Source organism: Gossypium arboreum, chromosome 8 (genome assembly GCF_025698485.1).
Source record: "Gossypium arboreum isolate Shixiya-1 chromosome 8, ASM2569848v2, whole genome shotgun sequence".
NCBI lineage: Eukaryota > Viridiplantae > Streptophyta > Magnoliopsida > Malvales > Malvaceae > Gossypium > Gossypium arboreum.
This window is the reverse complement of record NC_069077.1, coordinates 92,634,681-92,706,769: the sequence shown is the minus strand read 5'-3', so window position 1 is coordinate 92,706,769 and position 72,089 is coordinate 92,634,681. Positions and strand designations below refer to the sequence as shown.

Genomic DNA, 72,089 nt, shown 5'->3' with positions numbered 1-72,089 from the left:
AGCCTGCCAAATTGACACGGCCATGTGGTCCGCCCATGTGAGGAGGTCCAGGCCGTGTTGATTTCGTACTTTGGCTCATTTTCTCCATTTTTGGCCCGTTTCTCGTTCCTTTCGCTTTCCTATGCTCTCCTAGGTATAAAACATGAAATTAAAGCATTAGGAGCATCGAATTCACCAATTCTAATGGGAAATCATCTATAAAATGCGTTAAACATGGGGTAAAAATATGTATAAATTACGGTTTATCAACAATATATATTCAATAGAGCTTAGTCAGGATTACCAGTCCAGCTAAATTCTTTTTATGACATATGCTCTAAAGAGCTTGATCTGGACTACCCGTCCAGGCTAAATTCAATCAATAACATATGCTCGAGAGGACTTATATCAAGTTTACCCATCCAGGCTAAATCCTTTCATAAATGCGGTCAATAGGATTACTTATCCAAGCTAAATCCCGTTAACAACAAATGTAGAACCTCATTCATTTCGGGAAATCACATATCTCTCGATTTTCATTTATTCACACGGGATTTAACATTTTCAAGCATTTCCCAACATGTGATTATTTCATACATCTATCACATCCATATAATTCAAATAATCACATTCCATATTCATTCCAAGCATAAAAGTAATTTTTTCATCGTTTATCATTTATCAGGCATTATCGTGGATCAAGCTTTGTCAGATACATTTTCAATGTCACACATATATATGATATTTATACAATTCACAATGCAACATTTAATTCAAGCATATAACCATACACGATTTAGTTACATGAACTTACCTCGACAAATGTTTGAGTACATAAAATCTACTAATCTAACATCTTTCTCTTTTCCTCGTTCTAGCTCCAAATTTGGTCTATCCGGATCTATACGAGTAAATTTAACATCAATTTATCATATCTCATATTCAAGGGGACTCAATTTTTATCCTAAGCAAAATTACCATTTTTGCCCTAACTTTTCATAAATTCCAATTTCGTCCCTAAGCTCGAAAAATGAAATTTGTGCAATTTACTCCCTATTCCAAGCCTAACCCAAATTTCACCATAAAAATTACATCACATATATTCTATAAAATTCAGAATTTTTCTTCAGTTTTCAAAAATTTACATTTTAATCCCTAAATCATGTTTTCATCAAAAATTACTTTGTAAAAAGTTGTTTATCTATCAACAACCTTTCATTTTCTACTATAAATTTCAAATTTCAACATATTCATCCATGACCTAATTTTCATACTTTTATAACTCTTTAAATTGATCCCCCAAATAGATAGATTAAGCTATTTTAGTTTCAAAAATATCAAAATTACTAAAAACAGGACAAGAAAACTTACCCTATTTGGCCAAAAAAGTTTCTTCTCTCTCTCTTAGGTTTCCATGGAATATTTTGGGGAAGAAGATGATAAAAAATTATTTTTATTTCTATTTAATTAATTTATCATCTTTAATAATTTTGAATTCCAATTTAGTCATTAGCTTTTTTCTAATTTTCCATGGATGAATCATCCAAAAATATCTACTAACTTTTCATTAATGGTCTAATTACCATATAAGGACCTCAAGTTTTGAATTCCATAGCTATTTAATCCTTCTAGCTACTAGAATTCAACTTTTGCATTTTATGCGATTTGGTCTTTTCCGTAATTAAGCAAATAATCGGTAAAATTTTCTTACTAGAATTTTCACATGACATTTCTAACATAATACAGACCATATAATAAAATTAAAATAACTTTTATTTTCAGCTCGGATTTGTAGTCCCAAAACCACTGTTCTGATTTCGCCGAAATTGGGCTGCTATAATGCTTGTCTTGAATAAGAGAGAAAGTAAGGGTTAAGAGTGAATACAAGTGATTGAGGTAAAAATGGTAAAACTTTCTTGAAATTCATGTTAGTTTTAATTGAAAAACATAGATTATGATATTTTATTATGATTTTAATGTGTAAATATTGTATGTTTTGATATGAAAAAAGAAGAAAAAGTGAAGGAAAGTTAGAAACAAGTGGAGAATTAAAGTAAATGAGGAGCCAAAGGAAGAAGACGAAGAAAATAGTTAGATTTCAAAGCTTTGGTTGTAAGTACAACTAGAGTTTCATTTATTTTAAATATGTGGTAAATTGTTAAGTTAAATTAGATGAATATAAGTCTTAATATGATGTTTAATTATAAGCTTACATGTTATATAAATGAAGAATAAGATATGCTAATGAGTGTAAGGAAATGATGAATTGATTCTATTTACCAAGTAATATGTAATAGAGAAAATAAAGGAAAAGTAAATAAAAGAAGAAGAAATTAAAAGTAAGTAAATGGAATAAAGTGTAAAAGATACAAAAGTTGATAAAATTACAATTATTATAAATAAACGAATGTATGAAGTGATATATCTATAGGATTATTGGGTAAAATAATATGGCAATGTTGTGAATGTATTTGATGAATTATGAGAAAGAAAAGACTAAATTGGAATATATGAAAAAGTGACATGTGAAAAATACTATAAGAATTTGTAGGTGAATTATGAAAATATTATTAAGAAATGAAATATGTTACATGTATTATTGAAAGTGGAAAATAATGTTATATGAATTGTTGTTACAAGGACTAAACTGAAATAAATGTAAAGTAATTGAATTCTGTTCTGAAATGTAACACTCCTCACCAGTCTCCGTCGTGGGAATCAAATTACGAGATGCTATAGTAATTAATAGTACAAGAACATGTAAATTGAATTAAAAAATCTAATAAATCATGCCTCAAATCTTAACCATTCAAACAAACATGATTAAAACTTAAATCGAGCTTATGGAAACTCTTAAAACAAATCGGAACCAAATAGGGACTTAAAAACGTAACAAAAAGTGAGAAAATTTTGAAAAATAGGGTCATACGGCCATGTCGTCAGGCCGTGTGGAGCTGAACCACACAACCGTGTACTTCAACCGTGTATAAGACTGATTCCATGTAATATGAACCATTATAAATACTATCACTTTCATCATCAACCATTAACCATATACCAAGGTATATTCATCTATACATTTGATGTAGCACCCCAAACCCGGCCCAGAAGTTATGGCCGGATCAGGCATGCCACATCAAAAACGTAAAAAAAAAAATTTCCATTCTAAGTCCGTAAAATCGCACACGATGTTCAAAAGATTAATTCATTAAGGGTTAAAGTGAATGGAAGTGTGCACCGGTAGGAAACCGGAAAAGAGGTGGTGAGTCCATCGACCGCTTAAGTACCAAGCTCCCTTTGGATCCAATCCTAGACATGCATACCGCCATTGCCACACCTTAACGTCGTGGATATTTCTAGGAAACCGATCCGATTAAGTCATTTTTAGGAAAAGTGATTATTTTTGGAAAATACTTTCATTGCGGAAGCTTTGCTTGTTGTCGTGTTATTTTGAAATCAACTGTTGTTTTTGAAAACGCGCCCTAAAGCTATCCAATTTCAACAGTTAAAATAAGTATTACCTATCTTAGTAATACATATTAAAACCATCAAAAATAATTAAGCGGCCTTATTACATTTAAAACCCAAAACTTCAAACGTAAATAAAAGGATGTTCAGTTCACGGAAGAAAATCAAACTTTCGAGCGGGTGGCCACTCCGAATTCCCTCACAGCTCCAAGCCCACTATGGTTGGGGATTTCCTGCGTGGATGAAAATAAAAGGGGTGAGTTTGGGGAAACTTAGTGTGTAAATTAACCCAACCATAGCCTATATCAGCTCAAACCACAGAAATAGAATAAGTTGGCCTTAGCCCAGAACAGAATTCAGAATAAAGCCCATAGGCCCATAACAGAATAGAACAGATATTACATGTTTATGCAGAAACCCAACCATATCCAACCGTATACACCCCCGTACCAACCTTACACCGTGTGGGGAGACAACTCGACCCACCCAACTGCTACACACCAAAGAATTTGCAGCATGGCTGCCAGAACAGATAATGTGACAGAGTCACCAGATACAGATAATCGTGGCAGAGCCACCAGAATAGATATATGTGGCAGAGCCACCAGATCAGATATTTGTGGCAGAGCCACCAGATCAGATATTTGTGGCATAGCCACCAGAACGCTTCCTCCATAATATAACCCATGTCCCCATGCAACAGATATATAATCATGGCATACATCATACGTAATCGGATCGTCATGCTTTTGGTCAAAATTAACCCTAGGGGTATAACGGTAATTTTGCACCTAGGGGTATAATGATAATTTTCCATACATAGGGTATTATAGTAATTTAGCTACTTTTAGGGTTTTCATGCATATCCTAACTATTTACGTACTATCGAACACTTACACAGCATACTTACGAATTGGGCCGTTGGCCCATGAACCCGATCTTTGGCCCATTAAGCCCAAATTATCAAAATGTACGAAATCGCAGCATCGCAGTTTATTACTTTAGATTACCAAATATACAAACCCAACTATCTTACAAGCATTCGCACACTCGCAAATTCCCAAAATACCGACTATTCGGCATTTCAGCTTTTCGGCTTTTGCCAATCTAGTCTATGAGAGGGTGTTAGTTACACACCTGTTTGCGACGATATGCTAACAAGATCCACACACGAACCGCCTACAATTGGATTACTAACACGTTAATCTAACTATTCAAATACAAACTACGTATTAACCCCTTACAATATTCGGCCAACCACACCTACAGATCATAGTAAGCTTATAAGAAATCAATAAGCAACTTATTAACAAATTTTTGTCAATGTTTACCACATAATCATAATTTCACTGCAAGTTGTCTTCCTGAGTAATAGTCACTAAATTATTTATAACTGGAGCTACGAAACTCCAAATCATGTACCGTTAATTTTCCCTGAAAATAGACTCATATATCTTCTATCCATAAAATTTTCATAATTTTTAGTTTAGCCAATCAATACCAGATTTTTCTCAAAGTTTCCCATGTTTCACTGTTTGACTAATCTGACCACTCTTCATTACGAATCAAATTTCTCATTGTACAGAATTCAAAATATGTTCTTGTTTATTTCATTAGAAACTAGACTCAATAAGATTTAATTACATAATTTATTCAGCTTCTAATTCATCTCCCACAATTTATGGTGATTTTCCAAAATCACATTACTGCTGCTGTCCCAAGCAGATTTATTACCAAATCACTCTTTCACACCTAACTTGCATGCTTGTTATTTAAACATGTATATCACCAATCAATCATCACATATCTATGATTTTACTTAAGTATAATCTCCATTTCATCATTTTAAAGCACAACATGTTAGCCGATTTTTCCCCTTAGCATCTAAGGCACATGCATGCTCATTTGTTTGGCTCAACTTCACCTATCTTCTATTTTTCATCAAAAGAATATGAAACAACAACCATTTCCTTCATTTTAATTCATGATTAAATGCTCACAACACAACTAAAAATCAAAATATACATCAAGAGTTAAGGTAGAATCAAGAAGAACTCATGAACCTCAAAATAGAAGCAAGGTACCAAGAACTTACCTTCAATTTTCCTCCTCCTAATGACCAAATACTCAAGAGCTTTCTCCTCTCCTTTCTCTTCTCTAACTTTCAGCTATGATGAAAAAGATGGACAAAACTTTGTTCTTTTCACCCTTTTTCTTTTAATAAAACTTCATATTTCATCCATTTAATTCTTTAATACAAAAGACATGAAATTCTTATCATGAAACATTTACCTAACCCATTATCATGAAACATTTACCTAACCCATTATCATGGAACATTTACCTAACCTATTATCATTGAACATTTACCTAACCTATTATCAATTTGTACCATAAATTATGGATATCAAGTGTACATTTTGTCTACAACAACATGATGGCTGGCCACTTCATGTAAAATGGGAGGTTTGTCATGCAAATCCTCCTATTTTGCACTCCTATTTATTTGGCCACTTTAATTTAGCCTATAGCATTTCCAAACATTTTCACATAAGTCCTATTTCATAATTTCACTCCATTTTTCTTATGGAACAAAAATTAACTAAAATTACCGGGTTCTATCTTAAGCTTGGGCTTTCTAGAGGCCCACTAACATAATTAAACCTATGCCAACATTCACAGGATTCCTGAAAATTGGGGCGTTACATTTGACAACCAAAGAACCATTGAAATAGCATCTTTATAACATCCAAATCAAGGACCAAACCATTATGCCATATATTTCAACCAAATTCTTACCTAACCAATTATTCCATAACATATTGCAACTTATCAACTACTTATCTCATTCCATCACATACCAAACCCAATCCCACGTTTAAGATTACTATATTAAGCCATGAGCAACCATATCATTTAGCCAACAAGCATACATCATTTTTGCAAGCATCAAAACATACCTACTTTTACAATTACTTATATATATACAAATTACTCCTATTACATGCCACATAATCAAAATAAAATGTTTTCAAAGTCTACCAAAAGGTGGCTAGATAGTGTGATCTTCAAGTTGATTTGACTTCTAGGTACCGCAAAATGATAACTACACGAAACAATGTGAGCTTTCAATTGAGCTTAGTAAGTTCATAGGTTGAAAACGATATAACATACCTTAACATCAAAGTTTAATTAACAAAAAATTAACTAGCATTAAACCCTGTCACTAAAACCATATCAAAAGGTGAGTTCATCACATACAAGTCATATAACCTCCTAATTACACAAGTTGATTTAATACCAAGTTATGATATAATATCCATAAGCATAAGCACATTTTCAAGTCATTCATTAAGACTTTATCACACTACATCAATAATAGTCATTACATCATTTAACAATCTCGATTCAGCCCAATGAACTAATATGACAGATACACGGTTATCCATCCAAAACACGTCAAAATGCTCAACTGAGCTAATCCAACCAAGAACACATTTGGGCACTGAATGCCAAGCCCGAAGGCTAACATGTAACACCCCTATCCCTAACCGTTGCCGAAATAGGTAAGGAGCATCACCAGATGGACATAACATTTCAGAACAATGTAGAATCACAAATATTATATAACAATGATACTTAGGTATTCATCAACAATTCATCCATTAAGAAGGTCTACGAAACCTAAAACATACATTTAAAAAAGGTCTGGACTAAACCGAACATATTCAGAATTTTCAGAACTTAACCAAATCTTTCAAAACTGTTAAAGTCACACGCCCGTGTGACTAAGCCATGTGATACACACGGGCACCATACACGCCCATGAGATCTAACCATGCCAAAAATAGGTCCTATACTGACTTTTTCACATGGCCAACAGACACGGCCATGTGCCATGGCCGTGTGGTACTTAGTTAGATACTGACTTAAGCCCACGGCCATATGACACGCCCGTGTCCCCTGACCGTGTGGCACAATGCAGGCTTAGTTTAAGCCAATTTTGCCATCTCTTTTTGGGTTCAATCCTACAAGCAATAATATACATCAATAATACCAAAATTTTCAACCAATTCTATGTTCAAAATGGCCAAATCACATTAGAACATAGCACATTACAAATATACACCAAAACTATGCACAAACTTATCATTTGTTAGCCAACTCTCATTGCCTAACATATATACAATTCAAAACTTACATATTTAGACATTCTAACCTATACATGCCATACTTTAAAATTTACACTTTCAAAAGTACCAAAATGAGTTCGATAGTGTGGTGACGATCCTCGACTATCCTCGAGCCTTTAGTAGCTATGATAATTGTAAAACAGACAAAAATCACACAGAGTAAGCTACAAGGAGCTTAGTAAGCCAAATACAATTGGTCTAACTACTAAAGCTTATAAGTATAATTCAACCATAAAGATTCATAACTATTTCATAGAATAATTCATAAACTTAACCATGCTCCTTTGTTTGCTTATATGTCGTGCCTCATTTCCAAATTCCATACATATTTCACAGAGACAGAGTCTTTTATATTCAGAAATTTAATACAATACAAACGTACCTGTATAGGTTATACATTTCATATAATCATTCTCAATTTCATGCTCATCAGACAGTTCATATACGATACCGATACTCACAAACAAGTACAATGCCGACGTCCCTGACGTGGTCTTACATGTAATTCAATATCGATGCCTCTATCCCAGACAGGGTCTTACACGAAATCAAATATGATGCCGATGTCTCAAACATGGTATTATACGTAAATATCAATCGAGGCCTATGTCCCAGACACGGTCTTACACGATATCTCAGATAAATGTCAACGTTCCTTTAGAAGCATACAGAGCTTTTCGGATACCAACATATTAACAGAATTTACTCAAAAGGTATTCATCAGGCACTCAAGGCCATCCAATACAAATTAAAGTTTGTATATGCAGAATTTAATCAGTTTAACACGTAATTGTAATTTGACTTACCTCGTACGGATTTCAGACGGAACGAGTCGACTATTCAACTATTTTGGACTTCCCTCGATCTAAGTCCAATTTTCTTTGCTTGATCTAATACAATTCAAATTCAACCACTCAATCATTCATTTCACTCAAAATAATCCATGAACACATATTTAGCGCACTTTTCATTTTAGCCCTTACATTTTCACACTTTGACAATTTAATCCATTTTTCACAAAATCACAAATATGCAAAATTCACCAAGACTATAGCTTGGACGAATATACATGGCTTCCATACCAGCCCAAATAACATATTTAATTCACAATTTAGTCCTTTAAAACCTCATTTTCACAAATTATCCCAAATAGCTCTATTTCATCAAAATTCAAAGACAAAACTTATAAATCATCTACCAAGCATTTATAATTCATCCAAAAAAGTCACAAAACTCATGATATCAACAATGGCATTTCATGAAATCTTTAACAAAAACAAGAATTCGACATGGGTTTTGAAGAACACAAAGCAACGATCACAGAAACGTAAAAATCATCAAAAACCGAACAAAATAGACTAACCTATTCACTCATGCAATGGCCGAATACCTTGAAGCTTCAATGGCTTCCTTTTTCTTCTAATTTTCGGCAAAGAGAAAGCATAATGGAAATATTTTATGCTTTGGTTTTATTATAATATACATTAATAAACTATTTACCTAACCACCCTTTAAAAATAACCATATTAACCATTATGCCAAACCATATATTCCACTATCATATAATTGGATTTATTTCATCATAAGTACCTTACCTTTAATGAGCCAAAACAAATAGGCACTTTTAACAAACAGCAGACAACTTTTACACTTTACGCGATTTAATCATTTTTCATAATTAAGCACAGAAATAGACAAATTAAACCACAGAAATTTCACAGACATAAATTCACATATCACAGACACAGAAAATAATATTAAAATATTTTTCAGACTCGAATTTGTGGTCCTAAAACCACTATTCCAACAAGGGTCAAAACCAAACTATTACATAACATCCCTCCAGAAACACGCTTGGGCACTAAGTGTCAAGCCTATAGGCTTCACACCCTCCCCCAAAAACACGTCTGAATCACAGTAAATATAACTTGGAAATCCGCAACGAATCTTGGATTCCAATACATTCAGTGTATAATAATTTTTCATCTGTCATAATCTTATCTCATATAAAACCCTTACAGTATGCAATATTACCTATTGGCATGCCAATTGTATCCTATCTTATGTTCATCCGGGCTCAGTACATATAACATTATAAACTTTTCAATTCAGTCCTTTATCTCACCTTATACCAAATTGCAACATTTATACATACATTCAAACATACCCAAATTCCACAAATCAACATAAACATTACAAAATACACAACAAGACTTCATCATTAGAACTTACCAGGGGCAACTAATAAAGATAGGAGTATCAAGAACTAGTTTGCAATTTTCTTTTTTCCTCGATTATCTACCGATTCTTAATATATACAATGATTTATTTCAATTTATCAATCTCAATTACCTTATAAATGTAATTTAATGCTTATGACCTCCTATTAACATTTTTTCATAATTTCCTTAAAATTTTGTATTTGATTCAATTTGTCCTTAAAATCAAAACAAGCTTATTTTTTATAATTAAGCCCAAGGCTTTAAATTCAAATTCAATATCACCCCTTAATAGCTCCCAAGCAACTAAATTTATAGAAAATTCATGCCAATTTCAACATTTTAAAATTTTAATCCCTAAACTCAAAATTATACAAATTCACTTTACAAAATAGTCCTATTTCAACATCAAGCTTCAACTCAACTATTAACATCCATAAAGCTTTAAAAACAACCATGGTAACTTTTCAAAACTTTGACAGAATTTCACAATAGTCCCTAGGCTAGCTAGATTAAGCTACAACTATCTAAAAAACATAAAATTTATTAAAAACGGGCGTTGAATTGATTTACATGTAAGGATATATGCTTGGTTGAATACTTCTAGGTTCAAGAATGGCATTTTTTGGTTGAAAAGAGCAAGAATAAAGAATATGACCTTTGCTTCTTTATGTTTTAATATTATTAACACTTTTTACATTATTTTAATAAAATTTTAAATTATAAAACTCAATTAACTAAGCACATAACCAGCCACTAGATTTAAAAATGGCTTATTTGCCAATTAAATCCTTCCCATTATACTTTTATACCAATTTAGCCAATAAAAACTAATGGCGATTAAGTTTTGCAATTTTATGATTTAATCATTTTTCCTTAATTAAAAATTCAAACATAAAAATTACCGGACCAAAATTTAATAAGACACTTTGATGACTTCGTGAATATTAAATAAATAATATTTACAGACTCATCGTCAAAGTCGGGTCCCAAAACCACTATTTTCAACACCATTGAAAATAGGTTGTTACATGAAATGTGAAAATATAATCGGCTCTGATATGAATGCCCAAGTAGACGAGATAACAACAAGTGAGATATAGATGGCATGCCATTAAATAATTTCACCGGACTCTCTGTTTACGCACTTTGGAGTTATCCTGTTATGCACTTTGGTGTTGTCCCGTTACACATTTCGTGCTGTCTCATTACACGCTTTGGAGTTGTCTCATACTGTCCCGTGTATCCTATGTTTCCTATTTAGTCTACCGGGCTTCTGTTAAAAGTTGAAATATTGTGTTTGTTAAATGAAAATGTAACAGCCCGTTTTTAGTGATATTAGAATAGTGATTTCGGGATCACAATTTCGATAAGTAAATTATTATCTTATTATTATTTTAATGTCTATGGGATTATAGTAATGTCTTATTAAAATTCTGTTAAGAAATTTTAATGTTTGCTTGACTAATTAAGTAAAAAGGACTAAATCGTAAAAGGTGTAAAAGTTGATTTCTATTAGTTAAAAGGGTCAAATGGCTATGAAGCCTTAAAATAAAGGACTTAATTAGTGAATAAACCATTTAATGGCTTAGTGCATGTGCATGCATTGGTTTTATTAAAATTTTGTTACTTTTTAAAGGTTAAAATGGTAATTAAGTAATTAAAGCCTAAATTAAATAAAACAAAATTGTTCATCTTCCTCATGCATCAAACCTAAACCAATTTTAGCCATTAGATAAGGGAAGCAATTAGTCAGGCTTGTATTGAGTGCATGGTGAGTTTTCAAGCCCCATTTTTAATGATTTTTATGTTTTTGAGTTCGTTTTAGCTTAATCTAGCTAGCTCGGGGGTCAATTTGTAAAATTGATAACGGTTGAGGGTTATTCCATGAATTTTATTGAATGTTGTTTATGTTAAATGATAGATTATGAATCTTTGTTGAAAAACAAACAAGTTTTATTAAGTGATTTTTGTTGAATTTTGGAATTTGGGACTAATTTGTTAAAGGTATAAATTTTAGGGTTTTATTGTGAAATGATGGTAAATATGAGATGTTTCAAGGTCCCTTGAATTTTATATTAACATGGATTTAGATTAAAATGGTTAGATTTTAAGTTATAAGCTTAAGGACTAAATTTTGAAAAAGTTAAAATGTCAGGGGCAAATTAGTAATTTTACATAAATGTGAATTATGGGTTGAATTGAATGTTTGAGGTTAATTGAAGTACTTAATTGAATATAACTATTTATTTAGATCAAGATAAACCTCAATCGGACTTAAATCGAGGAAAAGCAATAGCTTCGGATTAGTTTGATCTAACTACTACGCCCCTAGTTGTTGGGGTAAGTTCATATGAATGTTTATTGTGTTTATTTATTTAAATTGAATGTTATTATGTTGTTTTTAATGTAAATTAATCGATATATAAACATATCAATGCTATAATGAATTGACGAATATTGAGTCCCGGTTGAACCTTAGGAATTCTTAGGATACAAATGACATGTCATTAGGGATTTCATGTTTTGGGTGCTAGTTTTGAATTTCCTACCAATGGCTAAGGTCCTACATTTGTTGCAAATTCTCCACAGCTCGTGTGAGAAGCATTGTGTAGCTTACATTCCGACCTACAACTCGTATGAGCAAACCTATTTCACAGCTTGTGTAAGCAATGATGTAAAGGAATGGTTATGGTTATATGTACAGGCACACTTCATGTGAGCTTTCCCATGTTTTTGAAGTAATTCTAGACGGTTTAATGGGCAAGAAAAGGGAACGGAAAGGTAAGTATGCAATTGGATTGAATCATGACTTTATGAATGGAAATATGAACTACTTGATGTTGTACATATGGTTGATTTCATATTATAATAGAAAGCTTACTAACTTGTGAGTTGATGATGTTGGATAGGCATTTCTAAGCTTATGGCATTGGTGTTGAATTGTATTTTTAACTATGTTATGTATTATGGTAATGGTAAGTTGTGTTTTAGTTTATACGAACTTACTAAGCATTGTTGCTATCACACTATCCAGAAGTCTTTTCGGTAGTTTTTGATCATTTTTCCAAGGTTATAATGGCATGTATAGGATGGTTTGTAATGGTATTTTGATGAGTGTTTTGTTAATGTTTTGGCATGTATAAGTTTTGAAGGTTAACTTTGTTTGGTACCACTTGATGCCTTGTCAAATTGTGTTATTTTGGTTACCTTACTATGCATGTTGATATGGCTCTTTATGGTATGTTTGAAATGGTATGATAGTGGTCAATTTTGTGGCATGTTTTGGTAAGTTTTGAACTAGGATGTGATGCTTGGAATGTGGTAGCATTGACATGTTTAGGTAGGTGTCGTTTGTATGATTTTGAGGTACCTTTGAATGGTATTTTGGTTTTTTGAATTAGGGTCTTGGGAATGGCTTATATATGTGTGTTTAGGTGAGGTTTTGGTGCTTTGAAAGTGTGCATTATTGGTCTAATTGTTTATGCATGATATGGTTTTGAAATGGCTTGATTTTAGGTAAATTTGGGTCCACACGGCTTGAGACACGAGCGTGCGACTCAGCCATGTGAGGCACACGGCCTGGCGACACAGTCGTGTGTCATCTGATGATTTCCTTAGGGTACAAGTCAATGAGTTACACGGCCTGGCACATGGGCGTATGGGGCAACTCAGAGAGTTACCCGGCCTGGCACACGGTTGTGTGTCCCTAGTTCGAAGGTTACACGTCCTGAGACACGAACGTGTGTCTTAGTTGTGTGAGGCACATGACTGTGTACCGTGTGACCTCTATTTTGCAAATTTTGCATCTTTTTCCTAAACTTTTCAAATTGTTTCCAATTGGTCCCGATTTGCTTCTAAGATATTTTTAGGGCCTCGAGGGCTCGATTTAAGGATAATATGCATGTATATGAATGGTTTATGATATGATTAAATTATTGAATGGTATTAAGTTTAAATGTTTTCAATTGTATAGTAATGCTTTCTAACTTAATCCAGCTTTAGACGGGTTAGGGGTGTTACAGAAAAGGTAAGAAGATTAAATGTATTTAAATGGACCAAATTGTGATTTGATAAATAATAAGCAATAGAATAAAAGATGTAATAATTGAATGATAAGTTAAAGACATTAATGTGTTTATGTTCTAAATTAAAATTATGGAAATGATAAAAAAATTATATAAATCCAGATTCTATAATAGTTAAAATGTTAGTTGAACTTTAGTTGTGCTTACTAAGCTAGTAATAGCTTAACGTGTGTTTTATACGTGTAGATAAAAGATCAGAATAAGAAGGTTACAAAAAGCTCAATGGCAACGCATCTCATCACATCAACGAATCTGAGGAATGAGTAAAGTTTCTTTTTTGTTTTATTTTAGTAAATGGCATATACCTAGGTATGTTTAAAGGTTGAAAAATTTGAGGGACTTAAGTGTAAAACTTATACTTGTTTAAATGTACGGTATGGTTTACAAGTTTATAAGTATCATGTTAGATTATGAGTATTTGGGATTGAGATGTATAATTGATACGTGAATTGGTTTGGTTTAATTTGACAATTGAACAGGTACTAAAATAGGTAAAATATGATGGGCCAATCTGGTAAATAATCTTTAGTTTTAAATGGAACATCGACCCCCATTTTGGTATCAATAGTAGGGGAAAAGTATCGATACTTAAGAAGAGGTATCGATACCTTGGCCTATGTATCGATACTTAAAGTATTTTTCTGAATTTTTCAAACACTGAAACTCAAAACGGTATCGATAATCAATACCCAAGTCAATGTATCAATACCATTGATAGAGGTACCAATATCTTTCCTCTGAAATAGTCTTATAATATAAAATTAATTCAAATTTATTTAGTAAAATTGTATTATGTGTTGACAATGCCAAAATACTCTCTATAAAAGGCTCAGTTTAATAGTACATGACCAAGGTTGCTCTAGCATCAAATATAACGTTTCTATACCTTGACTTGATGATTAAGTCGGGTATAGGGGTGTTACAAAAAGGCTAAGGAAAAAAAAAAGAAAAAAAAAGAATAGGGTTTTAGAATAGAGGATGTTAGGGCTTCAAAGCTTCCCTACTCTCTTATTCATGCATGCAAGATTAAATACGAAAAGAGAACCTTTAGTGGCCAATGAAAGGAGTCTTTGCTTTCTTTCTCTTATTTTTTAGGGTTTTTTTTCTTGTCATTGACTTTTATTTTGACTTTCTGCAGGATTATGTATGGTTTTTATTAATCTTATTAAATATTAATCTCATTTTGGTTAATTTGAACTTTTTTATTATTTTGTTGATTGATCTATTTTTGGTTCGAAGGTTACTCCAAATATATTTTTCATTCTTTTAAATTCTTGTATTGCACTTATATTATACTTTTTTTTTTTTTTTGGATGAAGGGAATGACCCCCTTTCTCTCATGTTCACACATATGACGTTGAGCAAACTAGGGTTTGCATCCCTAGCTACTATCTGAAAATGATATGGGCTTGGCTTAATTGGTGGGCTTAGAATAGATTTAAGTTAATTGGGTTAGGTTAGGCCTAGATCCAAAATTAAAAGGAAAGAAAAAGATTGGGCCTTTAACTTGGGCTTGTGTTTGGGTTAATAAGCTTGGGCTCTTTTTTAAAAAATGGGTCATGATTTGATGGGTCCAAAATAAAAACGAATTGGATTGTAAGCTTATTTAGGTCTTAAACTTTAAAATTTTTATTCAACAAGACACAACATATTTGGGCTTTAAAACAATTGGGTATTTAAACATCTCTCAAAAAATGATTTTTAAAGCTGAGCAACTTCCAATTTTAATTTTCTCAAAAATAAAAGTTTTTAATAAATTGTAATTTTGTTTTTAAAAATATCCAAAATTTCATGAATTAGGCTAAATTAAAGTAGAAAGAGTTAACATTAATTTCAACTTCAATTGAAACTAAAAGTACACACCAACCTAAAATTTAAAAGCAAAGGATTTAATTTAAAAAAAAATTAAAAACTCAAATCCAGGTTCACAATGAGTCACAAAAAAATGGGGCGGAGTTTTAACTTTCTGAAACATTTATCTTAACGTAAACGTCTCCATAACGAGTAGAAGAGCGCAACAGATGGTTGGATGTAAACCTTAGATTAAGACTGCTTCCCATTTTTCATTTGTTTATGCAAATCTCATCCTACGTGGCATTGAATTTGGGTAAATCTAGTTGAAATTTGACCTACTCTTAAATCAATAATTGATCAAGCATCCTTGTTGTCCTTGATTAAGACTCTATCTGAAAACTACTTTTATGGTAAACCCTATCTTAGGGATGCACAGTGAAACACAAATACAATGCTTACTCATGAGTTGCTTAGGAGGATGAGATTAAAATTGTTTATTATGGTGTTATTATGTTAATTTAAATTTATAATTTATAGAGATAATAAAATGTGCATAATAAAATTTAAATGATAAATTAATATCTTACTATATTTATATTTTTATTGACTTCTTTAAAATTTAAGATTTTATCAATTTAATTAGTACAAATTTAAATCGAATATTTTTATTGATTTTTATTAAAATAAAAAAAATCTCCAAAAATATCTAAAAGGTTGTTAAAATATTTGGCAAGTTCCCCCAGAAAAGCAGGATAACACACATACAGACATGTCGTGGACCAGATAGTAGATCCATAAGTTTTGAGCAATTGACCTCGTGCAATGAAAAATGGAAAAAAAATATAAATTTTAAAAAAAAGTGCGAGGTGGAATGAAAGTTGAGGTTTTTTCTTTTATCCTCAGATCGGTAAGCACAGAAAAGATTATCGATAAGAGATGAATGATTTGAGTGCAATAATTGATATGGATTTTGTTTTCCTATATAAAACCAAACAAATAAAGGAAATATATTTATTCATACATGTTGAACGATAAGCTTGTTTTTTCAGTGGGGCGGCCCACTTGCCCTATTTGCTGGCTCTTTTCCCACCCAAGTCCCTATACCAGAGAAAATCCATTTTTATTTTTTCAAAAACATGGGTCCATCCAATGAACTTCTCCCATACACTAACATTTAGGAAAGTAGTATTATAAATTCTTTTTATCAATTTAACCATTATTTTTTTATTTTTAGTTAAATTTCATCATCTTTAACTTTTCAAAAATAATTATTGTTTTTAATAGAAATGATAATTAAAGTATTAATTTTTAATATTATTAACGTGACAATTGCATGACAATGATCTACACATCATGCTAACATAATATTATTTATTTTATATGTCATGTTAATAAATAATTTAAAAATATAAAATTTAAAATTTAAAACAAACCAAAATTAAAATTAAAAATATAAAAACTCATAAAAATTCAAATAAAATTACTATAAAGTACACGTGGATTATAATATAAGTTCCAGTATTTAAAATTTTAACATTTTAAATAGTATTTTATTAAAAAATCATTTTAAAATGCTCAAATTTAATTAAAAACAGTCAAATTAATAAAAAATATAAACATTAAGAGATAAATTTAACATTATATCTTCTCATGATTTAATGTCACCAAACTTAATAATGCTAATGATTTCTAATTTCAAAAATTAATTAATAAATTATTATGAAATTTATTATATGTAAAAGTTAAATTTTACTTTATTAGTTTTGAAAATGTAAATCAAAAGCTAATCGAAGATAAAGAAGATAGACTGAAGAAAAAAATCAATATTGAGAATATTTAAATATTTTTAATATTATTAGTATTTATATGTTTTACTTGAAAATCGATCGAAAAGTAGGATGACATGAGTAAGAATATAGGTTTAAAAATAGATTTAGACAAAAAGATAAGACCCTTTATCTCAAGTAAGGTTCTTTGGATCTATACTCGGCCTAACTTTACAAAAAAAAAAGAGTTATTTTCTACTATTTTGTTCTGTTTTTCCACTGTTTTTCTATTATTGTATTGTCATTTCATTATTATATTATTACTATTTTATTGTTATTATTTAGATTTTATATAACTCTTGTTTTATTGTTAATTTTACTATTATATAAAAAATTTTAATTTATTTTCAATTTGTTGTGAAATATTTATTTTAATATTTTAGTGTTTTTATTGTATTATATTGTGTATATAAAAATAAAATAAAATAAAAATTGTAATATGATTGAACTGGACCGAAATTTTAACATTTTTATTCGAGGTAGTCTACATCATTATTAAATGTAGAAAAATATCAATTGTGATGAATGTCATTCATGGAACTTAAACAGCATCCAACATAAGGTCAATCATCGCCAACTAGCAATTATGGATCGGAAATGTCGAGATCCATTGTAATGGCACAAAATGTCGTCGAACAAAGTAGTTGGTACGAATCCATTGTAGTGGCACAAAATGTCATCGAACAAAGTAGTTGGTACGAATTGAAAATACTAGGAACATATTCTCTGGGCTAATTGTTCCCGATTCAAAATATGAAGTACTAATCGCCCTCGTCATATACCGCTTAGTTATAATGACATGAAAATCTTTATTGTGCCTTTCTCAATAATGATAATTATGTAACACCATTGAGTACAACAACACAAGGGGATGAGATAAAACACATTTCGCTTAATCGATGTACACAGTTTGGCCGTTGATGAAGACCGTCCTAACTGTTCCTACCCCGTATGACTCCTTCGAATCACATATTTTGATTGTTGTAGTTGGTTTAGTGATGTTAAATTTTATATTTTTGTAATATTTTTAGTGATGTAAATTAATTACTTTTCAATTTAGTATCTCCAAAGTAGTATTAATTAACATATTGAAATAATTATTTTATCTCAATTAAGAGACCACATTATTGGATCCAACGCTTTAAGTTTAGTATATTTATTTTGTATATTTGTATTTTTCGAACAAATTAGTTTAATAAAATATTCATTTTTACATTAATATTCTTTATATATTATCCTCAAAGATTTTTGCATGCAAAATAATATGGAAGTAAATATTGACTCATTTGGTTATCTAGTATTTAACTAATACTAAGCAATATTACTTAGTCGATCATAATACAGAAAGGTAACTTGTATTAGTAGATAATCTAAACGTGTTTTTAGTCTAATCGAAAATGAACAAATAGATTGAAAACTAATATGTCATATATCAAGTTCAATTGGGGAAATATTTTGTTTTGAGTATTGAAGTGGCTGATTCCTAGAATATAGAGACATAAATGTAACTGACTCGACTGACTGTTAAAATTGTTATACTACTAAGTAAAGTTCATTGTAGTCCCTCTACTAAAATTTTTTCCAAATTAGTCCTTATACATTAAAAGTTTATTTAAATCATGACATCATTAAAATTTGTCGTTGAACAAAATATATTATACTCAATTGATTTACCCATAACTTGACCTGAATCATAAAAGCTCAGCCATACCAAAAAAAGAAATCCATGAACCTTTGAACTATCGTGGGGCTAAAAAAAATTAAACAACCCAACTATTGTTACTCTCCCACGCCAATCCCAAAAGTTCATCATTTTCCTACTTGCCATTGTCCCACGAAAGAAGTTGACGGTTGATCTCATATCAACGATGGAGAATTGTCTACAATCTCAGCTCAAACCACGCAATCTACCTTGATTACTACAATCCAAGGAGGACCTCCCATGGCTCACTTTATATCACATCATGTCATAGTATTCTCAACTTAATGTTTTTTTTAACCACATGATAGTTTAAAGATACATAAATTTTTTTACGGGAATGATTAGATTTTTTGTGCGTTCAATTATGGGTAAATCAATTAAATATGATATATTTTATCTAAATTATTAACATTTTAACAACATATTTAATAGTATTATGATTTGAATATACCTTTTTTTATGTAAAATTACTAATTTGGACAAATTTTAGTAGAGTAACTAAAATGAACTTTATATAGTAGTATAAATACCTTTAATAGGCTTTAGTCCTCTACTTTACCATTTTAATTAAAGTTATACTTGATTTTTATATTAATCTTTTATAAATTGGTTCATAAACATTTTACCTAAACCATGATCTGACAAAATCCAATATAATTTAATTAATTGGCTTAAAATAGTATGTTAGAAACTTAAAAATTTCCAATTTTTCTCCAAGTCAATTTTTTTCTCCTTTGTTTTGCCCGCCGTCTTTTCTCCATACCACCAACCATTTTTTTTCTTTTTTCTCATCAGTCACCCCATGTGTAATCTTTCTTTTTAATTTACAAATTTATTATATAGGTATTTTTATTGTCTTCACTAGTTGTAATAAACAGATGATAATGTTTATTGTTGTTGAACTCCATCAACCACCAGCAGTTTCTCTTAAAAAGTGGGTGACCTTTTATCGGCTTCTTAATTTGTTTCTGTTTTGAGTATTTGTTAATTTAGACCCATGTTTTCTTAAGTTTTACATTTTTTTTGTTTGTTTTTCATTGTTTAATAGGTATTCACTTTTAAAAGTTTTTGTTTGCCTTTGGAGCATGTTTTTCAGTCTTACTTTTGCGAATAATTTTAAGAATGCTTTTGTTATCGTCCTATCCAGTTTTGTAGATGCTCGATTTTTTTACTTCACCACTTAAGACTATCTGGGTCTAATTTTCTTATTGTGATAGTTGCTTGCAATTATTCTAGATATGCTGTACTTGAGTTGTGAAAAAATTAGTTGTCAATGTGTCGTAATGTTCTATTTGATGTTGAGGTTAAAACTTTTATCATGTTGATGGAGCCTATCCTTTTATCACCCATGATGATTGTTTGTTTTTTATTTTGTTTTAAGTGAATTGTATATTTTTTAAGAATTGAATTAATGAATTAAATGATTTAAAATATAAATGAATGATTAAGAGATATTTTACTGGACGCCAAAGCAAAGATATTTCTTTTTGGGTGAAATTTTAGTCAAAGGACAAATATTGAAAAATTGTCCCTTGCTCGTAAAAATTTATAAAGAATGAAATTTCTAAAAGAGTACATCCGTTGATGAGGTTGACACGTGAGAATTTGAAAACGAGAAGCTACGCGTTTGGTTTACATTTGAGGCGCGTGAGAAACGTGAAATAGTGCGTACGTGGACACTAATAATCCCGCATTAAAAAAATATATTTATCCTAAACAAGACGAAAAGTCGAAAACAGTGTCTTGAATTTGAAGGTGAGGGAAAGCTATTGGGTTTGTTTAAATAAACAGAGAATTCGGATCGATACCACGAAGATCTAACGTGGCAATCTAATCAACCGTACTTTTAACGGCTTAACTGGAGAAAAGGAATTTCTCGCCGTTTGATTGGTTTTGCGAAGGGAACATTATTAAACCAAACAAGAAACTGGGGACTAATAGAATCGAAGAAGAAACTTTTTATGTATATAAAAAAAGAACACTGATTGAGAAGGGGAACAAAATGGTGTCAAATACTTGTTACTGTTCCCGATTCTTAGCTATAAATAGGAGTCTTCCTTCCATTTATCTTCACTCAAAATCTAATCAACGTCGAATTTCACTCTTCTTTAGAAGCAAGCAAAATTTTCAGAAACGTGTAAGTTCTGGTATTTCAGGTGTTGGGGTTTTCAGAGTTTCTATCAATCCAGCGCTATCGGTATTATCTTTTAAGGTAATTTTATGAGCTTGCATTTCTGAATTTTTACTCCCTTTGTAAGTGTTTGATGTTTTGATTTTACAGTTTCTGAAAATGGCTCTTTTGTTGTTGTTGTTGTTGTTGGAGTTCTCAGAAAGGTGATTTAAAGCCACCTTTGAAGAAAGAAGGAGTAGAAGGAATGACGATTAAACCAGCGGTTAGGATCTCCGAGAGGAAATTAGTGGTAAAGGAGCGGACAATCCTGACCGGAGTTCCCGAAAATGTGATCGCAACTTCCGGTACGGCAGCCGGTTCGGTGGAGGGGGTTTTCCTTGGTGCGGTTTTTGATGAAGAGAACAGCAGGCATGTGGTGCCCATCGGGACTTTACGCGATGTCCGGTTCATGTCCTGCTTTAGGTTCAAGTTATGGTGGATGGCCCAGAAAATGGGAGATCAAGGCAAAGACGTTCCTCTCGAGACTCAATTCCTTTTGGTGGAAACCAAAGATGGGTCCCACCTGGACTCAACCGAAGAAAATCAGATTGTTTATACCGTATTCCTCCCTTTGATTGAAGGGCCCTTTCGAGCCGTCCTACAAGGCAACCAAAACGACCAGCTCGAGCTGTGTTTAGAGAGCGGCGACGCCGACACCAAAGCGTCGTCGTTTACGCATTCCGTTTATATCCACGCAGGCACCGACCCTTTCACTACAATCACCGAAGCAATCAGGGCCGTCAAATTACATCTCAAAACGTTCCGGCAACGTCACGAGAAAAAATTACCTGGGATTGTTGACTATTTCGGGTGGTGCACCTGGGACGCTTTTTACCAGGACGTTACTCAAGAAGGGGTCGAAGCTGGGCTCGAGTCTTTAGCTGCCGGCGGGACCCCACCGAAGTTCGTGATCATCGACGACGGATGGCAATCTGTCGGCGGCGACCCCCGCGAAGAAGACAAATCGTCGTCATCGGCCTATCAGGCTGAAACGAAACAACAGCCATTGCTTCGCTTGACGGGGATAAAAGAAAACGAGAAATTCCAGAATAAGGATGATCCAACTGTGGGGATCAAAAACATCGTCAACATTGCGAAAGAAAAACACGGGTTAAAGTATGTGTACGTTTGGCATGCAATTACGGGGTACTGGGGTGGAGTCCGCCCTGGAGTTGAGGAAATGGAAGGATACGGGTCGAGAATCCGGTACCCGATGGTTTCTAAGGGAGTGGTGGATAATGAACCGGGTTGGAAAACCGATGCGATAGCTGTTCAAGGGTTGGGTTTAGTGAACCCGAAAAATGTGTACAAATTTTACAACGAGTTGCACAGTTATCTGGCGGATGCGGGCATAGATGGAGTTAAGGTGGACGTGCAGTGCATTTTGGAAACTCTTGGAGCTGAACTCGGTGGAAGGGTGGAGTTGACGAGGCAATATCATCAGGCCCTTGACGCATCGGTGGGGAGGAATTTTCCAGACAATGGAATCATCGCTTGCATGAGCCATAACACTGATGCACTCTACTGGTAATTACCCCGCCCTTTGGTTCAGTCATTTCATTTGAGTTTTATAGAATCTTGCATTTTTTTTTGGGGGGTTTTATGGTGATGTTAGAATTTTGTTGAAACAGTTCGAAACAGACGGCGGTGGTGAGAGCATCAGATGATTTCTACCCGCACGACCCGGTCTCGCACACCATCCATATTGCAGCGGTGGCCTACAATAGTGTTTTCCTTGGGGAATTTATGCAACCCGATTGGGATATGTTCCACTCACTTCATCCGGCTGCTGAGTACCACGCCTCAGCCCGAGCTATTAGCGGTGGCCCCATCTATGTCAGGTAAGGACTAAGGAGGGCTCGCCTAGCCGGCCCCTTTTTTTTGCTTTATTTCTTTTCAGGACTAAAAATTTATTTGGTTTTTCAGTGGCAAAATATTTAAGCTTTTGTTTGTCACAGTGATGCGCCTGGGAGACACAATTTTGAGCTTCTGAAGAAACTGGTGTTGCCTGATGGGTCCATTCTTCGTGCTCGTTTGCCTGGACGCCCCACTCGCGACTGCTTGTTTACAGATCCAGCTCGTGATGGCGTTAGGTAAGATCAGCTCTTTTAATCTCTGTTCAGTTGGAATGGAATTTGATAGAGATATAAGTCTTTGAAAATTAACCATCTAAATGGAACATAAGCTGCCTTCTGTTTGTTTATTAGAACAATTTGTATTTAAGAACTTTGATGTTGGTTTCAATTGATATGAAACATCTACTAGCTTTGGCAGTTAAAATGGTCTAAGGCTGCGAATTAAAGGATCTGATTCTGAAGGTTGGTTGACCTGTTGATTGAATTGTTGGCATTTCCTTATTTCTCTTTTTATTTGATTGCAGCTTGTTGAAGATATGGAACATGAATAAGTACACCGGAGTTCTAGGTGTTTACAACTGCCAAGGTGCAGCATGGAACAGCGCGGCCAGGAAGAATACTTTCCACCAAACCAAGACAGACTCCTTATCAGGCCACGTAAAAGGCCATGATGTCCATCTCATTTCAGAGGCCTCATTGGACCCTGAATGGGCCGGTGACTCTGCAGTTTACTGTCACCAGACTGGTGAACTTATCACCCTTCCATACAATGCTGCCATGCCAGTGTCCCTCAAGGTCCTTGAGCATGAAATTTTCACAATAGCACCTATCAAGAATTTGGCTCCAGGATTCAGTTTTGCACCCTTGGGACTCATCAACATGTACAACTCTGGTGGTGCCATTGTGGATTTAAAGTATGAAGTTAAAGATGGTGCCAAACTATCTGAGCTTGATATTGAATATGGAGGTGAAAGCAGTGGTCTTCATGTGAGGGCGGAGAATTCTAGCAATGAACTGGTGGGAAAGGTTTGCATGGAAATAAAAGGTTGTGGCAACTTTGGTGCTTATTCATCAGCCAAGCCAAGAAAGTGCAGCGTTGGGTACAGTGAAGTTCAGTTCGACTATGATTCGTTGTCGGGATTGGTAAGGTTCAGCTTGGAAAAATTGCCCGAGGAAGGGCTGAAAGTCCATGTTGTTGAAGTTGAATTGAGTTAGCTGCAGCAAAGTAGTGTATCAGACTTTTACCAGAGGGGATCATGTTGGAGAGTAGATTTTGCTCTGGTTGGGGATTTTCTCAATAAAGTCCCTCCTATTTTTTACCCATTCATTAGCTTTATGGATTGATTTATGTATTAAGATGAAGAATTGGAATACTAGTTTCTTCTTGCTATAAGAGCTGATATCTTAAGTTGCTTTATCCAATGAATCTCCATACATTCATTATCTGCTATCCAGAGATAATTCAAGCCTAAAATAATCTGAATCTGAAGACAGCCTGATCTAAACCTGTTGTTAGGAAACAGGCGGCTTGCTTTGCTTGCCAGCCTAAGTGCCCATTAGACCGGATAACACTTATAACTCCGGCAAGCAAAGTGGATTAGCCAATTACAACTGGACGAGACATTGCTTTCACCTTGCCATAGCCTAACTGATGGAGAACCGAAAAATAGTATATTTTCATATTCCTATTTCTCCGTATCCAGATGCTTGTTTTCAACTTTCAATACTCGTAGAATGGTTTTCAAATTTCCATGCACTTAGCATGATTACAAAAATGATACCATAATAGAAAAGAAAATAACAACATTCATCCTCAGAGTAGTTGAAAGAATCCTTCAGCAACACAGTTTTCCTGCTCATTTTCCTACAGTTGTAATCTCCGCACTTGTTCCTCTTAAAGAGGCCGCTGGTCTAATCTTTGATGAAACACTCATGCTTGGTCTCTTCTATCTTCACTGTTTCACTACGAGGTTCCTTCGCCTATATGCTTTGATTCTCTGGACACCCACCACCTCACTGGCCACTTCCGTGAAATAAAAGAATCAGCGACCGATTAAACCAGGCAAACAGGAAAACTAGAGACACAACACAAACCCACAACGTAAACCAGTTTAGGAGAAATTAAGAAAGTAGGGAGCGAGATGATTTGCTTGGCATGAATCGGTGGCAATAAAGCATTTCTTCTTTTCAGTTTCATACATATGAATGAGAAAAGTGAATCAGGTGAGGCAAGTCAGAGGCAACTGAATCAGGAGAAACAAGTGTAAAACCTTAAAACAAGGCATGTAATAGGAACAACTACTCTAGCAATTAAAGGTTTTCATGTCCATGCATCCATACAAATACAATTGGATTTTAATTGTACAAATTAAATCCCTAATAGTCAAATAACGTCCCATACAGCATCCTACCATAAGTAAAACAGCTACATCTAAAATTCCATTTTAACAAGTGCATTGGATTCTTCAGATCCATGATGAAGCCAGTCCTTGGCACAGATTAGCGCTTCCACAGTCTCCGGTCGTAAGGAGCTTCGGTACTCATCCAGTTGCTTTATTATGATGTCAAAGACCGAGTCCGGAGCAGCAGCTGATACTGGAATTGACAAAATGTCACGAGCCATCTTCGAAAGAGTTGGATACTTCATCTTATTGAGCTTCCACCAGCCTAATACATCAAACTCTTGGACTCGAGGCAACAAGGACTCTTCTAAGTACTGATCCAGCTCAGATTTCATTTGCTGGCTACTAGTCTCCATAATGTACACATCGAAATCTGTAAGTCCCTGGTCTGAAAGAAGATTTCCTTGCTGAGATTCATTGGTCTTTCCATTGTTTCCCACATTGCCTTCTTCTGTGTAAGTTGGTGTCAAAGGCAGTGGAAGTGCTACATACTCCAGAAAGAGCTCATGAATTCCATCATCAACAATTTTGATATATGTGGGAGCGTCTTCACCAAATATTTTTGTGAAACTGAACTCAACAAGCTTCATTTTGAAGCGAGGATCCATGACTACAGCAATTGCCAAAATCAAGCTACAATCCTTCCAGTACTTGTCAATCTTTTCTAGCATTGACTTAGCAATATTGCTGATGAAGGGATCATCATTAGCGATCGAACGACCCAAATCTGCATGTATTTTCCATGCTTCATGAAAGAATGTAATTGCAGTAGGGTTAGTTGTAGTCATAAGGATGCTGGCTGCATCAAAGAGAGGTTTCAAGAAACTGCATAAAGTCTCGGCCACCTTCCAGTCTTCCATTGATGGAGCTAGCTTATAATCTGGATCAGAAGTATCCAAACAATTAAAAACTTCCTTGAGTTCAGAAGCAGCTGCAAGCATTTGGTATGTCGTGTTCCACTGATTTTGATTATCAAGAATCAGGCTCTTTTCACTTGGCACTTGAAGCTGGTTTTTAACTTGAACAAACTTTTCATCATGGGATTCTGAAGTCTTCACATACTTTACACTATCACGGATTTTCTTGACAATCTCATGCCCTGCACCAAGCACATCCTTTGCCATGCTGCTCAGGGTACGAGCTATGCAATTTCCAAGTAACAACTGACCGTTAAGAATAAGGGGATTCTTAGTACAGAGTAGAGGTCTAAGATTTTCCAGCCCAGCTTCACTTGTTGGATGATTGAAGATGAGGGAAAATAACTTGCCTTCCAAACTCCAGTCTGACAGGCAGGCAGCAACAGCATGACTTAGAGCAGAATCGGAATCGGGATATGGTTCCATTATGACATTGAGAACCCGTCTTTGCAACTTCCATTCAAAATCAATGAAGTGTCCAGTTATAAACACATAACCGAGTGTTTGATTTGAAGTCCACATGTCTAGTGTAAGACAAACTCGCCCCGGAATACCCTCAATAAGCTTCATGAGGCTTTGCTTTTCCCTCAGGTAAGTTGCAACGCAATCCCCTTGAACAGTGTTGAAACTGACTTTGTCGAACCGAGGCTGAAGATTCTGAACAAAAGCTATGAATCCAGGATGCTCAACCATGTGAAGAGGATACTCATGCATGATGATCATTCTTGCAATTTCATGGCGGCAACGGTCCTGATCGAATGGTATGAAAGGTGAACTGGGAGATCTGTAGCGCCGCTTTCGTGGTTCACCTCCTCCAGTCTTCGGGCTATATGGGGTCAATTGATTGTTATATTGGTCACGTAGGAGTGCCGGACAGGTACCCTTAGCAATGTGACGTTTGAGGTGGCTGGTCCCTGCTACCTTGGAACCAGTACTATAAGCGAAACTTTGTTTGCAACGGTTACAGCATGCTCTTCTACATCCAGCACTCACAGTTTCAATGGTGAAGTACTCCCAGACCATGGACTTCTTTTTCCTTCGCTTAGGCTGTGTTTCAGGAGTGATGAGAGCCAGCTCATTGTTATTCTCCACCGGGGATGTTTCCATATTTGTAGCTTCCGTCATTTCTGCCATTCCTGTCTATACATAAAACCCGCAGCTGGAGCAAAACAAAATTTTAAAAAGGATTTCAAACTATGCATGTATAAAAAAACAAAAGAGTAGATAGACCCAATTACCATTAAGGTTAACATAACTCGGAAGGTAAAAATAAAGGAAACAATGAGGTTCAGTCAAAGCAATCAACGGTTTCACACATCATAAATTTCATTAAAACAGAATCTTCTCAGCTTTGAGACGCATGGTTACATAGTGGTCTCAGACTTAATGCATTACAACATTAAGCTGCAAAAACAGTCCGGATTTGTGTCAAGGGTGACGGATGTGGCCTCTTTGTCCAAAGGAAAGTAAGTTGAACTGCGTACTGTATGGTATAGTTGATGAAAAAACAGCACACATTGGACTATAAAGTTTTCGCCACTAAATGAAACACCCAGGAGCTGGCAATCCAGGATCATAATTAAGAGCTGCTTTGATTGGAAAGAAAAAGAATGAAAGAATCCAGAAATGAGTTTACATCAGCAACATTAATTTTAACAAATGTGTCTTCAAAAATAAAAAGAACTTTAAAAAATGAATATGGGTAATATCCAACGTATACAAGTATAGCCGAAATATAAGATAAACATCAGGGTAATGGGTCAAGGAATAATTGAAACTGTGCCACGTGTTGAAGTGGTCCACAATAAGACCAAGTCGTAGTATAGCAATTTACAATACAGGACAAAGGACTTGGATAAGATCCATGTTAAATGGGCCCACTTTACGCACCAGGGCTAAAACAGACATTGACATTTAAATGGGCTGAAAAGGATTACATTTTACAATGCACCCCCCCCCAAAAAAAAAAAACCGTAGATCTAGGGTTTGAAAATAATAAAAAGAAAAACAAAAAGCATAAACAAAGAAGGGAAAGCCCAGATCAGTCGAACTGAAACCCAATTCCATTTCAAAGATCAAACTCAGCTTCAAAGGCATCTATTAATATGCCCAGAGCAAGAGCAAAAGAGAAAACCACAGAAAGAGAAGGAAAAATAAAACGTCAAAAGAACAAAAACCCATGTCTGCAATCTGCCCAGATCAACAACAAACAAAGAAGAAAGACCCATTATCTGTACAGATGAAAACCAGGAAATGAAGGACAAACAAAACCCCATATCAATGCATGAAACGAGAATAGCCATATTTAAATAACAGAAGCAAAAAGGAAAGGGAATCTATGGTTTCAATTCAAAACAAAAAGTCCAACTACTTCCGTAACTTTTAACAAGGACAATAAGCCAGCAATCATCGCAATTCTCTCACAAAATTGAAACACGAAGCGTTTAAAATCAAAATCCCCAACTCAAAAAAACGAAGCAAGCATTAAATAAAGAAAAAATCAAAGAGAAAAAGGAACACCCAAAATTTCAGTCAATGGAGAAATTAGGTAAGGTGATGAAATTTTTACCAGTCAGCCCAAACGAGAAGCGATCTGGGAGCGAGAAGAAGGCCGGAAAACGACGTTGAAAGGGTGAAAGATCTAGGGTTTTGCAGGAGAGGAGAAAGACGGAGAGATAGTCGGGGGGGGGGGGGGCGGAGATTTGGGCTTAGAACAACAGACCCCAAAAGAAGGCTAATTGGACCTGAAAGGTGGAGAGTAGTTGTTGGGATGGGTGGGGATAAGGTGAAAATTGTGGGGTTTAATAAATTAAAATTTTCGAAAAAAAGAAACTACGTAAGATATCCCACTTTATTTAATTTTGGACTTTTGGGTAGGGGGAACCAATTGACTTTGATCTAATCTACCCAAGGCAGAGACAGCCCAATGGCTTGCCATCTCTCAATTTGTTCAATTCAACGCCCTTTCTTTAACCACCTTCACTCTTTTTCTAGCTGACTTGGGTTTTTGGGTGGCTTCTCATACGAACAACATTTCAACCCAATTGCTGTATAGCAAGGCCACTGTCGTTTATTCTACTAAAATATTATAATATCGGGGTTGAAGTTGAATACTTCAAGAGATTTGCCAACTTCATCCATCATATGAATGGTCTTGTTTCGTTTACTTAGACTGTAACCATTTTTGTTATCAAAATCAAAATGAATTATTAATATAATCTACAAAATTATCCCACCTTTTTTTTTTATTATGCTTGATAATACAAGGTAAAGTGACATAACCTCCCATATAAACATAAATTTAGTGGGTTACTTGATAGTAGGAATGTTGATCAATGTTAGTGACTTGAAATAAGTAAAAGTATGATTCACGTGTATTTTTTCATCATTAATTTAGTCATATTTATTTACTGCTGCTTGATTATGGTTAACAAATATAAATATTTTATTATTTTATTTATTCACTTTTCAAGATTAAATTAATAAAAAGGATTTAATTACCGGTTGAAAATAGTTTATAATTAAAATTACCTCAGAGCTGTATTTATTTATGAGCTAAATTTTACTATTAATTTTTATATTATATGTAAGTTGTAGATTTAATTTTTATACTTTAATTTGATTACTTTTAGTCCTTAAATTTTAATGAATTTTAAAATTCTAGTCTTGACCAAATAATTATTAATAAATTTATTATTTTTACTATTTTTAAAGTATGATCGATAAATATATTATTACATATATAATGCAATGCTATCTTACTATTTTTACATATTATTTAAAAAATTAAAAAATTTATTGCTTAGTTAAAATTAAACCATTTAAAAAGTAAACTAACTTTTATTTATTTATTCTGTTTGTTACTGTTGTAATGTAAACCGACTGTTTGTCATGGTTGTAAAGTAGAAAAGGAAATTTAAAAAAAAAAAAAAAGAAGAAAAAAAGCAAGAAGATCCAGAAACGGTTATTTTGCTCCACTGCTTCAACCTCCTTTATCCCATCATCAAGGTATGCACAATAGCCTTCTCTCTACTGCTTTCTTCTTTAATTCCATTCATCCACAAAAGTGATGCATAATTTTTTCTTCAAAATCCGATAACAGTAATTATAACAACTATGGCTTCTTTGAAATTGTCCCTTTCTTGGGACTCTGTCGATTCAAAGAAACTCAGCTTCTACGTTAACCCGTCTCATTTACCTGATCAATGTTCCAGTTTTTCATTCACCAGTTGTTTTCATGTCGCAAGAGCTGCTTCCATGCTCACTTCTTTGACTAGGCTCAAACATATTAGAGTCGAACCCGCCAACGTTCCTGACCCTAACCCAGTCGATAGAGATACCCCTTTTTCTTCCGAAAATGAATTAGTGAATGAAAACCCAAAACTTGTTGAGGGCCGAAAAGGTCAAAACCGCGAGAAAGGGATAACAAGAAATGTGGGTTTCAGGTTTGGTTCCAGAAGGAATGGTAACGAAGTAGAAAAAGGAGATCTTTTTGTGTGTAGAAATAGCGGGTTGGATGTTGATTATACTGCTATAAAGCCTGACTTGAATTTGGAGCATTGTAATTCTATATTGAAAAGGCTTGAGAAGTCTAATGATGGTAATGCTTTGAGATTTTTTGAGTGGCTGAGGAGCAATGGGAAATTAGATGGAAATGTGATGGCTTATAGATTGGTTCTTCGAGTTTTGGGCAGGAGACAAGATTGGGACGCTGCTGAAATAATGGTTAGGCAAGCAAAATGCGATTCCGGCTGTGAGCTTGATTTTCAGGTTTTCAATACAATCATATACGCCTGTTCTAAAAGGGGGCTTGTTGAAATGGGTGCTAAGTGGTTTAGAATGATGCTGGAACATGGGGTTCAGCCAAACGTTGCCACTTATGGGATGCTTATGGGACTTTACCAGAAGGGTTGGAATGTTAGGGACGCAGAGTTTGCACTTTCACAAATGAGGAGTTCTGGCATTGTATGTCAGTCTGCATACTCTGCAATGATCACAATTTATACACGGTTGAGTTTGTATGACAAAGCGGAAGAGGTTATCAGCTTTATGAGAGAAGATAAAGTCGCATTGAATCTTGAGAATTGGTTGGTGATGCTTAATGCTTATAGTCAAAGTGGCAAGTTAGAGGAGGCTGAGCAGGTATTGGTTTCAATGCAAGAAGCAGGCTTTTCTCCAAATATTGTTGCATACAATACACTGATCACAGGGTATGGAAGAGCATCAAATATGGATGCAGCTCAACGTGTATTCCTGAGCATCCGGCAAGTTGGATTAGAACCTGATGGTACAACTTACCGTTCCATGATTGAGGGCTGGGGGCGAACTGGCAATTATAAAGAAGCAGCATGGTATTACAGGGCTATGAAACAGCTCGGATTCAAGCCTAACTCATCTAACTTGTACACGCTGCTAACTTTGCAAGCAAAGCATGGGGATGAAGAGGGTGCCATTAGAACACTTGATGATATGCTCAAGATGAGGTGCCAACATTCTTCAATCCTAGGTACTGTTTTGCAAGCATATGAGAAGGCTGAGAGGATCTATAAAGTTCCTCTTGTTATAACTGGGTCTTTCTATCAACATGTTTTAGACGACCAAACTTCTTGTTCCATTCTAGTCATGGCTTATGTGAAAAGTGGATTAGTGAATGATGCAATTAAAGTGTTAGGGAGCAAAAGGTGGAAGGATCCAGTTTTTGAAGATAACCTGTATCATTTATTAATTTGCTCTTGCAAGGAGTTGGATGATCTTGAAAATGCGGTTAAGATATTTTCTCAAATACCTAACTCTGAAAACAAGCCAAATTTGCATATAATGTGTACAATGATTGACATTTACAGTGTCATGGGCCACTTCAATGAAGCAGAAAAACTCTATTTGAAGTTAAAATCTTCAGGAGTTGCCTTGGACATGATTGGCTTTAGCATTGTTGTAAGAATGTATGTTAAAGCTGGATCTTTAAAAGATGCCTGCAGCGTTCTACAAATGATGGAGAAGCAGAAAGACATTGTCCCAGACATTTATCTGTTTCGTGACATGCTTCGGATTTATCAAAAGTGCAACATGCAGGAAAAATTAATGAATCTTTACTATAGAATTTTGAAGAGCGGTATTTCCTGGGATCAGGAAATGTATAACTGTGTCATTAACTGTTGTGCACGTGCTTTGCCAGTTGATGAGCTTTCCAAGATTTTTAATCGAATGCTTCACCATGGTTTTGCTCCTAATACTATAACCTTCAACGTCATGCTTGATGTTTATGGTAAAGCCAAACTTTTCAGGAAGGTCAAGAAACTATTCTGGATGGCAAAAACTCGAGGTTTGGTAGATGTAATCTCTTACAATACAATTATATCTGCATATGGTCAAAATAAGGACTTCAAGAATATGTCATCAACCATTCGAGAAATGCAGTTCAATGGTTTTTCAGTTTCCCTTGAAGCCTATAATTGCATGTTGGATGCATATGGGAAAGAAGGCGAAATGGAGAAATTTCGAAGTGTATTGCAGAGGATGAAGGAATCAAATTGTGCTTCCGACCACTATACATACAACATTATGATCAATATTTATGGGGAACGAAGATGGATTGATGAAGTTGCTGCTGTGCTGACAGAACTGAAAGAATGTGGACTAGGACCTGATTTGTGCAGTTATAACACATTGATTAAGGCGTATGGAATTGCTGGAATGGTCGAGGATGCTGTAGGTTTGATCAAGGAAATGCGAGGAAATGGGATAGAGCCTGATAGGATAACTTACAGCAATCTGATCACTGCTTTAAGAAAGAATGATAAGTTCTTAGAGGCTGTTAAGTGGTCATTGTGGATGAAGCAGATGGAAATGGAAAATGCAAGTGTTCCTACATAATCTGTTTTCCACGTCATTTCGCATTAAAGCTCCTACAACATTCTACCTAAACATTTCACAGGTGATTGCTTCTTAAGGTAATCTATTTTGTATCCTGCATCAAATTCCTCTGCTTATGCATAAGATTCTGTTGACTATATTCATCTATGGACTTCTGAAGGTATTTCATAGCTTTTAATATTAGAAATCGACTTTGTCTTCGCTGCTTAAGAAACTTCTTTGAGTTTTTTAAATGTAAATGTTTATGACAGAAACTGAAGAAGGGCAGATTCTGGTTTTCTTTTTGAACAGTTGCTGCTTTATTCTCTACTACTTTTATCATTTGTTTTATTTTCTAAAAAATTTAACTGCTTTAAATCGTTGAACGTGAAAAGCCTTTACAGCCATAAACTTTCTTTTAGATCTTCTTTACCTATTGGTTTCTTCTTCAGTCTTCAACACATTCCGGTCATTCAAAAAGTTATATTTGTGCCTCATTTGAGCATTCCTGTTAAACACTTACAGTCAATGGAGTTTTTATTGGTCAAAATGCAAGCTGAAATCTGATGTATTGCTTATCCTTCTATCTCTGCCTGTTTTCTGCATTCACCATTTGCTCAGCTGACACACTTTTTTGGTCTTCTTTCGGATCTAAGGATGAGCCAAGCAGATTGTGTATGGGAAACTGATAAGTAGATGCTACTGGAAGCATGGAGGATCCTTGCAATGCCACTACCCTGGTAAAAAAATATATAAGTAAAAATTTCTTTGATGCTAGTTTATGGAAGTGAAAGTACTAAATTTACTCGGATGAAGGAGCAATGTCAAACTGAAGCGCATTGAACGTGAGGTTTTCTTCCTCGGTTATACTTGGCTTGGGGCACAATAGTTTGTCTTCATTGACAAGGCATGCTACTGTACTCCATGAATGAAACAAACTGAGATATCATCATCAAGGGTGGATTTGTTCTCTCCAAAATATTGATTTCTCCATTATTTTGTGCAGCCAAGCATCTGGTGTATGAAATAATATTACTACTATTAGAAACAGGAAAGCATACCATATTCATTCTTCTCTCTCTTTTTTGCATGTACCATATATATATATATATATTTCCTATAAGCTGGAGATTATGTATGATATATCTTAATCTCCCCTAACATTTCTCTGGTGTGTTTTTTTATTATTATTCTCATTTTCATTGGTTTTGCATATTTGCTTTCATGTAAGCAGGAATGTCATAATAGTTTTAAAAATTCTCCCTTATGTATAGTGTATAAAGTTTTTTTTTTTTTTCTTTTTCATTCCATAAGTTACCCAGATAAGTAACGAAGGCTTGGCTTTGAGCACATTAAAGGACTCTCCTAAAGAGCAAATCAATTATATTCGTACAAGACTACTTTCTTACCCATGCATCTCACGGTTATTTGTGTATAATGTGTTAGTGAATCTTATGAATTTTTATTATTTTGATTTGAAATGGTGATTTTAATTTTGGTATAAATATTCTGTGATCATCATGTACAATAATAAAGCACTATAAGTAGATGCGGTATGCGTTAATTAATTGTTTTATCAATTTTTCTTTTTAAATTAATATTTGGAGAGAATTATTTTATACGTTAAACTATATAAAATCTCTAATAGATTTAGATTATAAAATGACACGGGGCTGTGCATTTCACGATTTGATGTTTTATCTAATAGATTAACATATAGTAACTCACCTTTGGGTATAATATTATTAAAATTTTCTCTAATTATAATTTTAGTATTTTCGCATTAAAGGAATTTACTTAATGACATTATAGTTTTATTTTATCATATGTTTTGAGATATTACCAACAATGTCTTTTTATTATGAATTACTTATGATGTGAATGTTTTATTTTCGCAGCATAATATATATATTTTATATAATATTTAGAATTATTTAATGTCCTCTTCAACTTATAAATAAGAGAATAATGTAGTTTAGCACAATTGAGTTCATGTCCTCTTGCATTAACAATAATACTTATATCAATTAAGTTAAGACTCAATCGACATATGCATCTATAATTTAGATAGATTAATTACATCGATTGATCCGACTTATTCATTATATAAGATAATTTTTACCTTTTACTTTTGAATTTTCGCTTTCCTTTTCCTTTTAATTTTATTTCAATGGATTAAAATTTTGGTTTAACACTCTTTGAAACTTCTAATGCATATAAATATATATACATTAATTTAGATATTGATTTTGTTTTCTTAATAAGACATCTTTAAATCGTAAAAGAATATTGGCGTTGTTTTTATAATGGTGATCACTATAATGTTAGTATGCTAATTTTTCAGATTTCTACTATCTATATTTAAGAATTGGTTGCTATAATTTATTATTATTGCTATTCATTACTAAAATTTAATCTATAATTTGATTTTGATATTTGTATGTAATTTTATAGTCATATCCTCTAGAATTGTATGTATTTGTTCAGGACAAATTTTTTCTTTTTGGAATTGCATACTTTTATTGATTGTGACACTAATGACTTGATTGTTGAATATATTTACTAGTAAGAATTACATTAGTGAAGATTTATAAGTTAAATTCAATATTGCAATTTAGATTAGTAGTTACATCCTATGTTTTGACTTCTAATCGTAGATTCATGGTATGCTTATACCATTTACTTAATTTTGTACATATATCTATGTAAAAAAAAAATTGTGTGTGCATTTTGTCAATTGATAAATTTTATTTGCAAGAAATTCATGTGTTTTTTTACTTTGATTTTATTGTATGGAGGCTAATATTCTATATTTGGTTGCTTCAAGATGACATTCAAGAGCTTTTCTGATCAACATTTATAATTACATTTTCTTTGATATAATGATACGAGTCGTTAGGCCCAAAATCAGGGTCATGAACGTGATGGGCTCAAATTTCCTCAAGGCCTAATAACGAGATCGAAAGCTAAGCAAATCCAAGCAAGATTGAACGTGACCATCCAAGACTTCGTTACCAAGGCTCTAGCTGCGCACACGACTGAAAAAGAAAATCAAGATTCACTTTCTTATTTTCAAGAAAATCAAGAAACCGAATCTTGGTCTAATTTTGTTGTTTCAAACAATTTCAAGAATCAAGATTTCAAGTCAAGATTTCAAATCTTGGAATCTTGGTCCAAGAAACCGAATCTTGCAGCCAAGGCATATTGGATTTCATGTACAAGCTTGAGCGAGCTAATGTTGAGAGCAAACGGATCACAATACCAAGTTCTTGAAAAAATGGCCTATTAAGATGTCTACAAGCCCATCCTGAAGTTTGGAAAGTAATTTAATTGAATATCAAGCCAAATTATCAAAATGGCCAAAATTGTAAAATATTTAAACTATAGGTCCAATTTTATTTTAATAAGTGGATAGTCATGTAAGAATTCAGCCCAAAGAGCCCATTTAATTCCTTCATTAAAAGTCCACACTTAGAATTATTTTGTTTTTTATTTATTTATTGAGTTGTCATGTTAGTTATTCCATTAGGGTTAGGAAAACTTATTTTAGTGGCCTATAAATAGCATGAACATTCACCCTTATACATATACAATTAATTTATGTTTTTTTGAGTTAATAATAATTCTCTTTGAGTTTTCTTTAAGAATTGCTCTTGAGTTTATTTTAGAAGATGTTTTAACAATTTTCAGGTTGTGGGAATCATCTTCAAGCTTTTTCTTGCCAATATATTTTTCTTAGAGGGAGAATTAGAGCCATTGAAAGGAGTTGTAGATTCTTAATTCCAAGGCTTCTTAGGACGTCATCTTCTCTGTTCTATCATTAATTTATCGTTTCTTGCTTATTTAAGTTAGTTCTTGCTGTTTTGGCTTGCTGATTTTGTTGATTTTTGCTCTAGGTTAAATTTGATTCAAGAAAAACATTCTCCCATTTTGTTCCATTAGGAAACACATTAAAAATCTGGTTGGGGCATTTTCTTGAGGTCTAAGAACAATTTCTTTCCATCCAATAAACCCTAATTTGTTTTCTTTTGGACTCTTTACTAGCCGGTTCATCTTTCTTTTGTTTTATTTTCGTTTGACTCTCATTTGTGATAACTAATCTATTCTTGTTGTTTCTCGTTTCAGTTTACGTTCGTCTAGAGATTTAGGATACATCCGCAACTTGAATAAACTTTACGATTTGCTTTCGCATTCACCCGTATCATCCTTTATCATATAATGTTAGTATATTTGTTTGCATTGTACTATCTTTTTTTTTGTTGTTACATTTTATTTAGAGCTACCTATTTGTTATGGAGTACATAAGTTATGTTATCGAACTTGATCTTAATTTAGAAGTTTTAATTTCACGAAGATTTAGTTGTGAAAAAAGTTTCAAACCACCCTTTCCTAAATCATGGAACCAAGATTTGAGTTTAAAAAAATCAAAAGATTATTTTCTATCTATTACAGCTATTATATGAATGGATTTTCTTTTGAAAAATTACCTACTTTTGAAAAATTATCTATATTAATATGATTAAATCACATCTACAAGTAAACTAGAAGTTTGCTAATCCAAAAATATTAATTACTTAGCATGATTAGTTAGACCGTATCGATAAATAATGATGTAAAAATGGTATTTACATGGATATTTATTAAAGAACATAAAGATTCTTCATTCTAAAAAATTCTCATGTGCTGCTTGTTCTGAAAAGAGAATTATTTATTTGGAATCTTTCTAACAAAAGTTGAGATTGAATCTATTGGATTTTTTTAAATTGACTTGTTTATCTAACAAGTGGATGTTTTGATATAATTTTGGTAGATGCATTTACAAGATAATCACATGTGAGTTACCAACTCGTAACTTGTAGTTTGCGAGATTATTTGTTAAATGATTAACTTAAGAGCAAAACTTTCAGATTATGCAGTTGAGACAATTCATGCTAATGTTAGTTAGATTATATCTCAAACATTTAATGCTTTTTACATGTCAATTCGAATAATTATTGCAAAGTCTATTGTTTATATGTATAAAATGGCTTTAGTATAAATAAATGACTAAACGCCTCTAGTTAACAACTAAACCATTACTTTTAAGAACAAAATTTCTTTTGTATAAGTTTAAAGATATGATATTTTACATGTATCAACACTTGTATTACAATTGATTTTTGATCAAAGTTAAATATTTCTAATTTTAAATTTTTGAATGTGTAGTATATGTTCAAGTTGTTTCACCATATTGCAAAAAAATGGGTATTCAAAGGAAGTTGGTAGTATATATTGGTTATATAAGTCTTTTTTTTTGAGTAAAAACCACTTATACCATAAATACTTGGAGAATAAAACAGTTACAATCAGCCACACGTGTAACCCAACCATTAGATCCCTAAAAGGTGCCTGAGGGGTTTCAAAACAATTAGACCACACTAATAGACACCAGAAACAAGACAAGTAAAAAAACAAAACATTAAACACAAAAGGAAACCAACACAAACCATTAGAAAAACATTAAAAACAACAAAAAACAAAAACAAATAAAACCTCTCTAATTTAAGATATCCTCTCCAGAACTTTCACAACCCTTCCTAGGAGATAGTCCTGAGAAAAATAGCATATTTTGATACCAACAAACTGGAAAACCCCTCAACCGGCCTTGAGTTCATCGAACACCCTTCACTTTCAAATCCGGACTTAGCCTTCAAAAATGGTCTCTTCCTCCAATCCCCTTCCTCCTCGCAGATCCAATCCTTTCCATATCCCTCGGGACCTCCTCAATCCAATAGATAGGACGATTGTGTTTTTAGCCCTCCATCGCCATTGCATGGGCTACCGCGTTTACTTCTCGAGGTACGAACCTAAACTGGAGAACCCTGAACTTAGTGCCTTTCTCTTTAATTTTTGAAATAAGGTTACTAGATTTGTCCTCCTCACTAGATTTCAATTTTCGGATGATGACTAGAGCATCCCCTTCGACACACATATCCTAAAACCCCAACTCTTCTGCAAAGGAGACTACCTTCAAGCATGCTCTCGCCTCTGCCGTTGTCGGATCCATAATGTTCTCCAACGGGTAAGTACACCACACGATAACTAGTGTAACACCCTATACCTGGCCTGGTAGCCAAGCCCGAATATCAGGATGACACATGACCGTCTCATGTCATACTCAGAGTAAATTGTCACATTATTAAGAAATCATCCTCTTTATTAGTAATCTTATAAATTTTTATTTAGACATATATCGACCATCATTAAAACATGCCAAACATAATTTAAATAAACTTGTGTTAATAATTAAACATGCATTAGACCACTTAGCAAAATTTCCAAGACAATTCACGTAGGTAACGATAATTCTCTCAAGTGGCATTGATATCACTTGGAAAATCGGTACCAAAACTGCTTACTATTTCTCGCTTAAAAATCCAAACCTTGAAATTATCGATACCACTATCAAAGTATCGATATTTCTACCTTGAGTATCGATTCTTGTGATAGGGTATCGATACCAAATTATGATTTAGACTCTTGAACATTTCAAATCACAGATGTATCATTTTTGTAACACGAATATCGATACCTCTACTTTAGACCAGAAAAATCCAACATCCATAAGCATATAAATCATTCCAACATGTACCAAATTATCATGCTAACATATCATCAAATAAACGTCAAAATGGCCGTAGTAATAGTCTCAAACATCGAAAGTAAGTCCAAACAATAACCAACGTAATACAAAATGAATCTCATAAACTTAGGAACAAATAATCTATGGAAGCATTTAAAACATCATGGTAAATACAATAAAAGTTTGCCACATTGCCTTATTCCCAAAACATAATCAAATAACAATAACACCTACAAAATCACGGAAATAGACTTGCTTGGATCATCTTCGGAACCACACCAATCACACCGACACTCAACAACTCTACAAGGGTTTTAAGAAAGTAATGGGTGAGCTTAACAAGCTCAGTGAAAGTCTAGAACAACTATCATGCAAACAATTCATCAAGCATTAATGAAACAACCATATAACACAACCTTAACAGTTCCAACTCTAGTGTCATAATATACTTACTCGTGCATTATTACTAGTTCATTTATATGGTAATCATTTTCACTTTTAAGCATATCTCACATTACACATGTTATCACATAACATTTACGCATGTATCACAATACTTATACAATCACATAACATTCAAGCATATATCACAATACTTAAAAAAAATATATTTATAGATAATTTGCATAATGGTCACATATCATAAAAACATATTACAATACACACATATTCATAATTTGAGATAATTTGACACTTGATCAATGAAATATAAAAGTGAGCCTTATTATCACTCATCAGATGCACGGATCTCCAACACACCACATAGACTTATAGAGGCAAACATGTTCCAAAAGTGAAGCATAAAGCTAATAATCTCCTTATTTCCCCTCACATGTCCCGTTGAATGGAGCTTAGCTCACATTCCCTTATCCCTCTAACATGTCCCAAGGCCTCAACACCCAAAATCACTGTACACATAGGTGAGTACTTACGATCCTATGGTATGCCACCTATATCCAACAGTTTCAAAATCACGAGTCCAAAATATTTGGAATCAAACATATATCACTTATCGATTATTCATGCACTATCACAGCATATTTGCATCTTTAGCAAAACACTGTTACTAAACTTAACATATACATAACATGTACACATTTGCACTTTCACAATGGTTATCATAACCACATATCACATGTTATAGCATCTCATCTCAATTCACATATTCACAAACACACAAGCACATTTTTCACAAGATAGCATAGGTATGAGAAAGGTTACACTCGAAATTTAGAGTAGGAGTTAAGGCTACTACTAAATTCCCAAATAACACATTGAATCATGTCCACAAGCAATTAGTCTAAACACTCACCAATTACGCTTTCATCGAAAAGCCAAAACCTCAAACTAGTTTTCCCTTGCCTTTATCTCTACTTGTAGAAGGTCCTATCAAATTTGGAACTTCAACACTACAATGCACTCAATAATCAACTAAGAGCTCACACAAGCAATCAAAAACATAAACTTAAACTAAGTTCTCATGTAACCAAAATCTTTAATATAGCCAACTTAAAACTCAAATATCTCGGTCTATACTCAATATTTTTGCCTAAAACCAATTCTGTTAATCCTATAATTCACCTATGACTAATTCCCAACCTTTAAATTACAAAAAAAAATACTCAATTCACATTATTAACTTTTTCTACGTGTTTTATGGCTATTTTCCAAAAAATCATCAAAACTCAAGAAATCTTTAACGAAACTTCAAAGTAAGTTTGGAAACCTTTTAATCATGTAAAAATAATTGAAAAACATTTTGAAACTATGTTTTTACCTGAAACCTCAAAATCCACCACTAACGAGCCAATTTTTGGCTTTTATTCAAACATGCATTTTAATTGTAACACCCTTAACCCGAATCCGTCACTGGAACAGGGTTACGGAGTATTATTGAAGTTTACAATTTAAACAGAGATAAAATTCAAACATTTCATAACATATAGCATTCATGTCAGAAACCAATCATAATCATGCATATTGTTCCTAATGCAAGTCCTCGAGGCCAAAAATACACCTTAGAAACAAATTGGGACTAAACCGAAAGTTCAGAGAATTATTCAAAAACTTATAAAATTTTCAAAACTGCAGGGGTCACACTGCCAAGATACACACCTGTGTCTTAAGCCATGTGGGCATTCGAAATAGGGACACATGGTCGTGTCCTAGCCCGTGTTCGTGCCCGTGTAACTCACTGACTTGGGTCACACGGCCAAGCCACACTCTCGTGTGCCAGGCTGTGTGAGCATACTGACTTGCATTGTTTAAAAGATACAGGGGACACACGGCAGTGTGTCACACATGGTTGAGACACACGCCCATATGGATGAGAATAGGCCATTTTCCAAGCCACATTTCTCACCCAAAAATGACATCAACCTACTCCCAAAAATGCACATATATTGTAACTCCCCTTACTCGTGTTCTACGCTGGAATAAGGTACTAGACATTACCGAAACATAACACATGCAATCGTACGAAACCATGACGTAGATTTTTTTTTATATATCCAAGTTAAAATAATTCAAATTTCATACTTAATCATGCATCCTCATACCTTATAGCTTGAACGATATTAATTAATATCAATCGTCATATACAAAATGAGCTATCAAATACTGAAGGCTAACATTTTAGGCCAGATTAATTATGACATAAAACAAAATAACTAAGTCCTCTATACATGCCATAATCCAAAATATTGTTTTCAAAATACCAAAAGAGTGTTGATAGTGTGAATGGATCTCTAACGATCTTCGAACCCTGAGCTGGCTTGGTGACACTACAAGACAAAGGAAAGGAAAGAGAGTAAGCATAAAGGTTAGCAAGTAAGTACGTAAATAATAAACAATTTGTCAACATGATTATCAAGGTAAAACAATCATAATTGTACAATTACTCATTTTCAAGTTAAGCTATTTTCTTGAGTCACAGTCACTAAATTATTTATAGCTGGAGCTACGGAACTCCAAATTAAGATCCGCTAATTTTCCCAGAAACTAGACTCACATATATTCTTACCATAAAATTTTCAGAATTTTTGGTTTAGCCAATTAGTACAGTTTATTGATTAAATTTGCCTCTATTTCACTGTCCAACAGTTTCGACCTCTCTTCACTAAAAATTATTTATCTCATGGTACAAGACTCCAAATTAAGAACCTCTAATTTTCCCAGAAATGAGACTCACATATATTATTACCATAAAATTTTAATAATTTTTGGTTTAGCCAATTAGTACAATTTATTCATTAAATATACCCCTGTTTCACTGTCTGATAGTTCTGATCTTTCTTTACTAAAAGTTATTTATCTCATGGTACAGATCTCGGATACTGTCCTTTGTCAATTCCTCTTGAAAATAGACTCATTAAGGATTTTAAGCATGCAAATTATGACCCATAATTATTTTTTTACAATTTTTAATGATTTGCGCAAATCAAAATAGGGGATTCTAAAATCATTCTGACCCTGTCTCATAAAAATCCAATTATCATAGAATATGAAATTCTTTTGCCTTCATTGTTCCTTTTATGAGAAAATAAACTCATTAAGATTTAATTTCATATCTTATTCAACCTCTAACTCAATTTTTATCATTTTTGGTGATTTTTCAAAGTCACACAACTGCTGCTGTCTAAAACTGTTTTATTACAAAATTTCATTTTTACATAATTTCACTTACTCCATTCTATCTTACCAAAAGATTCACTCAACTATCGAGCACATTGCTCACAACTTTTCACATCGATATACCTGTACTTATTCATCATATAGTCATGTACATATGTATTTTAACTTAGTAAATTTCTCGTTGAACTCATCGGAATAATAATAGATACCCGGTGGCTTGTGCATATACCACCCTTGTAACTGAAGCTCTCTGGTACGCATAGTAGCCTGCACTTAGTACTACACATGCGAACTATCAATCTGGTACACGTAGTAGCATACACTTAGTACTACACATGTGACTTATCGATCTGATACACGTAGTATCCTGCACTTAGTACTACACACGTGATCGAAGTGAACAGGTACGCATAGTAGCCTGCACTTAGTACTACACATGTGACCTATCAATCCGGTACACGTAGTAGCCTACACTTAGTACTACGCACGTGACCTAACCATCTGATACACGTAGTAGAGTACTACACACGTGATCGAAACTATCGAGTACGCATAGTAGCTTGCACTTAGTGCTACACATGCGACCTAACAATCTGGTACACGTAGTAGCCTGCACTTAGTACTATGCATATGACCTAAAACTGTCTTAAACACATAGTAGCCTGCACATTGTACTACACATGTGTTCTCACAATGGATCATTCTTATCTCTTCTATTCTGAAGGTTCAATCGGGAAATTCTTCACTTTTCAACATTTTACTAACTCGTTCTTAGTCAATCCCAATTCGTAGTTTATATCAATTGATCATTCTATAGGCAGCCACATCTCATATAGTAACAAAATATAATAACATAAAAAAATCAAAATATTATTTACATACAAACTTACCTAGGTGCAAAATATAGAAATTTTGCAATTTAGTCCACAATTTTTTCTTTCCCCCGATCAAGGTTGATTCCACGTCTTTCTTGGTAATCGAGCTTGGAAGTTTGAAAAACCCAAGCTATGTCTTCCTCATGTGAAATTCGGTCAAAGGGTTGAAGATGGACAAAAATTGGCTTTTAATTTTGTTTTTAATTCATTTTAATAACTAAATGACCAAAATGCCCTTAATGAAAAACTTTGGAAACATGCCTAACCATGTCCATTTTTGTCCACCAACTTAACCAATGGTCTAATTACCATATAAGGACCTCCAATTTAAAATTTCATAACAATTGGACACATCTAATATGTAGAACTCAACTTTTTCACTTTTTACAATTTAGTCATTTTAACTAAATTGAGTGCCCAAACGTCAAAAATTTTGAACGAAATTTTTATAAAATAATTCCATAAAAATGTAGACCATAAAAATATAATAAAAACACATTTTTCTATGTCAGATTTGTGGTCCCGAAACCACTGTTTCGACTAGACCCAAAATCGAGCTGTTACATATATGCTAGCTATAATTAAGCATCCAAAACAAGAATAAACAAGCTTTAAACATGTACTAAAATCACATACAACCAATATGCCCTTAGGCACATCAAATGACAACTTAAAAACATGTCAACCATGTATCCAAACTTACCTAAATGACCAAATACATGTATGCATCATTGTACCCAAAACCTATCATGTAGGTCACTTATTAAGCTCAACTATTTGGCACCAAAAATACCAATTCGCAAGGTAAATCATTTTGCATCATTTCATGTCAATTAACTTATTTACCAAAACATACCAATATTTCCAAATGGTACCAAATATACCATTCTAACTAACATCACTATACCTATAAATTTTCCATAACAAAGTACTAAATCACCCCAAGGTATATAACATATCTTATATGTATATTCAAACCACATTTTACTTTCCATAACTCTACCATATCAAACACACATCAAATATGATAAGGCCACATATAAATATACATCAAAATATACCAAACACAAGCCAAATAATTGGCCAATCTCAACAAAACACTTATATGCCATCATTGGCCAAATTAACCTATACATGCCATTATAACCGAAATTAAATAATTGAATGTACCAAAAATGGCGATAGATAGTGTGATATAGCTCCAAAAAGCTTCCAAACCAAATGAGCTTCCGAATCACTATAATACACGGAAAATAATACAGAGTAAGCATTTAAGCTTAGTAAGTTCATATAATAGAGAATTTAACTGACCATTTTAATCACATTTAAGGTAAGTAAACCAAAGCATATGTGACACCCCTAATTTGACCCTAGTCGAAAAGTGGTTTCGGGACCACAAAATCGAGTCATAAAAATAATTAGCCGTCATATTTTATGACTATTATATGTGAATACGAATGTGTGAAAGTTTTAAGCTTTGATTTAGTAAATTGCATGTGAATTTAGTCAATAGGACTTATGTGCGACACTTTTGAAATGTGATAGGTCAAAATATAAGGATCTATTAGTGCATGAAATAAAAGGGGGACTTGCATGTCAATTTCCCCTAATTTGGTAGTGGCCGACCATGAGCATGAGAGGGACAAAATGTTATGGGGTGAAACATGTTGGAAACATGTTGTGTTAGTGTGTTAGGGAGAAAGAATAAAATAAAGGGTTAGTAATAAAGAAATGAAAAGGAGGGTGATGAGAAAAAAAAAAAAGGTTGTCTCATCCATGTTCCCCCCATTGCCGTGACTTGAGAAGCAAAAGAAAAGAAGAAATCGGTTCTTCTTAGCTGAAATGAAAAGAAGAAGAAAGGAATGAAGCTAGAAAGGAGAGGGCAGCTGCATGTAGTGGAAAACCATGGAATTTGTTTGCTTAGAAGTTAAAATTTTCAAGTAGAAGGGTAACTCTTCTAAACTCTCCCTTGCCCATAGCTTTTCGTTGACAAATTCTGGTTGCATTGTTGATTTGAGCTTGTGAATATGTGGGAGAAGAGAAGATTCTCTTTTCTAGTTGAAAATGTTGCATGTCTAGTAGATGAAGAGTTTCTCACTTGTGTTAAAAGAATCTAGTGAATGCTTGTGTTGTTATAATCTATTTTTGTAACTTTGGGGTTGATTGTATTTAGCTAACAAGGTAGGAGAAGGTGGTAGTAGACAAGGAAAGAGCAAATTGAATAGGTGGAATCGGTGTTGGGAACCTTGGTGAGTTTTCCTTGAACTTTTATTTTCTTGTGTTTGATAATTGTTGAAACCGTTAAATTGCTGTCCGAATTTTACCTTGTTGGTATCGTTAATTGCTGCCCTGTTCATGCTGTCTAAATGTTGTACTATTAATGCTGTCCGAATCAGCCTCCGAATGTGATATATTACAGAGATTAAGCCAAGTGTTGCAGGTCCTCTTAGGCTGCCCACAACACAACCTTTCAATACTAATGTTACCATGAATTAACCTTCAATTGATGGTGTGGTGTATGATCTCATAACTCGGTTTGGTATTGAGATAAAGATTAAATGATATGTGATTCTTAAGTGAATAATATTAGTTAAGTACTTAAGCAAATCTATTGTTTTACTTAAGCTTAAGAGCAAAGAGGATCAAAGTCGGATAGGGGAAAAGAGAGTAAACGAATAGCCGTGGACATCTAATCGTCGACCACTCCCGAGGTAAGTTTTAAGTATTAAACGTTGAGTAAATTCAATCATATTAGGACATAATAAGTTGATTTAATAAGATATGATGTGGCCATGATATGTCTTAAACTCAAATGGTAAGTTCATAAGTGTTTGGACTTGGAAATTTAAGAGCAAAATGTAATAGTTTGCTTGGGACAGCAGCAGTAACGTGATTTTAGAAAATCACTATAAATTGTTTATGTGGAATTATAGGCTGAATAAAATATGTAATCAAAGCTTAGTTGGTCTAGTTTCCTATAAAAGAGACCGTGGAAGCAAAGAAATTTCCTATAAAGAGATATTTAAAGTTGTGTGGGACAGGGTCAGAATGACACCGAAATCCCTGTTCTGTTTTGAGAAAATCACTATAATTTGTACAAAAATGGTTACAAGATAAAATTTATATGCTTAGACTACTTAATGAGTCTAGTTTCAAATGAAATCAAATAGAACATACTTTGAATTCTGTACAATGAAAATTTTGATTCGTAGTGAAGACTGGTCAGGTTAGTCAAACAGTGAAACAGGGAAACTTTAAGAAAAATCTGGTATTGATTGGCCAAACAAAAATTCTGAAAAATTTATAGATGGAAGATATACGAGTCTATATTTAGGAAAATTAACGGCACTTCATTTGGAGTTTCGTAGCTCCATTTATGAATAATTTAATGACTGTTGCTCAGGAAAAACAGCTTGTGCTGAATTTGGGATTTTGTTGTAAACCTTAATAAAACCATTTGAGTTGCTTATAAGCCATTGCTGAAATTGATATACAAGTTAAATATATATATGTGTGGTAAAGCCAAATGGCTAGTGTGAAATATGTATGTGATATATGTGTGGTAAAGCCAAATGGCTAGTGTGAAATATGTATGTGATATATGTGTGGTAAAGCCAAATGGCTAGTGTGAAATATGTATGAGATATATGTGTGGTAAAGCCAAATGGCTAGTATGAAACATGTATGAGATGTATATATGTGATAAGGCCGAATGGCGATGTGATGAATGTCAAAGTGTATATAAGTGATAAGGCCGAATGGCCAATGCGATGAATATGAAAGTGTATAAATGTGATAAGTCCCGAGGGGCATTTGTGTCAGTACTATATCCGGGTTAAAACCCCGCAGGCTTTATGCGAGAATATTATCTGATTAATGTCCGTTAGGCTTCGTGCTCGTACTAGATCCGAGCTTTAAAGACCCGATGGCTAAAGGCTAGGATTCAAGTAAGACTTTGATATTGAGTATCGCATTAAGTTACCATCAAATAAGTATTATGTATTTAAGATGTTCAGTATCGTATTACTTACCCATCGGTGGGGTGATTTCGAGGTGAATTATCAGTATCAAAGAGGTAGGTAAATGTGACTAATATTATAACTCCAAATATGAGAATGATCTAATTGGTAATGGTATGTTGTATAGTAAAGTATGCGATGAAATATTCTTATGTATTAGTGCATATTACGCCCAAAAGCCTCGATTTGAGTATGGGTTGGGTTGAGCTAGATGTGCCATTACAAGGTAAGGATTATGATTTGTAAGCTTACGATATGTGATAAGGAATATGTTTGGTTCTTTATGTGCCTATGGTAATTTAGTACTTGTCATGTTGAAATACTTAAAAGCATGGATGTGATTATGAACAAGTGGAAAGGATTATTGAAGTTGAAAATCGATGAAGAATGTGCTTGGGAAATATTTGACCATCTAGGTCATTATTATTCGAAAGTATTTATGTGGCAGCCAAGTGTTGCGTTTAATGATATTATAGATCGAGATGAAGCCTGGATTAACTTCATCGAACAGTTGATATGAATGACCAATGATAGTGATTGAGAACACTTTGTTTTGCTTAAAACTTACTAAGCATTAAATGCTTACTCCGTTTTCTCTCTTTCTCTGTTTTATAGATTTTGCTCGTTAGCTATCGGATTCGGGATCATTGAAGTCGAAGTCATCCACACTATCAAAGCCCCCATTTTGGTACAATTTTGGTTGAACTTTGAAATGGCATGTATAGGACTACCCTTTTGTTGTAGGTTATGTACCTATCGGTTTTGTGTAAATTCGGATAGCCATGCGAAAATGGCTTATATACGTTTCTAGCATAGTACTATAATCGTTTGTATGTTGATCATTATGAGGTATGGAATTGTTTTGAAACGATTAGCCATTGGAATGGTTAATCATGATCACGCCTTGTGCTATGTATGCAAAAGGGGCCAATTGAATCATGGAAACCATGAAATAGGTCAAGCCTACCTTAAAGGCAGATGCTGACAGCAGCAGTGGTGTGGATGTGAAAAACCACTAAAAATAGTAGTAATGGTATTAAATAGTGAATAAATTATGTAAATGAACCTTGATGAATCTACTTTCATATAGAAGAAACGAAACGGTCATATGAGTTATATATTAAGAGATATTAAAGTTCTCGTGAAACAGGGCCAGAACGGTTTCTGGATCCCCTGTTCCGAATTTGGAAATTTATTGTAAATTAACCAGAGATAATTAGGAGTCATGCCATATATGTATAGATTCCTCTCTGAGTCTAGTTTCTATAGAAACAAACGGCATCAGTATTGAATCCCTGTACAGGGAGATATCCAATTCGTAATGCACGAAGGTCAGTGCAGTCAGTCCCTGCAACAGGGGAGACTTTAACTAATAAACTGTACTAATTGGCCCGACCAAAAATTCTAGAAAAAAATATATTGATGGACTTATGAGTCTAGTATCAGGGAAAAATTACGAAACTGATTTTCGAGCTTTAAAACTCAAGATATGATTTTTAAAGCGACAGTGATGCAGTAACCAGCTAGTCTGGAAAATTTTTTTTATGGACTGTGAAAACAATTAAGCTAAGTCTGTGTGCACCTTGTGTTCGACTCCGGTAACGGACTTGGGTACGGGGTGTTACAATTTTATTGGTATCAGAGCTACGGTTTAGTCGATTCTAGGACTACCGTAATACGTTTGGGTCTAGCTATACATGCCATTATGTGATTATTTGATAGTGTGGTGATTTCTGACAATTGAAAATGTGTTTATTTATTGTAATGAATTCCGATCCCGATCGAGCTGTAGCAGATGGTATTGAGAGGACTGAGACATGCTTATGATGTGTCAATATTAAGAAGGGTATAACATAAGTACGTTTTGAGTAAGTGAATTTGGTATTTAATTTAAAATGCCATGATATACATGTATGATAGATGAATGATGTCCCATTGTCCTTATCATAATAAGGTTATTAGAGAAATGAACAAAGGAAGAGATTGGGGATATATGCTTTTGTGTGATTACTTATTGAGCTGAAAGTTTAGTAAAAGAAGCATACATGTATTAGATTTGAATGATATTTACGACTTAAAGTCAAGAATCATGTTATATGTTTACATGTGAATGAATTGATTAAATTATAAATGTGATTTGTGCCATGTGAAACATGATAACATGTGAATAAATATGTATGAGACTCATGATGTGAATCCGAGTTTAAAGACCCATTGATTGTATGAAGAGATTATGTCGGGTAAAGACCCGATGGCTAGGTACAAAGATTATGTCCGGATTAAAATTCGCTGGCTTTGTGTGGAGATTTCATCCGAGCTAAAGGTCTCGACGATGACCCGGGCTAAGTCCCGAAGAGCATTCGTGCTAGTGATATATCCGGGCTAAGTCCCGAAGAGCATTCATGCTAGTGACGTATCCGGGCTAAGTTCCGAAGAGCATTCGTGCTAGTGATATATCCGGGCTAAGTTCCAAAGAGCATTTGTGCTAGTGATATATCCGGGCTAAGTTCCGAAGAGCATTCATGCTAGTGACGTATCCGGACTAAGTTCCGAAGAGCATTCGTGCTAGTGATGTATCCAGACTAAGTTCCGAGGAGCATTCGTGCTAGTGATGTATCCGGCTAGGTCCCAAGAGCAATCATCTTTGGTGGCGTGTATTCGGCCTCCGTGCCTAGTAGGCTTTGTGCTTGGTAAATTGAGCAAAGTTTAAGTGTTCATTATTATCTGAATTCAAATTTATATGAGACGATATGTTTAAAAGTGTACATACGTGATGTTTATAGACTTGGGTAAGTCATTTCAATGTGTAATAACGAATGAATAAGAGCACTAAGTGTGTGAAGTGGAATTCATGTAAGACCTCGTCTAGGACGAAGGCTTTGATTTGAGATAATGTGTAAGGCCATGCCTGGGACATGGCATCGGCTCGATATGTGAGAATATGTAAGACCATATCTAGGATATGGCATTGTAAGAGCCATATGTGCTTGAATTAGTTGAGCCCTTACAAGTAAGTATTATTTCAGTTGATAAACGAGCTACCTAGGCCTTTGGCTAAGTTGATCTTTGTGTATGAACATAAGGGTTGGTAATGTGAAGTAAGTTCTTGAGTAAATAGAGCTTAAATTATGATTTGATTAGATCATGTTTTAAGCAAATCGAAATCATGCTCTTGGTGTGTGGCTATTGAGCCGAAATTGTAAATATGATAAGTGTCTTGTGTTTGAGCTTTGGTAATGAGAATGTAATAAGAATGTGTATTGATTTGTTGATATATGTGCTTGGTTATTCAAATGGTATCCGGGCTAAGTCCCGAAGGCTTTTGTGCGAGTTACTAAATCCGGGCTAATTCTCGAAGGCAATTGTGCGAATCACTATAACCGGGCTATGTCCCGAAGACAATCGAGCGAGTCGCTATATCCGGTTAAATCCCGAAGGTACGTGATTCGGAAATGAGCAATCTTGCTGTAAAAATTTCAGTTAATACGCTTGCAAAAATTCCAGCAATGAGGTATGTTAGTATGTGCTGAATGAATTAAATGTTCAGGTGTGTGGAAGTTGAATTTTCTGTTGGAAATAAGTTAAGTTGAATATTGAGATACGATGGAGTTATAAAGGATATTTATTGGGATGTTTGAGTATATTTATACTTTCGGTCAGGTTACAGCTTATACATGAATGAAAATGTGGGTTACAAATATGTGGGTTGATGATGTGAATTATACATGTTAATATGTGCTTAATATGTGTTTGAAATGCATTTGTGAATTAAATTAAGTGATTATTGCTTATGAAATCAAGAAAATGAGATATATGTGCATACTTGTAGAAATGCTCATATGAATATAATTCAATAAGAGGACGTTATCCTAAACTATGCATCGGTAGAAATTTTAGGGACGAAAATCCCTAAAGGAGGGAGAGTTGTGACACTCCTAATTTGACCCTAGTCGAAAAGTGGTTTCGGGACCACAAAATCGAGTCATAAAAATAATTAGCCGTCATATTTTATGACTATTATATGTGAATACGAATGTGTGAAAGTTTTAAGCTTTGATTTAGTAAATTGCATGTGAATTTAGTCAATAGGACTTATGTGCGACACTTTTGAAATGTGATAGGTCAAAATATAAGGATCTATTAGTGCATGAAATAAAAGGGGGACTTGCATGTCAATTTCTCCCTAATTTGGTAGTGGTGGCCATGAGCATGAGAGGGACAAAATGTTATGGGGTGAAACATGTTGGAAACATGTTGTGTTAGTGTGTTAGGGAGAAAGAATAAAATAAAGGGTTAGTAATAAAGAAATGAAAAGGGAGGTGATGAGAAAAAAAAAAAAGGTTGTCTCATCCATGTTCCCCCCATTGCCGTGACTTGAGAAGCAAAAGAAAAGAAGAAATCGGTTCTTCTTAGCTGAAATGAAAAGAAGAAGAAAGGAATGAAGCTAGAAAGGAGAGGGCACTGCATGTAGTGGAAAACCATGGAATTTGTTTGCTTAGAAGTTAAAATTTTCAAGTAGAAGGGTAACTCTTCTAAACTCTCCCTTGCCCATAGCTTTTCGTTGACAAATTCTGGTTGCATTGTTGATTTGAGCTTGACGAATATGTGGGAGAAGAGAAGATTCTCTTTTCTAGTTGCAAATGTTGCATGTCTAGTAGATGAAGAGTTTCTCACTTGTGTTAAAAGAATCTAGTGAATGCTTGTGTTGTTATAATCTATTTTTGTAACTTTGGGGTTGATTGTATTTAGCTAACAAGGTAGGAGAAGGTGGTAGTAGACAAGGAAAGAGCAAATTGAATAGGTGGAATCGGTGTTGGGAATCTTGGTGAGTTTTCCTTGAACTTTTATTTTCTTGTGTTTGATAATTGTTGAAACCGTTAAATTGCTGTCCGAATTTTACCTTGTTGGTATCGTTAATTGCTGCCCTGTTCATGCTGTCTAAATGTTGTACTATTAATGCTGTCCGAATCAGCCTCCGAATGTGATATATTACAGCAATTAAGCCAAGTGTTGCGGGTCCTCTTAGGCTGCCCACAACGCAACCTTTCAATACTAATGTTACCATGAATTAACCTTCAATTGATGGTGTGGTGTATGATCTCATAACTCGGTTTGGTATTGAGATAAAGATTAAATGATATGTGATTGTTAAGTGAATAATATTAGTTAAGTACTTAAGCAAATCTATTGTTTTACTTAAGCTTAAGAGCAAAGAGGATCAAAGTCGGATAGGGAAAAGAGAGTAAGCGAATAGCCGTGGACATCTAATCATCGACCACTCCGAGGTAAGTTTTAAGTATTAAACGTTGAGTAAATTCAATCATATTAGGACATAATGAGTTGATTTAATAAGATATGATGTGGCCATGATATGTCTTAAACTCAAATGGTAAGTTCATAAGTGTTTGGACTTGGAAATTTAAGAGCAAAATGTAATAGTTTGCTTGGGACAGCAGCAGTAACGTGATTTTAGAAAATCACTATAAATTGTTTGTGTGGAATTATAGGCTGAATAAAATATGTAATCAAAGCTTAGTTGGTCTAGTTTCCTATAAAAGAGACCGTGGAAGCAAAGAAATTTCCTATAAAGAGATATTTAAAGTTGTGTGGGACAGGGTCAGAATGACACCGAAATCCCCTGTTCTGTTTTGAGAAAATCACTATAATTTGTACAAAAATGGTTACAAGATAAAATTTATATGCTTAGACTCCTTAATGAGTCTAGTTTCAAATGAAATCAAATAGAACATACTTTGAATTCTGTACAATGAAAATTTTGATTCGTAGTGAAGACTGGTCAGGTTAGTCAAACAGTGAAACAGGGGAAACTTTAAGAAAAATCTGGTATTGATTGGCCAAACAAAAAATTCTGAAAAATTTATAGATGGAAGATATACGAGTCTATATTCAGGGAAAATTAACGGTACTTCATTTGGAGTTTCGTAGCTCTATTTATGAATAATTTAATGACTGTTGCTCAGGAAAAACAGCTTGTGCTGAATTTGGGATTTTGTTGTAAACCTTAATAAAACCATTTGAGTTGCTTATAAGCCATTGCTGAAATTGATATACAAGTTAAATATATATATGTGTGGTAAAGCCAAATGGCTAGTGTGAAATATGTATGTGATATATGTGTGGTAAAGCCAAATGGCTAGTGTGAAATATGTATGTGATATATGTGTGGTAAAGCCAAATGGCTAGTATGAAACATGTATGAGATGTATATATGTGATAAGGCCGAATGGCCGATGTGATGAATGTCAAAGTGTATATAAGTGATAAGGCCGAATGGCCAATGCGATGAATATGAAAGTGTATAAATGTGATAAGTCCCGAGGGGCATTTGTGTCAGTACTATATCCGGGTTAAAACCCCGCAGGCTTTATGCGAGAATATTATCCTGATTAATGTCCGTAGGCTTCGTGCTCGTACTAGATCCGAGCTTTAAAGACCCGACGGCTAAAGGCTAGGATTCAAGTAAGACTTTGATATTGAGTATCTGCATTAAGTTACCATCAAATAAGTATTATGTATTTAAGATGTTCAGGTACGTATTACTTACCCATCGGTGGGGTGATTTCGAGGTGAATTATCAGTATCAAAGAGGTAGGTAAATGTGATTAATATTATAACTCCAAATATGAGAATGATCTAATTGGTAATGGTATGTTGTATAGTAAAGTATGCGATGAAATATTCTTATGTATTAGTGCATATTCTGCCCAAAAGCCTATGATTTGAGTATGGGTTGGGTTGAGCTAGATGTGCCAGTACAAGGTAAGGATTATGATTTGTAAGCTTACGATATGTGATAAGGAATATGTTTGGTTCTTTATGTGCCTATGGTAATTTAGTACTTGTCATGTTGAAATACTTAAAAGCATGGATGTGATTATGAACAAGTGGAAAGGATTATTGAAGTTGAAAATCGATGAAGAATGTGCTTGGGAAATATTTGACCATCTAGGTCATTATTATTCGAAAGTATTTATGTGGCAGCCAAGTGTTGCGTTTAATGATATTATAGATCGAGATGAAGCCCTGGATTAACTTCATCGAACAGTTGATATGAATGACCAATGATAGTGATTGAGAACACTTTGTTTTGCTTAAAACTTACTAAGCATTAAATGCTTACTCCGTTTTCTCTCTTTCTCTGCTTTTATAGATTTTGCTCGTTAGCTATCGGATTCGGGATCATTGAAGTCGAAGTCATCCACACTATCAAAGCCCCCATTTTGGTACAATTTTGGTTGAACTTTGAAATGGCATGTATAGGACTACCCTTTTGTTGTAGGTTATATACCTTTCGGTTTTGTGTAAATTCGGATAGCCATGCGAAAATGGCTTATATCGTTTCTAGCATAGTACTATAATCGTTTGTATGTTGATCATTATGAGGTATGGAATTGTTTTGAAACGATTAGCCATTGGAATGGTTAATCATGATCACACCTTGTGCTATGTATGCAAAAGGGGCCAATTGAATCATGGAAACCATGACATAGGTCAAGCCTACCTTAAAGGCAGATGCTGACAGCAGCAGTGATGTGGATGTGAAAAATCACTAAAAATAGTAGGAATGGTATTACATAGTGAATAAATTATGTAAATGAACCTTGATGAATCTAATTTCATATAGAAGAAACGAAACGGTCATATGAGTTATATATTAAGAGATATTAAAGTTCTCGTGAAACAGGGCCAGAACGGTTTCTGGATCCCCTGTTCCGACTTTGGAAATTCATTGTAAATTAACCAGAGATAATTAGGAGTCATTCCATATATGTATAGATTACTATCTGAGTCTAGTTTCTATAGAAACAAACGGCATCAGTATTGAAGCCCTGTACAGGGAGATATCCAATTCGTAATGCACGAAGGTCAGTGCAGTCGGTCCCTGCAATAGGGGAGACTTTAACTAATAAACTGTACTAATTGGCCTGACCAAAAATTCTAGAAAAAATTATGTTGATGGACTTATGAGTCTAGTTTCAGGGAAAAATTACGAAACTGATTTTTGAGCTTGAAAACTCAAGATATGATTTTTAAAGCGACAGTGATGCAGTAACCAGCTAGTCTGGAAAATTTTTTTTATGGACTGTGAAAACAATTAAGCTAAGTCTGTGTGCACCTTGTGTTCGACTCCGGTAACGGACTCGGGTATGGGGTGTTACAGCATATCTCAACTTAATTTGGCCAAAAGCCTAACACATATTCATCAACCATGTTAGCCATGTAATTCATATAAAAACCGAGAATCATGTATGAGTTCAACAACTATTCAAATTCCGTATACATGTAACATCTAACCATGTATCCATATATCATATACAAACCATTTCCATGTAATTCATGTAAATACCTGTACTAGTTCGTATCGAACTCATATAAACTCGTAACAGAACTGTGCTCGTTGAACCATTTAGAATATCGTTGGATACGCGGGTAGTACACATGAGGTGTAGTAAACTGTAATCCGTCAATTCATGTACATGTATGATCATACGAGCTGTAAAATGGTAAGCTTCTCTGAGCTGAATAACAATAAGCTCATAAGAGCTGAAATCAGTAACCCTAATGACATGTCATTTGTATCCTACAAATTCCTAAGGTTTAAACGGGGCTTGGTAATTGTCGTATGTCGTCAGATATGCGATCGGTAATCATATATGATGATAATGCAAATAACGTACATCTAACTCAAATAAAGCATATAATTATACAATTTAATTACACGAACTTACCTCGACGAATGTACATAGATACGAAGGCGACTAATCCAATAATTTTCCTTTGTCCCGATCTAACTACATAGATACGAAGGCGACTAATCCAATAATTTTCCTTTGTCCCGATCTAACTTCGTATGAGGTCTAATCGAATCTATACGAATGAATTTAACTCAATTCAATATAATTCATATTCAATTTAGTCCAACACACATTTTTGGAAAAATTACCATTTTGCCTCTATAATTTTAATTATTTAAATTTAGTCCTTAGGCTCAGAAAATGGAATTCATTCAATTTTATCCCTACGCAAGCCTAGCCGAATTATAAACATACTTATAGCAATCCATATATATCACAAATTCACAATTTTACCACACAATTTTTCACATTTTTCAATTTAATCCCTAATTGATAATTTCATCAAAAATTCCTTTACAAAAGTTGTTTATCTGACAACAATCATTCATTTTCTACCATTAAAATTCAAAACCATAACATGTTCATCAATGGAAAAACTCAAATATTTTAACAGTTTCACAAATTAGTCCCTGAGTTAGCTAGATTAAGCTACAATGATCCCGAGAACAGAGAGATTATCAAAAATGGGACAAAACACTTACCTAATTAATGGAAACAAGCTTGCCAAACCCTAAAGAGCAAAAATGGCTTCTTTTTCTTGGTTATTTGGTTGAAGAAAGATAACAATAGAAGATGATATTAATTTGTTTTATCATTCATTACTTATTTACAAAATTAACCTTAATTAACTTTAAAAATTACACTAATGCCAAGCCATGTACATCCACCATCACATTTAATGGTCTAATTACCATATAAGGACCTCCACTTTAAAGTTCTATAGCTATTAGACACCTTTAGCTATTAGAACATAAGTTTTGCACTTTACGCAATTTAGTCATTTTTCTCAAATTGAGCATGTAAACAATAAAATTTCTTGACGAAATTTTTATACGGTAATACTATCATGTTGTAGATCATAAAATAATAATAAAACAAAATTCTTGACTTCAGATTTGTGGTCTCAAAATCACTGTTTCTATTTCACTTTACATTAATGGCTAAAAACTTAGTTTTAAAGACTAAATAACATTTAAAACTATTTAGGAGTTGAATCGTTACCTTAGACGATAAAAAATCAAGCATTTGATCGAAAACCTGAAAAACTCACAAGCTTGACAATGGAAAAATCAATGATGATTTTGGGTGTTTTTATTAACTTCTATGGAGATTTATAACTTAAAAGATGATAGAAATAAAAAGAATTAGGATTTGGAATTCAAAATCGATTGGGAGAGTTAGGAGAACTATGGACGGCACAAGTATTAGAGAAGGAGACTAACGTGAAAATAAAACTATAAATGGGGTTTTTAGGTTGAATTTTAAAACCTGGTAAAACTGCAACATAAATGCTCACAATTTTGACTTTGTTTTAAATCAGTCATTTTTCTAAAATTAAAGGTTTCCAAAACACTTTTTCAAAAATTGGTTTTATTTTTTAAAAACCATAACTGAAAACATTATCGACAAACCATGTCATAAAAATTTTGAACACTCTAAGGCTAAAATTCCTAAAATACCCCTAAAGCTCCTAGGCCATATTTTGGGGTGTTGCAACAAGACCCTTCCTATTTCGTACTATTATAGTCGAATGTGATGACCATGATTGCTAGTTAAAAGAAGCATCAAAGTTGAACTTAATAATGTCTGCTTCTGGTGGCTCCCAAATAATATGCTTTGGTATATGAACAAATCTAGATAACCCACTTAACTACTCAATTTCAAGCATGTAAGCGTTTATAAATCCTATTACCTCATGCACCCGCTCCCTAATCCCCTCATGATATATTTTGTTACTGTTATACTATAGAGCCCAATAAGAAATAACGAGTAATCTAAAAATTGTTATGCTATTATTTAATACCTCCTTTACTAACCGTTGCTTCCAATTTTGATGCATGTTGCTTGTTGAGGACCCCACCCCTACTCCCTCTAGCGCTTGCTTTAAAAATTCACAATCACAGAACAAGTGAGCCACTGATTCCTCCTCTGCTTGACAAACTGGACAAAGCGTATTGACAGCAAGCTTCCATTATTTCAGCACACACAGTGTTGGCACAAACTCATTGATTATTTTCCAGAAGTCTATATGTATTTTATTAGGAATATTTAGGTCCCACAACCGAGTGTAAATATTAGATAGCTCCTATAGTTGTTTTGTATTATTTCCCTGTGTATATTCCTTCCCTCTTTACAAAGCTATTTGTAACCACTGTGCATAAAATATACCCTTGTACTATCCCCTCCATATTACTCCACCCCTTTCTCTACTATTCGCTAAAAGAAATAATAGAATTTTCTGTACCTGTCATCTTTAAATAAATCTCTAATCACGTCCTGCTTTCAGGTAAATGGGTCTTCTTGAATTAACTCTAAAACAATAGTATACCTAATGTCAATACTTTGGAACTGAAGTCTACCATTTCCAGTACTTGGCACCCACACGTCATTCTAGAGGTTCACATCCAATCCATTCCTGATCTACCATCTCAATCCTTCTGCGAGTAGCCCATGGGCTCCCAACATACTCTGCCAGGTATACAAAGGGTAAACTCCTAAACGCGCACTCATAAAATCCCCTCGGGGGAAATACTTAGCTTTCATAACGCGCATAAACAAACTATTAGGTTGCGTTATTAGTTGCCACCTTTTCTTTGCAAGTATGGCCAAATTAAATTTAACAAGATCTCTAAAACCCAGCCCTCCCTGTGCCTTTAAAGCACATAAAACACTCCATTTGCACTAATGTATACCCTTACCAGAACTTGCACATCATATTCTCTAGCTCGTGACACAAAGAAAAAAGAAACAAAAACATTGCAATGCATAAATAGGGATGGCTTGCAAAATGGACTTAATAAAAGCTTATTTTCCCCTCATTTATAACCATCGCACACTCCAACTCTTTACTTTCCTAATAAATTTCTCTTTTAAATCCACAAAAGCATGCTTCTTTCTTCTTCCCACCATCATCAGAAAACCAAGGTACCTCTCGGGATTGTTTTACATTCTCACCCTCAAAATTCTTCATACCTGCTCTTTCACACCATCACTCACATTACCACTAAAGTATATAAGAGATTTATAAAAATTAACTTACTGACACGAAATCCCTTCATACTCAGAAATTATTGACTTCATGGTGTGTGCTCCTTCTACCGTAGCCTCCCCAAACAATATACTATCATTAAAAAAATGTGACTAACTTCTAGCCTACCCCGACCTATGCTTGCCCTATTAAGTCTCACTTCCTCTTTAGCTATATGTAACAGTCCGGTTGTGACCCTAGTCAGAATAGTGGTTTCGAGACCACATAACCGATTCTGAAAAATATTTTAATATTACTTTCTGTGTCTGTGATACGTGAATTTATATCTGTGAAGTTTCTATGATTTAATTTGTCTGTTTCTGTGCTTAATTATGAAAAAGGATTTAATTGTTTAAAGTGTAAAAGTTCTGTGCTAGATGTCAAAGCACCTATTTGGCTTGGCTTTTAAAATAAAGGTCCTTGCATGTCAAATGTACCATTTGTTTTAATGGAGGACAAATATGGACATGTAGTTGGTAAATTTAATGTTATTTCATTGAGGGCAAAATGGTAAAAGGTGATTATAATGCTTAATATAATAAAATAAAGCATTAAAATGGCCATTTTCACTTTGTACATACCGAAATTGAAGAAAGAAAAGCTAGGTTTTCATGTTTTAACATTCGACCATTGAAGAACTTAATTAAGGTACGAGTTTTTCTCGATTTTTGATAATTTCTATGTTTCTGTGATCGTTGCTTCGTGTTCTTCAAAACCTGTGTCTGAATTTCTATTTTTGTTGAAGATTATGAAATGTGCCATTGATGATTATATGAGCTTTGTGATGTTTTTATATGGATTATGAAAGATTGTACGTGAGATTATCATGTTTTGTTCTTGAATTTTTGATGGAATTGAGCTATTTGGGCTAATTTGTAAAAATGAGGTTTTGAAGGACTAAATTGTGAAATAAATATGTTATTTGGACTTGTATGGAAGTTATGTATATTCAGCCAAGCTGTAGTCTTGGTGAATTTTGCATATTTGTGATTTTGTGAAAAATGGACTAAATTGTCAAAGTGTGAAAATGTAAGGGCTAAAATGCCCTAAATATGTGTTCATGGATTATTTTGAATGAAATAAATGACTGAATGGTTGAATTTGAATTGTAATAGATCAAGAACAAAGAAAATCGGACTTAGATTGAGGGAAGTCCAAAATAGTTGAATAGTCGACTCGTTCCGTCCGAAATTCGTACGAGGTAAGTCAAATTACAATTACGTGTTAAATTGACTAAATTCTATGCATACAAACTACAATCTGTATTGGAAAGCATTGAGAGCCTGATGAATGAATTTTGATTAAATTCTGATAATATGCTAGTATCTAAAAAGCTCTGTATGTATCTGAAGGAATGTGAACATCGATATGAGTTATCGTGTAAGACTGTGTCTGGGACACAGGCCTCAATTTGAGATTTACGTGTAATACCATGTCTGGGACATCGGCGTCGCATCTGATTTCGTGTAAGACCCTGTCTAGGACAGAGGCATCGATACTGAATTACATGTAAGACCACGTCTGAGATGTCGGCATTGTATCCATTTATGAGTATCTGCATTGTTTCTGAACCGTCTGATGATAGAGTACGAGATAGGGGAATGAATATATGAAATGTATAATCTGTACAGGTACGTTTGTATCGTACTAAATCTTTGAATATGAAAAATTCTATTTCTGTGAAATAATGAATATGAAGTATGTATGGAAATTGGAAATGAAGCATGAAATGTATACAAGCTAATGAGCATGGTTAGGCTCATGAATTACTCTGTGATATGGCTATAAATTCTTGCTATTGACTTTTACTTTATATGCTTTAGTAGATAGACCAATTGTATTTGGCTTACTAAGCTCTTTGTAGCTTACTTTGTGTGATTTCTGTTTGTTTTACAGTTATCATAGCTACTGAAGGCTCAGGGATAGTCGAGGATTGTCATCACACTATTGAACTCATTTTGGTACATTTGAAAGTGTAAATATTTTTAAGTATGGCATGTATAGGCTAGAATGTCTATGTATTTAAGCTTTGATATGTATATATGTTATACCATGAGAGTTGGCTAGCAAATGATATGTGTGTGTATAGTTTTGGTATTTGGTTAGTGATGCCAAATGGTGTGTTCTTTGTAATGTTTTATGATCTAATATGAATTGGTCATTTTAAGCATGGAATTGGCTAAAAATTTTAGCATGAATGTTGTTTAATGTTGCTTGTAGGAATGGCCCAAATAGTGGTGGCAAGTTGGCTTAAATCAAGCTTGCATTGGGCCACACAGCCATAGCACACGGGCGTGTCTATTGGCCATGGGTGAAAGTCAATATGTGTACCTTGTTTTGGCACAGCTGGTTCACATGGGTGTGTCTGATGCCCGTGTGAGGCACACGGCTTGGTTACATGGGCGTGTGACTTCAACAAAATGGAAAAATTTTCTGAGTTCTGAAATTTATTAATGTGTTCAGTTTAGTTCCGACTGTCCCTAAAAGTATATTTTAGGTCTCGTAGACCATATAAAGAGATGAATTGCTGATGTTAGATTATGCGTAAATGTTATGTGATGTCTGTGATTCTGGTTTGGTTTGAAATGTTCTGTCCGTCTGGTAATGCCTCGTAACCCTAATTCGATGACAGCTACGGGTTTAAGGGTGTTACAATTTTATTGGTATCAGAGTTATGGTTTAGTTGGTTCTAAGACTACCATAGCATATGTGAGTCTTGCTATACATGCAATATATCTGAAACTGCGATAGTGTGATGAATCCTGGCATTAAAATGTGCTTTTATATAGCAAATGGATCCCGATAGAGCTGTAGCTAATGATGTTGAAAGCAATGCGCCTACTCCCGCGCAAGGGACAATACAAGTTGATTTTCGACTGGCTACGAGTAGCCGTGATTGTGAGGTTAAACAAGCCTTCTATCAGATGATGAATGATTGGTTCACTCAATACATTAGACCCAATCCAGCTGTACAACAACCTCCACCCCCGGTTAATCCTTCTCAAACTTCTGATATGCCACCAGTGAATGCGGTACAGATAAGTAGACCACCAGTTGATAAGATTAGAAAGTATGGGGCTGAAGAGTTCCGAGCTACAATGAATGATGATGCTGAAAGAGTCGAATTCTGGTTAGATAATACAATAAGAGTGTTTGATGAAATGTCTTTGAATCCTGAGGAATGTGTGAAATGTGCCGTTCCCTTTCTGAGAGATGTGACGTACCATTAGTGGAAAAACTTAATATCTGTGGTTCTGAGAGAACGAGTTACTTGGGATTTCTTCCAAACTGAATTTTGAAAGAAATACATTAATCAGAGATCCATCGATCAGAAACGTAAAGAGTTTTTTGAGCTTAAACAAGGCCGTATATCTGTTACTGCATACGAACGTGAATTTGTGAGATTGAGCTAGTATGCTCGGGAATGTGCATCAAATGAATCGATAATGTACAAAAGATTTGAAGATGGACTAAACAAAGATATCGGTCTGTTAGTTGGGATTTTGGAGATTAAAGAAATGGTAGTGCTTGTTGAGAGAGCTTGTAAAGCTGAAGAATTAAGTAAAGAGAAAAGAAAAGCTGATTTTGAAGCCAGAGATGTTAGAAAGAGATCTTCAAATAGATCATTTCAGTCAGTGTCAAAGAAATTCCAGGATGATTATAGTCGTTCAAAGGCTGATGTAGGAAAATCAAATCGAGATCGAGCTAGATTGTATTTGAATTTCAAAGCTCCTGTTACTTCTGTTGCAAGTGTCGGGAATGTCCTATCTGGGAGACCTGAATGTAAACATTGTGGTAAAAGACATCTGGGAAATTGTAGATTGAATGACCGAGCCTGTTTACGATGTGGATCTCTGGACCATTTCGTAAGAGATTGTTCTGAACCTACTGAGCAAGAGAATGTACAGAATCCGAGACCGAGCAACACCTTAGCTAGAGGTAGACCATCCAGAAACACAGAAACCATAAGTGGTGGTCAAAGAGCTGTTAGGGATACTGCTGTTAGATCTAAGGCCAGAGCACCTACTAGAGCCTATGCTATCTGAGCTCGTGAGGAAGCCTCGTCTCCAGACGTGATTACTGGTACTTTTACTCTTTATGATACTTCTGTGATTGCATCGATAGACCCTAGATCAATGCATTCTTATATTTGTATGAATTTAGTACACAGTAAGACTTTGCCTGTAGAGTCTACTGAATTTGTAATTAAAGTATCGAACCCCTTAGGAAAAAGTGTATTGGTTGCTAAAGTCTGCAAGAATTTTCCGTTATTGATTTGAGATATCTATTTTCCTACTGATCTGATACTTTTGCCTTTGACGAATTTGATATAATTCTGGAAATGGACTTGTTAACTTTGCACGATGCTAATGTGAATTGTAAACGAAAAGTCATTAATTTAAGGTGTAAGAATGATGAGATAATTCGAATTGATTCTAGTGATCTGAATGGACTACCAGCTGTGATATCTGTAATGAAGGCAAGGAAATATGTGAAGAAAGGCTGTGAAGCTTACTTAGCTTATGTGTTAGAATTGAAAATGAATGATAAGAAAGTTGAATCAGTGCCTGTTGTCTGTGAATTCTTTGACGTGTTTCCTGAAGAATTACCAGGTTTACTTTCGATTCGAAAAGTCACGTTTAGCATTGAATTAGTACCTGGTACTACTCCGATTTTGATAGCTCTATATAGAATGGCTCCAACTGAGTTAAAGGAATTAAAATCTCAGTTACAAGAATTGATCGATCGAGGATTTGCTAGACCGAGCTTTTCACCATGGGGTGCTCTTGTTCTTTTTGTGAAAAAGAAAGATGGTACAATGAGAATGTGTATTGATTACCGTCAGTTTGACAAGGTGACTATAAAGAACAAATATCCTCTGCCCAGAATTGATGACTTATTCGATCAGTTGAAAGGTGCTACTGTGTTTTCAAAGATAGATCTGAGATTGGGTTACTATTAGTTGCGAGTAAAGGACTCTGATATTCTGAAAACTCTTTCAAAACGAGGTACGGGCATTATGAATTTTTTGTTATGCGTTTTGGATTAATGAATGCACCTGCTATCTTTATGGATTTGATGAATAGAATTTTCAGACCGTATCTAGATCAATTTGTTGTTTTATTCATTGATGACATATTGACTTATTCATGTGATGAATCTGAGCATGCTAAACATCTGAGAATAGTGTTACAGACTCTATGAGGTAAACAGTTGTATGCAAAGTTCAGTAAATGTGAATTCTGGTTGCGAGAAGTTGGTTTCCTGGGTCATATTGCATCAGCCTCTGGTATCCGAGTTGATCCGAGCAAAATTTTTGCTATTTTGGATTGGAAGCCTCCGAGAAATGTTTCTGAAGTCCGCAGTTTTCTGGGACTTACCGGCTAGTATAGAATATTTGTAAAAGACATGTCTGTGATAGCAACTCTGTTGACAGAGTTACTTCAAAAAGATGTGAAATTTGAGTGGTCTGAAAGGTGCCAGAACGACTTTGATCAGTTGAAAGTTTTTTTGACTGAAGCTCCAGTATTGGTGCAACCTGAATTCGGGTAAAGTATTCATTATTTGCAGTGATGCTTTATTGAACGGACTCGGTTGTGTTTTAATGCAAGAAGGAAAAGTTATTGCTTATGCTTCGAGACAACTAAAGTCGCATGAAAAGAACTATCCGACACATGACCTCGAGTTAGCTACTATTGTGTTTGCTTTGAAGATCTGGCGTCACTATCTGTTTGGTGAGAAATGTCACATGTTTTTTGATCATAAAAGTCAGAAGTATTTAATGACGCAAAAATATTTGAACTTGCGACAGAGAAGATGGTTAAAACTGCTAAAAGATTACGAACTTGCGATTGATTATCACCGGGAAAAGAAAATGTTGTTGTTGATGCTCTGAGTCAAAAATCGTTGTTTGCCTTGCATGTGATGAATGCTCATTTAGTTCTGTCTGATGATGATTCAGTTTTAGTTGAATTAAAAGTGAGACCTTTGTTCTTACAATAGATTATCGAAGCTCAGAAGGTTGATAATGAATTAATAGCAAAACAAACTCAGTGTAATTCTGATTCTATTTTGAATTCGAATAGATGTTGATGACTGTCTGAGATTCAGAAATAGACTTTGTGTTCAGAGAAATCCAGAGTTAATTCAGACGATTTTGAATGAAGCTCACAATAGTAGATTTTCTATACATAGGAAGTACGAAAATGTATAACGATTTGAAACAACTATACTGGTGGTCGAGAATGAAAAGAGATATTTCTGACTTTGTTTCAAGATGTTTAATCTGTCAACAAGTTAAAGCTGAGCATCAGGTGCCATCTGATTTGTTACAACAGATTATGACACCTGAGTGGAAGTGGGATCGAGTAACCATGGATTTTGTTTCGGGTTTGCCCCTGTCTCCGAGAAAGAAAGACATGATTTGGGTTGTAGTTGATCGTTGGACGAAATCATCTCATTTTATTCCGATTTGATGTGATTACTCACTCGATAAATTAGTTGAGTTATTTCTGATATCATGAGATTACATTGTGTGCCTTTATCTATTTTTTCTGATAGAGATCCACGATTCCCTTCGCGTTTCTGGAAGAAATTGCAAGAGGCTTTAGGCACAAAATTACACTTCAGCACTGCTTTTCATCCTCAAACAGGTGGTCAATCTGAACGGATTATTCAGATACTCGAGGATATGTTAAGATGTTGCATTCTTGAGTTTGAAGGTACGTGGGATCAGTATCTACCCTTGATTGAATTTTCTTATAATAACAGTTTTCAGTCGAGCATTAAAATGGCATCGTATGAAGCTTTATACAGTAGAAAGTGTAGAACTCCGTTATACTGGACTGAGCTCAGTGAGAATAAGATTTACTGTATTGATCTGATAAAGGAAACAGAACAGAAAGTGAAAGTAATCCGAGATAGTCTGAAAGCTACTTCTAATCGTCAGAAATCTTATGCGGATTTAAAACGAAAAGATATTGAATTTGAGATGGGTGATAAAGTGTTTCTGAAAGTTTCTCCGTGGAAGAAACTGTTCCAATTTAGTAAAAAGGGCAAGTTGAGTCCAAGGTTTATCGGACCGTATGAAATCATCGAGCGAGTTGGGCCGGTTGCTTGTAGATTGAGGCTACCATTTGAGTTAGAAAAGATACATAATGTATTTCATGTATCAATGCTTCAACGGTACAGATCTGATCCTTTGCATGTGATTACCCCGTCTGATATTGAAATCAAATTTGATATGACTTATGAAGAAAAACCGATCTGTATTTTAGCTCGAGAGGTTAAAGAGTTACGAAATAAGAAAATTCCATTAGTTAAAGTGATGTGGCATTGATATGGTATTGAAGAGGCTATATGGGAACCTGAAGATTCAATGAGACAGCAATATCCAAATCTGTTTAACGGTAAGATTTTTGGGGACGAAAATCCCTAAGGGGGGAGAATTGTAATAGTCTGGTTGTGACCCTAGTCGGAATAGTGCTTTGGAGACCACGTAACTGATTCTGAAAAATATTTTAATATTATTTTCTATGTCTGTGATATGTGAATTTATATCTGCAAAGTTTCTATAATTTAATTTGTCTGTTTCTGTGCTTAATTATGAAAAAGGATTTAATTGTTTAAAGTGTAAAAGTTCTATGCTAGATGTCAAAGCACCTATTTGGCTTGGCTTTTAAAATAAAGGTCCTTGCATGTCAAATGTACCATTTGTTTTAATGGTGGACAAATATGGACATGTAGTTGGTAAATGTAATGTTATTTTATTGAGGGCAAAATGGTAAAAGGTGAATATAATGCTTAATATAATAAAACAAAGCATGCAAATGGCCATTTTCACTTTGTTCATACCGAAATTGAAGAAAGAAAAGCTAGGTTTTCATGTTTTAACATTGAAGAAAGAACTTGATTAAGGTATGAGTTTTTCTCGATTTTTGATAATTTCTATGTTTCTGTGATCGTTGCTTCGTGTTCTTCAAAACCCGTGTCTGAATTTCTATTTTTGTTGAAGATTATGAAATGTTCCATTGATGATTATATGATCTTTGTGATTTTTTTATATGGATTATGAAATATTATATTTGAGATTATCATGTTTTGTTCTTGAATTTTTGATGGAATTGAGCTATTTGGGCTAATTTGTAAAAATGAGGTTTTGAAGGACTAAATTGTGAAATAAATATGTTATTTGGACTTGTATGGAAGCTATGTATATTCGGCCAAGCTATAGTCTTGGTGAATTTTGCATATTTGTGATTTTGTGAAAAATGGACTAAATTGTCAAAGTGTGAAAATGTAAGGGCTAAAATGCAAAGTTCCCTAAATATGTGTTCATGGATTATTTTGAATGAAATAAATGATTGAATGGTTGAATTTGATTGTAATAGATCAAGAACAAAGAAAATCAGACTTAGATCGAGGGAAATCCAAAATAGTTGAATAGTCGACTCGTTCCATCCGAAATCCGTACGAGGTAAGTCAAATTACAATTACCTATTAAATTGACTAAATTCTGCGCATACAAAATGAAATCTTTATTGGAAGGCCTTGAGAGCCTGATGAATGAATTCCGATTAAATTTTGATAATATGCTAGTATCTAAAAAGCTCTATATGTATCTGAAGGACTGTGAACATCGATCTGAGTTATCATGTAAGGCTGTGTCTGGGACACAGGCCTCGATTTGAGATTTACGTGTAAGACCATGTTTGGGACATCGGCATCGTATCTGATTTTGTGTAAGACCCTGTCTGGGACAAAGGCATCGATACTGAATTACATGTAAGACCACGTCTGAGACGTCGGCATTGTACCCGTTTATGAGTATCTGTATTGTTTTTGAACCGTCTGATGATAGAGTACGAGATAGGGGAATGAATATATGAAATGTATAATCTGTACAGGTACGTTTGTATCGTACTAAATCTCTGAATATGAAAAATTCTATTTCTGTGAAATAATGAATGTGAAGTATGTATGGAAATTGGAAATGAAGCATGAAATGTATACCAGCTAATGAGCATGGTTAGACTCATGAATTACTCTATGATACAGCTATAAATTCTTGCTATTGACTTTTACTTTATATACTTTAGTAGATAGACCAATTGTATTTGGCTTACTAAGCTCTTTGTAGCTTACTCTGTGTGATTTCTATCTGTTTTACAGTTATCATAGCTACTGAAGGCTTGGTGTAACGCCCCGTACCCGAGACCTTCATCGGATTCGAAAACGAGGTGTTAACAGACTTAATTCATTACTTAAACAGCTCAAACAATTTATTTTTAAAATTTCCAGTCAAGCTAGTAATCTGCGTCACAGTCGCTTAAAAATTCATATCTTGAGTTCCGAAACTCAAAATCCAATTCCGTAAATTTTTGATGAAACTAAACTCATATATATATATTTATTAATTTTTTTCTAGAATTTTTGGTCAAGCTAATTAGTACAGTTTATTAGTTAAAGTCTCCCCTATTTCAGGGTTCGACTGCTCTGACCTGTGTATTACGAATCAGATATCTCTCTGTACAGAGTTTCAATAACTATGTTGTTTGTTTCTAATTAAACTAAACTCAATAAGGAATCTGTACATATAAAGCATGACTTCCAATTATTTTTTTAAAATTTATGATGAATTTTTAAAGTCATAACAGGGGATCCAGAAATGGCTCTAGTCCTGTTTCAAAAAAATTTAAACATCTCATAAAATATAACTCATATACCTGTTTTGTTCCATCCATATGAAAATAGACTCATAATTATTCAATTCCATATTTTATTCATCATCTAATTATATCTCTACTATTTTTAATGATTTTTCAAACTTACGTCACTGCTGCTGTCTGAATCTATTTTATGGTAAATTTTACCTATTTCATGGTTTCCATGGATTAGCTAGCAATTTAGCATACATAACACCAAATATGATCATGATTAGCCATTCCAATGGCTAATCATTACCAAGCATTTCCATACCACTCAATAACCATATCATAAGACCATATACACAAAATGATTATAATGCTATACATGCCATGCTCAAAATATACAAGCCATTATGCCAAGATGATACACGGATAGTGTGAGCTAGCCTCCGACTGTTCCTGATTTCCGAGCTGGCTTGTCAAAACTACAAGGAATGAAAAGGAGGGAGTAAGCATAAATGCTTAGTAAGTTCACATGCAAATAGCAAGTAACACAACTATATAAGCAAACATAAAACATGATTTGCATAATCATCACCGAGATATTCATATCACATTTTCATTTATCATCTTACCATATTGTTGTTATATCGAGTTTTCAACCCGAGGGTTAAGTACATACCTGTTCAAAGTATCCATTTCAGAACACTTACCAATACGTCCCTTTCATCTCGAGTATTCCTCCATTTGAGTAGAATTTTACCCGTTGAACACATCGAAAAATAATTTGGATACATGGAAAGTTTGCACATAAGTGCCATATATGTAGCCAAGCTACCATGTAACCCGCCCATAAGTGAACTCTGACTCAACTCAATGAGCTCGGGCGTTCGCATCCATAAGTGAACTCAGACTCAACTCAACGAGCTCGGATGCCTAGTTACATCTCTCGAACTCGGACTCTACTCAACTAGTTCTGACATTCGCATCCATAAGTGAACTCGGACTCAACTCAACGAGTTCGGATGCCCAAATATCCTAGTGACATGTCACTTGTATCCTAATCCATTCCTAAGGTTCAACAGGACCTTTTTCCCAATCATGTGTCTCAACCATCTTCTACGGAATGCCGATACCGATACTCGGTAGTATTTCACATTTTCCAAGTATATCACATAATTTGACATATTATCAAACAATTATCACAAGTATAATATTTCATAATAATTATCATATCATTTAAATAACATTAAAACATTTAAAATAATAACTATGTTACCAACATTTACATATGAACTTACCTCATATGTGAAAATGGCTACTTTTACCATTTCGTCCACAACTTGGTATTTTCCCATTTTAGCCCGAATTTCAGTTTTCCTTGATCTATCATTTAAAATATAGTCTAATTAGGACTCACATTATTCAAATTGTCCCAAAATCATATTTTGGCAAAATTACAATTTTACCCCTAAACTTTCACATATTTACACTTTTTCCCCAAAGCTCGTAAATTAAAATTCAGCCTATTTTCTTATGTTTTATGACATGCTGATCATTTTTCCCTTCTATGGAAACATCAAATTCTCACTCTAACATGTACTTATGACTATTAGGTATTTTTACCGATTAAGCCCTTTTGCTCGTTTTCACTTAAAATCGAGTAGCACAAGTTGTCTAACATAATTTAAAACCTCATATTTTATCATAAAACACCAAAATATACAAATTTCACCTATGGGTATTTTTCCAAATATAAACCCTAGGTTAAATTATTGCTAGCATAAGCTAAATCAAGTTACCGGGACTCCAAAAACGTAAAAAAAATTAAAAACGAGGCTAGAACGGACTTACAATCGAGATTGGAAGCTTGAAAAACCCTAGCCATGGTTTCTCCTTGCTATATTCGGCCATGGGGTTGAA

General features: G+C 34.1%; 3 protein-coding genes and 1 long non-coding RNA gene across 9 annotated transcripts; 3 read left to right on the top strand and 1 right to left on the bottom strand.

The window, feature by feature from the left end:
* Positions 1-20,937: 20,937 nt before the first annotated feature.
* Positions 20,938-24,688, top strand: LOC108469558 (probable galactinol--sucrose galactosyltransferase 6). The gene is made up of 5 exons (XM_017770439.2): positions 20,938-21,481; positions 21,600-22,966; positions 23,071-23,280; positions 23,398-23,532; positions 23,820-24,688. Exons 1-5 carry the CDS (start codon positions 21,272-21,274, stop codon positions 24,508-24,510), a joined length of 2,613 nt encoding a protein of 870 aa, XP_017625928.1. The 5' UTR covers positions 20,938-21,271; the 3' UTR covers positions 24,511-24,688.
* Positions 24,689-25,581: 893 nt separating this feature from the next.
* On the bottom strand, positions 25,582-29,427 carry LOC108469559 (zinc finger BED domain-containing protein DAYSLEEPER-like). 2 transcript variants are annotated; one of them, XM_017770441.2, is made up of 3 exons: positions 29,184-29,414; positions 27,853-28,200; positions 25,582-27,773 (listed from the first exon to the last, which is right to left on the bottom strand). In XM_017770441.2, the coding sequence occupies exon 3, from the start codon at positions 27,746-27,748 to the stop codon at positions 25,727-25,729; it is 2,022 nt and encodes a 673-aa protein (XP_017625930.1). In that variant the 5' UTR covers positions 27,749-27,773; positions 27,853-28,200; positions 29,184-29,414; the 3' UTR covers positions 25,582-25,726. The 2 variants fall into 2 exon arrangements, with proteins under 2 accessions (XP_017625930.1, XP_017625931.1); XM_017770442.2 differs by lacking the exon at positions 27,853-28,200 and having other exon boundaries at positions 29,184-29,427.
* A 1,063-nt stretch (positions 29,428-30,490) lies between these two features.
* Positions 30,491-34,971, top strand: LOC108467752 (pentatricopeptide repeat-containing protein At4g30825, chloroplastic). 5 transcript variants are annotated; one of them, XM_053031500.1, is made up of 3 exons: positions 30,491-30,622; positions 31,309-33,548; positions 34,123-34,971. In XM_053031500.1, the coding sequence occupies exon 2, from the start codon at positions 31,337-31,339 to the stop codon at positions 33,485-33,487; it is 2,151 nt and encodes a 716-aa protein (XP_052887460.1). In that variant the 5' UTR covers positions 30,491-30,622; positions 31,309-31,336; the 3' UTR covers positions 33,488-33,548; positions 34,123-34,971. The 5 variants fall into 5 exon arrangements, 4 of the variants coding, with proteins under 4 accessions (XP_052887460.1, XP_052887459.1, XP_052887458.1 ...); XM_053031499.1 differs by having other exon boundaries at positions 31,309-33,564; XM_053031498.1 differs by having other exon boundaries at positions 30,844-33,564.
* A 12,249-nt stretch (positions 34,972-47,220) lies between these two features.
* On the top strand, positions 47,221-49,515 carry LOC128296382 (uncharacterized). The gene is made up of 2 exons (XR_008286998.1): positions 47,221-47,307; positions 49,231-49,515. It is a non-coding gene; the product is annotated as an uncharacterized LOC128296382 (long non-coding RNA).
* The last annotated feature ends 22,574 nt before the right edge of the window (positions 49,516-72,089 follow it).

What these genes read in the sequence shown, in the direction of transcription:
- LOC108469559 (XM_017770442.2), bottom strand. Translation starts at nt 27,748, where the DNA reads ATGGCAGAAATGACGGAAGCTACAAATATGGAAACATCCCCGGTGGAG.
- LOC108467752 (XM_053031498.1), top strand. Translation starts at nt 30,872, where the DNA reads ATGCTCACTTCTTTGACTAGGCTCAAACATATTAGAGTCGAACCCGCC.
- LOC108469558 (XM_017770439.2), top strand. Translation starts at nt 21,272, where the DNA reads ATGGTGTCAAATACTTGTTACTGTTCCCGATTCTTAGCTATAAATAGG. An exon ending in TATCGGTATTATCTTTTAAG is followed by an intron (nt 21,482 to 21,599) that starts GTAATTTTATGA and finishes TGGAGTTCTCAG; the next exon opens with AAAGGTGATTTAAAGCCACC. An exon ending in CCAGCTCGTGATGGCGTTAG is followed by an intron (nt 23,533 to 23,819) that starts GTAAGATCAGCT and finishes ATTTGATTGCAG; the next exon opens with CTTGTTGAAGATATGGAACA.